The sequence below is a fragment of the Alnus glutinosa genome, chromosome 1 (genome assembly GCF_958979055.1).
Source record: "Alnus glutinosa chromosome 1, dhAlnGlut1.1, whole genome shotgun sequence".
Taxonomy (NCBI): Eukaryota; Viridiplantae; Streptophyta; class Magnoliopsida; order Fagales; family Betulaceae; genus Alnus; species Alnus glutinosa.
Window position 1 is genome coordinate 35,382,805 of NC_084886.1, and position 72,089 is coordinate 35,454,893.

The 72,089-nt window shown below is 35.7% G+C and overlaps 2 protein-coding genes and 2 non-coding genes across 6 annotated transcripts; all 4 read left to right on the forward strand.

Annotated features, from left to right (window-relative positions):
- Nucleotides 1-12,609: 12,609 nt before the first annotated feature.
- Nucleotides 12,610-12,716, forward strand: LOC133858978 (small nucleolar RNA R71). The gene has a single exon (XR_009898648.1). It is a non-coding gene; the product is annotated as a small nucleolar RNA R71 (small nucleolar RNA).
- A 15,942-nt stretch (nucleotides 12,717-28,658) lies between these two features.
- On the forward strand, nucleotides 28,659-36,006 carry LOC133858812 (DNA-directed RNA polymerases II and V subunit 8A-like). 3 transcript variants are annotated; one of them, XM_062294270.1, is made up of 5 exons: nucleotides 28,659-28,810; nucleotides 29,338-29,452; nucleotides 31,729-31,889; nucleotides 35,213-35,304; nucleotides 35,716-36,006. In XM_062294270.1, exons 2-5 carry the CDS (start codon nucleotides 29,380-29,382, stop codon nucleotides 35,825-35,827), a joined length of 438 nt encoding a protein of 145 aa, XP_062150254.1. In that variant the 5' UTR covers nucleotides 28,659-28,810; nucleotides 29,338-29,379; the 3' UTR covers nucleotides 35,828-36,006. The 3 variants fall into 3 exon arrangements, with proteins under 3 accessions (XP_062150254.1, XP_062150255.1, XP_062150256.1); XM_062294271.1 differs by having other exon boundaries at nucleotides 28,777-28,905; XM_062294272.1 differs by lacking the exon at nucleotides 28,659-28,810 and adding an exon at nucleotides 28,840-28,875.
- Nucleotides 28,992-29,105, forward strand: LOC133858989 (small nucleolar RNA Z103). Its single transcript, XR_009898658.1, has one exon. It is a non-coding gene; the product is annotated as a small nucleolar RNA Z103 (small nucleolar RNA).
- A 4,315-nt stretch (nucleotides 36,007-40,321) lies between the features above and the next one.
- LOC133879408 (membrane-associated 30 kDa protein, chloroplastic) lies at nucleotides 40,322-58,617 on the forward strand. Its single transcript, XM_062317975.1, has 11 exons — nucleotides 40,322-40,548; nucleotides 45,964-46,076; nucleotides 46,381-46,491; nucleotides 46,783-46,847; nucleotides 46,930-47,011; nucleotides 47,858-47,932; nucleotides 49,086-49,156; nucleotides 49,249-49,331; nucleotides 52,293-52,357; nucleotides 57,714-57,788; nucleotides 58,252-58,617. The coding sequence occupies exons 1-11, from the start codon at nucleotides 40,410-40,412 to the stop codon at nucleotides 58,369-58,371; spliced, it is 999 nt and encodes a 332-aa protein (XP_062173959.1). The 5' UTR covers nucleotides 40,322-40,409; the 3' UTR covers nucleotides 58,372-58,617.
- The last annotated feature ends 13,472 nt before the right edge of the window (nucleotides 58,618-72,089 follow it).

The window sequence follows — 72,089 nt, forward strand, 5'->3', positions numbered from 1 at the left end:
CAAGTGTGATTGAGCGGACATTAGAAAGGATATGGGATGGTCGAAGGATGAGTATGGTATAACACTTGTGAATTTCAAAAAATTGATACATACGGGAGATAAGATTTAAGATAATCCGTACATATTATCTTCACAAGTCTCACAAGTATACTACGTTCGTGACAACAGGAACCTAGACTGGTGTTGCGTAGTAAGGGCTAAACCAAGAAACATGTATGACGTTGGTCAGGGGGAAGGGAACAATGATGAAGGTCTCAACTCGAACGTTAATCAAGATCCAAATGATATTGACTATCTAGATGTTCATTGTGCCAGTAGTGACGTACCTGCATTCGAAGTAGAACAACCACAATAAAAGTAGCATGCATGTATGATTATTTATTTTTTCAATAAACTTAAACTGATATCAAATTACTTTAAACATGTTGAGTGGTTTCTATATTTTCATGTGATCTGACACTTTATTTATTTGTATATTTTGTAGATCAATATGGCCTCATCACCTCCGAAGAAAAGGCTTTTTGCACGGATCCCAACACGAAGCCTTACAGAGTCCACATGTGACGACCCATTTTTTTTTTTTTTTTTATTATACAAAACATTTCATAAACAGTAATCTCTTAAAATACAAATGGAACTTCACAGTGGCACGACGATATGTCGCAAAGCCAACATATGATACATACCCTATAATGTGTACCTGGTAAATCAGAGTATAACATTTATCTAACTATGCAGCGAAAAACATAAATTTAATAACGGAAATCACATCTTAAACATCTATCACAAATTAATTACAACAAGAGCCATTTAACATTTATCTGTTTAAGTCTTTTCTCAATATAATTACATAACAGAGATAGCTTTATACAATAACAAGTGACACAGGTGTCATAAGCCATAAACAAAACCTATAAAACTGAGGACGCCTATGGTCCCGCAATTACGACCGTCGCGGTGAGCTTCGGTCATAATATCCCAAATGCACATCTACAACCCCATCAACTACGATCGGAGTACCTGCAGCTAAAAGAACATCATCTATACAGTTGTTGGGGTTTGTCATATCCGTATAGGTGAAAGAGTGAGTTCATCGTCTCAATACATAATACCGAGACCTCAGTTATATTAAACTAACTGAGTTTTCGTAATGAACCAACTTTTCCTTTTTAGTCACGCGTACACTATAACAGCTACCAATTTATAAACATTTGTTTGAAAACCCCTATAGCTAATATAGCAAACACCGACTATCAGAAAACATTTAAAACATAGTTGGACCCATACGTAGAAGTTTCAATGGCTTGGAAGCAATTACGTACACACCCATCTACAGTAATACTTTTATGCTAGTAGCTCAACATAGGTTATCTTCCTTTTTAACCTAAACTTGTTTGGAATTTTTCCTTTTATTATTAAACAAGACAGATCTTTGTTCATTAGGGGTGGGGTGTCCTAACTTCTCACTAATGAACTTAACTTGATCACTTAACTTCTTGACAGGGGTGGGCATCGGTTCGGTAGGTGGTTAAGTCGGTTAATTCGGTCAGTTAACCGACTTTTGTCGGAATTCAGTTGGTGAATTTATTTCGGTTAAGCGGTTAATAAGCGGTCGGTTTAAGTCGGTTAAGCGGTTAATAGGCGGTCGGTTAAGTCGGTAAAGCGATTAATAGGCGGTCGGTTAAGTCGGTAAAACGGTTAATAGGTGGTCGGTTAAGTTGGTTAAATTGGTTAATATTCGGTTAACATGGGTAATGAAACGACGTCGTTTTGATTTTTTTAAAGGAAAAAAATAGGATCAAATATTTCATTTTTACTAAAACGACGTAGTTTCGTTTTATGTTTGTTCGATTAATCGGTTCGAAATCAAAGGTTGTTCGGTTCGGTTCGGTTACCGCTTAAACGACGGTTCGGTTACCGCTTAAAAGGCGGTTCGGCTCGGCTCGGTTACCAAATGAGCTTTCGGAATAAAATTTTATACTGACTACCGAACTGAAAATTAGTCGGTAGAGTCGGTAGGCGGTCGATGACGGTTCGGTAAGCGATCGGTAGGCGGATAATTTGTCCACCCCTACTTCTTGACTTGGTTCTCAAAACCTGGTTCATCTTTCCTAGGTACATGTGTTTTATTTCAAGGTTTTTGTGAACGAATGCGAAAGCAATTGGGGCGAATATGAGCACCAATGCCACAATGATGACATGTAGGTATAGAATGACTGGCCTCTTTATCCTCACAATTAAAACTGAATATGATTATGAGATATGCTAGGTTTAATGAACATAGTTCTATGAACAGACATAGCATGAGAAATAGAAGCAACTTTATCAATACTCAAATCAGACTTAACTTTTATAGACATGATATAGGCAATAGAAGTTAAACAGAATAACACTTAAGAACTTAATCTTCTCAGAGTGTACCAAGCTCTGATACTAATTGAAAATTAAAGAAGACTTCTAATTTAAACAAGTGTGTGCAATAGTGTGCAACAAAATATCATAATGCGGAATTAAATGAGACAGATATTTTGTTAACGAACTGGAAACTTAGTTAGGAGAAAAACCACTCCGGGGCAGCCAAACCCAGGATATCCACTATTCAGAAGACAAGACTAGTTACAAAGCAATAGCACTCACATAACCTTATGCAGTGGTCGTACCCTGAACTTTGACGTGTAACCCAACACGAACACCTCCCAACCAAGTCTCCTACTTGAAGGGGTCTTCAATAGAATCCTTTACCCTATGGCCAACCCCTAAGATAGACTTCAATTCAGCGCAGCAACAGTACACAACGACAACGACTTGAGAGAGATCAACTCAGCACAACAACTCTAAAATATAACTCCCTAAGCACTATAAAATTTAATATCGAATTCTTGCAGTTCTCAAGCCTATGGACTTCTATTTATAGGCTGCAGGTTCAAATGAGCGTCTGGCTTGAAATACCTAGGTGCCGTCCGGACGGTAGACATAAGGCGTCCGGACAGACAATTGTGTGATCGGCTTTCCAAATTTCGCAGAAATTCTTTCCTGAATTGAGCCGCATCCTGACGGTGTTGCCCTCTCATCCGGACGGTCACACTTTAGCTGTACGCAATTTCCATATCAAGGCTTAGCGCGTTCGGACCATGACATCTGGTGTCCGAACAGTGAATCTGATGCACGTAATTTCCATATAAGAAGCTTGCGCGTCCGGACCATGAAGACCGTCGTCCGAACGTCTAAATTTTGAATGCGCGACTTGCCTTATGCATGAGTGCGTCTAGACGGGAATACAAATATGTATTTACTATTTCCATTTGCTTATTTATTATTGTTGTATCACATAATTATTGTTAATCCTATTATAGCTTCTCATGTACTTGCTAAATAGACAATATATATTTAACTCGTATATATGCATATGTGTATATATACATATATACATATACACATATGACACTTAAACCTAATCCGATGGTACACATAAATACTATGTGTACATAGATAGGTGAACTAGATTCTAAGTCATCCAATTACTAATTGACTTTAGAGTCTATTTAGGTATTTCCATAATATCATTATTTTATATTTGTTGTCATAAGGTTATTTAGACTATTTACCATTTTACGGCATCGACATTTTAACCTTATATTTAATACCTAATCCTTTCTTAAACTCTTTACTTAGTTATTTGGTCAATTTTAATTGTACTTGCAAGTGCACGAATCATTTGCAGTTAATGGATTGCAAGTGCGAGGTCGATCTCACAGGGAATTGTGTTTTGAAGAACAATTTTGTTTCTAAACTAATTAAATCTTAACCTAGTTCCAAAAAAAGTTTGATTTTGATAAATAAAAGAAAAACATAAATAAAATAAAACCAAAAGAAAACAAAAGAAAAATACTAAGGTTTTGAAATCCACACTCACCGAATCATAACAACATATTCCATATTCATCAATATTAATCTGAAGTTCTCACAATTAAAATCTTAAGTATGTTATACTATGCTTCAAACAGTTAATCAAAGTATCTCATGTATCCATTCTTTACACAAATCACAAAAGATATCCGGTTTAAACCAAATCATCAAATGTATCCGTAGAATAAATCACAAGGGATATCCAATTGTTTTGTAAATAAAAATCAAGCAATTAATTATGTGAAATTATCTCAAATCATCAAATATATCCTTAAATCACAAAATATATCCAAGAATCATTCCACACATTGAAAAAAAGTAAAACAATTGAAATATTAAACCCAATAAAATCGGACAATAAAAACTTACATGGAAGTATTGTTGTTTTTCATTGATGATGCTTCATCCTCAACCTTAGTTGAAAAATTAGTTACTCATGACTATGAAAAATAAATCCTAAACTAAAGAAAAACTAAACTAAAAAGAAGAAAAATATATTTGGTCTCTAGCTTCCCCTCTCTTCTTTCTTGAGGCTTAGCAGTCTATTTATAGGGAGCAAATAAATCCTAGAAGCCATAGAAATTCTAGAAAAATTGTACTTCAATCTCCTAGTCAAATTTAAAAGCAATCCTAGTACAAATCGGAATAGGATTCGTCCAGATTTGCATTTTTATATTAAGGAACACTTTTGATATAGCAGACATCCGAATTAGGAAAATATTATTTCACAATGATTTGTAGTATTTTGAGTTAGCTTTCTAATGCCTCTGATTTAACCTTAATCCAATACTTGAGCAGAAAGTTATGACCAAAATACTATGATATGTGCAGAATCTAAAATTTAATCCAATCTGATTTTGACTCTAATTAGAGAAATTCCAATTTAATCCTTTCAATAATTTGGTTAAACATAACCATATCATCTAGGTCTTTTTAAAGTGTGCTTTCTTTCAAACTTTGCATTTTTCACCTTAAAGCTATTGTTTTCTCTCAATGTCTTGGAAAATACCAGAATACTAAAACTAACCAAAAACATTAGAAAATAACAAGGCTAAAAGTTTAGCATATGCAAATTAGGGGGTTCAAATATACAATATTTTGCTCTCATCACTCATCACTCAATTAGTACCAAGACTAAGACCTTATCATTTATCACCATAACCTCATACAATATCATAGACAAATGAACTCAATCCCTTTCATAAATGGAAATAGCATGTTCTCTACCAAAATCTCATTACATGCACCAATCAATAACTTAGTTAAGTCAAAGCATCTCCATGTGAGTTGTAAAGTCTCCAAACCCTTTCAAAAATCATAGACATAACCAAGTGATCCTACTAACACTCTAAACCACTTAGCCATGCTCACAAGTCAATACAAACCTATAAATAAGTTATTACTAAATTAAAGCCTCAAAACATACTTATGACATTCAAACAACTTCATTCAACCTAAACTTTTCCCAAACCAATAATTAACAATATATCTATAAATATCAGAATCCACTTCTCTATTAGTCATAAAATCACCATCAAACCAACAATTCATAACATTTCAATACAACTAAAATTATGCACTCATCAATATCAACAACAATGACCAATACAAGAAATCACCAAGTCAAAACTTCAAAACACAACCCATAGGCAAACCACACTCTAATCTCAAAATAAATACTCAAATCCCTAAATTTTAACAATTACAATATAGGATCGATCTTCCAACAAATAACCAAGGATTAACTGTTGTGCAAATATCTTCCTAAATAAATAAGCAAATACTTGTACGTTTTACTCGCAAGTGCACAAGATCAAAACAATAGTATAGCAGGCAAATACAAGATCATTCCCACGAGGATTGGTATAAATTGTATTTAAAGAGAAATTCCTAAAAGAGATATGTTGAATAAGACGAGATAAAAGATTGAATTAAAAATAATATGAAGAAAAGGTAGGGCTTCGATATCCACCACTAATCATACTCAAATAAGATTCGCAATATGCACAATACTACAATCATAACATGATGCTTAATGTTTACCAGCCACAAGGGAATGATATCTTCTTCTAAAGGTATTGATTTCCCTAAGCAATGAGTTAAGCATGGTATCTACTCTAACTCTTTTCTTCCTTGAAGGATTTAGTATGGTATCTACTAAGTTGTTCTTCAAGAAAACCTAAATCTATGAAAATCGGTAAACACACTCAGATTGGAACATGGTATCTATTCCAGTTGTCTTTATGTTGATTAATCCAAAAACCTGTGTCGGGGTTCTTTCGTTACTCTATTATACCCAGGACTCGGTCATCCAAATTGACATAATTAACAAATCCATACCACAAGTATATGCTACCTAAACATAAACATACGAGGAATTCAAGAAACTAGAATTAATCAAGTTAAGCATCAATATATAAATTGTGCAAGACAAATTGAAAAACTTAAAGAGACATGATGAGGGCTTCAATCGAGCCCTAACTAAAGTATTAGTTACACATAATTTGGATGGAAATCCTCCTCATAAGAAAATAATAAAGAAAAAATAAAAAAACTAGAAAAAACCTCATTCTTGAGTAACCTTTGATTCTTCTTCAAAGCTTGTGTGTGTTTCTCTTCAAAGCTTGTGTGTGTTTCTCTTCAAAGGCTAGACGCATATTTATAGGGATTAGAGAAGCTCTAGAAACTCTAAAAATCCTAGAATAATTATGAATAGGTCTTCTAGTCTAAATAGAATAATTACAAGTCTTTTTCTCTTTTGAAATTTCCATCCAAGTAGGAGAAGGATTCCAAATTCGTACAGATTTACGGTTCTTTATTGCGGGGAGATTTTGGCACTATAAACATCCGAATCAGGAAAAATATATTTCTGACATATTTGTTTTTTTTTTTTTTCATTAGCTTTCTAACTCCATCAATTTTGTTGTAATCCGATACATGAGACGAAAGTTATGATTAAATTACTGAAACGTGTTCATTCTGGATTCTTTCCAAAAATAACGAATTTTTGCCGACTTCTCTTTCCTTAAATTCAAAATTGATTTGGAGTTGAATCTATCCAAAAGTGAGTTTGCCGACTTTGTTATAAACTTGGAATTTGATGGATTTTCTTCCAAAACCTGTAATATATAAGAAAACACAAAAACAACACAATACATCAAACTATAACAAAACTAAGAGCTTAACATATGTAAATTAAGGGGCTTGAATGTGTAACATTCAGCACTTATCGCACCCCCAAACTTACATATTGCTAGTCCCTTAGCAATGCAGAATTGAAAATAAAAGGAAAACTAAAACAATAACTACTCTACCTCCTCTGTCGCGGGAAACACGATTGCATTTAGCGTGGGCAATAAGCCTTTTAAACCCCTAGGACTCCCTAGTGGACGAATGAAGTCTCGTGAGAGTTTGCCATGAATGATACCCACAAACATTATGCAAAAATTCATGTTTATTCCAAAGAGTTAAGTGTCACCAAAATTATGATTCTCATTCATTAGCAAGCTTAGAAAGATAAACTCCATCTTCACTATAAAATAGAATTCTAAAGTCTAACCACTTACAAACGACAAGCTGAGGCATCACAAGTTCAATTCAGTGTAAGGTGAACTAACACATAATCATGAGGCTTCAAATTTATTCCAATGTGTAATGACTCAATATCTCAAAATTCACTGGGATCCCCATCAAATTGAATAACCAAGGCATAATAGAAAGAGCTTTATTCTTTTTCTTTTTTTTTTTGGTCAGGCTGTGCAATGCTTAGTTCTCTTAAGCTTTCTAATTGACCCATGTAACGAGTGTTAGGCTAATGCTCCCAAACCAGATGGCTTTAAGGCACTAGGTGTGGAAACACCCATAAGCGCTTACTAACTCAAGTCAAAAAGGCTACTAAACTAGTCATGACTTTAACCAATCCGAATTTCTTACTTTTTGACGTGAACATTCAATGCTTAATGAGGCAAGAAGTCCAGTTACTTAGTGAAAGCTTCAAAAATGTTTTTTTTTTCTTTTTTTTATTATTATTATTATAAATATGCCAAGGTATCCATCCAACAAGTCACCCAGCTTCACTCAAAACATTGAAAAATACACAATCAGGTTCATATATCATACCTCACAAATTATATGCTAATGTGCTTGTGATAGTTTAGATTGAAACAAATAAATCCTTAGATGCCAAAAGTAAGTAGTATGACTTTAGAATCAATTTCAAATGATCATGTGTTCAACATTTTAAGCTCACCAATGAAATTCAAATAACAATTTTTAGATCAACCAAAGTCTTAAAAATAACATGAACATGCAATTCAATTATCACTTTTTTTTAAAAAAAACAAAAAAACAAAAAGTGTGTGTCTCATACCCCCAAACTTAAATTACACATTGTCCTCAATGTGTAGATAGAATGGAAAGATCATACCCGAGAGATGAGAAAATTGGTTGGACTAGGTATGGCTCATAGCATACCCCCAAACTTGAATGTAGACACACTTTTCCTGAAAAACAAAACTCTGAAGGGGAAAAAAAATTGTGACAAGATGGGTTGCCTCCCATGAGCGTTAAGTTTAACGTCTTCAGCCAGACAAAGGAAAACCAAAACAAAAATCAAAACAAACAAAAAGTGTAAAGGATATGGCAGTGTTAGTGCAGGATGTGGCCTCAGTATCATTGATCGGGGTAGATGCGCTCGAGCCTAGTCTGAATTTCGCTCGAGAGCAAGATAGGCAGTGTTCTGAACTGGATGTAATTCCAGATCTTCGTCTTGAGGCCGAAAGTCAATCTCAAAGTAAGGTTTTACTCTATGCCCATTCACCATGAAAGTGTGATTTGTTTTTCTTTGTTATGAACTTCTAGTGCTCTATGAGAGAAAAACCTTAGTAACAGTGTAAGGACCATACCACCGAGATTTAAGCTTACCTGGAAAAAGTCGTAATCTGGAATTGTATAGCAATACCTTTTGGCCTACATGAAACTCTTTTCTGACAAGTTGCTTGTCATAATATGCCTTAGTCCGTTCCTTGTAGATCTTTGCATTTTCATAGGCATCATGTCTCAGTTCTTCAAGCTCAACCAGCTGCAATTTCCGCTTTTCACCTGCTTGCTTCATATTGAAATTGAGTTGCTTTATGTCCTAGTATGCTCGATGCTCCAGCTCTACAGGTAAATGGCAAGCCTTCCCGAAGACTAACCAAGATGGTGACATACTAATTGGGGTCTTGTAGTCTAATAAGCCCATAATGCATCATTTAAGCACAAAGACCAATCCTTTCTGTTAGGGTTCACCGTCTTCTCCAGGATGCTCTTGATTTCTCTATTGCTAATCTCCACTGGTCTGGGGATGATATGGAGTACCTACCTTATGTGTGATCCCGTACTTCTTTAGCAAAGAAGCAAAAGGGTGATTGTTAAAATGGCTCCTCCATCACTGATGATCGCTCTTGGTGTCCCAAATCGAGTGAAAATATATTCCTGTAAGAACTTCACAACAACTCGATGATCATTAGTTTTAGAGGGGACAACCTTGACCCATCTGGACACATAATCAACCCCCACTAGAATATATAAAAATCCAAAGGAGTTAGGGAAAGGGCCCATGAAATCAATACCCAATACGTCAAAGAGTTCGACCTCTTGAATATTCTGTAATGGTATTTGATTTCAAGAAGAGATGTGCCCTGTTCTTTGGCATCTGTCACAAGCACTGCAAAACCCAAAAGCATCTTTGAATATAGTAGGCCAAAAGAAACCTGCTTGTAATACCTTAAGTGCTGTCTTCTTTGCTCTGAAGTGTCCTCCACAGGCAAGCTGGTGGCAATGCTGTAAAATGCTGGTATGCTCTTCCTCGGGTACACATCTCCGGATGATTTGATCAGGGCAGAATTTGAATAGATAAGGTTCATCCCAATGGTATTGTCTAGATATAGATATTAATCTCTTCCTTGCTTGACTGGACATACATGAGGGAAAAACCTTTGTAGTGATGTAGTTCACAATGTCTGCATACCAAGGAGGGTGGACATTGATGGCAAATAATTGCTCGTTTGGAAATTGTTCACCTAAGGGGAGCTCACTCCCTTCTTCTTCATGAAGCAACCTGGACAAATGATCTGCAACCACATTTTCACTACCTTTTTTATCCCTTATTTCTAGATCAAATTCTTATAGTAGTAAGACCCATCGAATCAACCTAGGTTTTGCATCCTTCTTTGCAAACAAGTATCTGAGAGCAGCATGATCAGTGAAGATGATGACTTTAGATCCAATCAGATATGATCTAAACTTTTTCAATGAAAAGATGACTGCTAACAGCTCTTTTTCAGTGGTGGAATAATTTAGTTGAGCATCATTTAAGGTTCTAGAAACATAATAAATAGCATGAGGTACCTTATCAACTCGCTAGCCTAAAACAGCTCCCAAGGCAAAATCGCTGGCATCACACATAAGTTCGAATGGGAGGTTCCAATCTGGTGCCATCATGATTGGTGCAGATGTAAGTAGTTTTTTTCAATAAATTGAAAGCATCCATGCACTCGTCAGTCCATACAAACTTTGCATCTTTGGCCAACGGTGAGCAGAGGGGTTTAGAAATCTTGGAGAAATCCTTGATGAATCTTCTATAAAATCCTGCATGCCCCAGAAAACTTCTTATACCCTTTACTGTCATAGGCGAAGTGAGTTTGGAGATGATGTCAATCTTTGCCTTATCGACCTCAATACTTTTGCTAGAAATACCATGACCCAGCACGATGCCTTGATTTACCATGATAGATAATGCCAGCATCTAGCAATTTGAGAACTTCATCTCTAACCACCTGCTTCATGTGTGGGTTAAGTCGTCTTTGTGCGTCCCTAGTTGGCCTTTCTTCATCCTCAAGGAGAATTTTGTGCATGCATTTGGAGGGGCTTATGCCTTTGATGTCAGAAATAGTCCATCCTATTGCAGTTTTATGATCTCCAAGAATCCTTAAAAGCTTCTCCTCTTCCCCGAAACTTAATTCTGCAACAATTATTATTGGTAGTGTTGCATTGTCTCCCATGTAGGCATATTTCAATGGATCAATACGATGGACCTGAAAAGCTTTCTCCACGGCAGTTTGAACTTCACAGACATTAAAACAATCAAGATGATCCTGGGGTAATTTTAATGCATCAAAAACTTTGAACTCTATTTTCTCCCCATTTACCTTCATACTTACAATACCCTTTTTTACACAAATTTGTGTATCTGCAGTTCTCATAAAGGGTCTTCCCAAAATAATAGGTAAAGGCAATGACATAGGAGATTCTTCCATATCAAGCACAATAAAATCAGCAGGTAAAATAAATTGATCTACCTTTACAAGGACATCTTCCAAAATACCTCTCGGCCTTTTAATGCTTCTGTCTGCCAATTGTAAGGTGATTGAGGTTGGTTGGAGCTCCTCCAGACCCAATTTCTCATATATAGTGTATGGCAATAGATTGATACTTGCTCCCAAATCCAGTAATGCACGATCAAAAAGTTGGTCACCAATCCTGCAAGGAATAGTGAAACTACCTGGATCTTTCAATTTTGCTGGCAACTTTCTCAATAGCACCACATTGACCTCTTCTGTTAAAGCAACTTTTTCATGAGCCTGAAACTTCCTTTTATGTGTGCAACACTCTTTTAAAAATTTAGTATAAGAGGGAATTTGCTTAATTGCATCTAGTAAAGGAATATTGATTTCAACTTTTCTCAAAGTCTCAAAAATATCTAGAAGTTGCTTTTCTTTCTTTGGTTTTACTAATCTCTGAGGGAAGGGTGGTGCACTCACCTTCTCTTTTTCACTTACCTTGGAGGTTGTGGCTGTAGTTGGAGATGCTGGTATTGGCTCCTCAATTCCCACCTTGTTATTAATGGTCTTCCCACTTCTGAGGGTTGTTACAACTTTGAGTTGCTCGTGACCTCCTGGATTAGGTAGTGTTTGGGATGGAAATTCGCCCCTCTTTCTCTCGCTCAGCTCTTTGGCCAACTGCCCCACTTGTGTTTCCAACCTTTGAATAGCTTGATTGGTCTGAGTATTGGTCTGTTGTTGTGAAGTTATAAATTGGCATAGAACACTGTCGAGGTCATTCTTATTTGGTTCTGGATTTAGTTGGACTACTTGTGGTGGAGCTTGATAGTTATTTCCTTGCTGGAAATTTCTTTGCTGCCCTTGTGGATTCTGCACATTCTGATTGTTACTCCATGAAAAATTGGGGTGGTTTCGCCACCCTACATTGTAAGTGTTGGAGTATGGATTGTTCTTTGAAGGATAGTTATTCTATCCCACATAGTTTGCTTGCTCTTGATCTGTAAATGAAGATATAGGGCAAGTCTCAATGGTGTGGTCAGAGTGAGAGCATATGGCACATACCTCAACTTGAGCAATCTGCTGAATGGGAGAGATGTGATGAGTAGTCATGGCTTTTACTAGCATATCCAGTTTCCTCTCCATGGTAGCCATCTGAGTTTGAACGCCATTATTGACATTCACTTCATAGACGCCCTTTCCTTTGAGTCCTTGTCTCTCTTGGGATGAGAATTGTTGGGAGTTTTCGCTTAGAGTCTCAAAGAGTTCAATGGCCTCTTCGCTATTTTTCTCCATCAGCACGCCTCCACAAGCTGAATCTACAAGACTTTTGTTAGAATCATTTAAACCTTCATAAAAAGCTTGTACCTGATCGTCTTGAGATAGATTATGATGTGGGCATTTTAGAAGTAGCTCATTGAAGTGCTCCCACGCCTCAAAGAATAGGTCTCCATCTTTTTGTTGGAAGGTTTGAATCTCCCTCCTCAATTGCCTAGTCCTTTGGGCTAGAAAGAACTTTTTCAAGAATTTTGTGGCCAACTCCTCCCAATTATGAATAGACCTTGCAGCCAAAGAATTTAACCATAACTTAGCATTATCTTTCAAGGAAAACGGAAAAAGAATTAACCTGATTCTTTCTGCGTTTAAACCATGGATGTTTTGTGTCTTGCAAAGATCAAAGAAGTCTTGAATGTGTAGATATGGATCCTCCGTAGGTGTGCCTCTATAGTGCGGAACCATACTGAGCAGGTGAGGAGATAAATTAAAATTGCTTTGCACATTTGGCTGGAAAGAAATGCATGATGGTTGATTTAGATTTTGTGGTATGAAAGAACTCTTCATTGGCTTCTGCTCGGGTGGATTCTCTACACGTACTTCTGCCATATCTTCCTCAACTTTGAATATATTTTCTGATTCTGAGTTGTCTCTTTGCTGTCAAATAGTGTGTTTGATCTCTAGATCGTATAGAATAACTTCTGAATTCTGAGATCGACGACCTTGCATAGACAAAAAATTCTGTAACAGTGGATAGCAGCTTCAGTACTGTTGTTTGGAAGAACTGCGCTCTAGCGTATATGGCTTGTGTGCTCATCCGCAATACCAAATTCGAAATTCTGCAGAAAAGAACTCAGAAACGGATGAGAATTTTTAATTATTCTTTTTTTTTTTTTTTTAGATTATCATAAACAGAAATAACTAAAATAAAAGGAAAAACTTTATAATCATAATTTAACACAATCCCCGGCAACGGCGCCAAAAACTTGTTGTGCAAATATCTACCTAAATAAATAGGCAAATACTTGTATATTTTACTCGCAAGTGCACAAGATTAAAACAATAGTATAGCAGGCAAATACGAGATCATTCCCACGAGGATTGGTATAAATTGTATTTAAAGAGAAATTCCTAAAAGAGATATGTTGAATAAGACGAGATAAAAGATTGAATTAAAAATAATATGAAGAAAAGGTAGGGCTTCGATATCCACCGCTAATTATACTCAAATAAGATTCACAATATGCACAATACTACAATCATAACATGATGCTTAATGTTTACCAGTCACAAGGGAATGGTATCTTCTCCTAAAGCTATTGATTTTCCTAAGCAACGAGTTAGGCATGGTATCTACTCTAAATCAGTAGGTATTAATAAATCCAATCACATAAAGCCAACCCAAATGCAACAAATTCACTTAGCACTTCAAACCCAAACCCAATCACGAGTTACTCAATTTCTAACAAGTAAACATAAACCTACATCATCACCAATTTACTACTCCCAAAACCATATTTGAACTCCACCAAAATCATCCATCAAAACCTCTCTCCATTTGGCTATCATAAGAATATCATTATAAAAATCAAACCCCCATGAAGAACCCATACGGTTACAGAAAATCAAAGGAATAAAATGAATTCAAAACAAGAAGGAAGAGGAAATTTCACCTTGAAATTTCTGCATTTTCGGACTCTAATCACGACAGAAAATCTCTCTCTCGTCTCCATCACTCTCACGGGCTCCAGGTGTAAACCGGAGAAGAAAGAAGATGGGGAGAAGAGAAGAGGAGGGTTTGGGTGTTGCAGTTCCAGGCATGGCCAACGGAAGAAGTAGGCAAAAGAGAAGAAAAGAGGGAGAGAAGGGAGGAAAAAGGTGCTAGAACAGGGGGGCAGTGTGCGTGCGTGATGGGTAGAAGAAAAGGAGAAAAGAGAAGGAAAAGGAAAAGAAAGAAAGGGGAATGGGTCGTGCGGTCCAGAGAGAGGGGAAAAGAGATAGAGAGAAAGAGAGAGAAAAGGAAAAGAATGGATATGGTGGCCTTGTGTCATCTTGTGATTGGTTAAGAGAGGATAATGTAATCTTCTCTTAACCAATCTAGAGGTGACATGTGACAAGCTAGGATTTCCTTTTTTTTTTTTTATAAGTAAGGATTTCCTTTTATTTAAAGCCCACATCTATTAATAATTATAGGAGGACCCCATATTTAATTTAACTACAATCTACCCATACAATTAATTATTTATTCAACTAAGACCCATTATTATTATTATCATTATTATTCTAATTCTATTATTTTATCTTAGATTTATTTCATTTCAATAATACAAGTATTATCACCTTGAACATAATTATTAGTCCCATCTATTTAATAAATACAATTTATTAATTGCTAAATGTCATATTTATTTTATTGGTCTTTACATCACACCTGAGGCACAACCATCTCGGCCTGTAATTGAGATGGCACAGGACCCTCGCCCACCTTCTCCGAGCGCATTCTTTGATGAGGAGCCCTTATTCGATAGCATATATACGCCGTCGGATACGGCTAGGGGGTTTGCTGAGTTGCTTGATGATCTTGATACTACAATATTGCCACATGGGGATGAGAGGGTACAAGCTGCCAATATTGGCATATTATTGAACAGTCAACAAGTCCATACGATAGGTATGTATGTTACACTTGATATATATGTAATCTAGACTCCAAAGTTTTTACGTGATCATGCTGCAAAGTTTTTATGTGATCATGCTGCAAGAATGTTTATATTCCATTCAACTTATATACACATGTAATATTGTCTCTAATATTCTGCATTTGTTTAATTTAAATACAGATACAGATGAGTATGGTATAACACTTGTGAATTTCAAAAACCTGATACACACGAGAGAGAAGATTTCGGATGATCTGTACGTATTGTCTTTACAAGTATCACAAGTATACTACATCCGTGACGATAGGACCCCGGACTGGTGTTGCGTAGTAAGGACTAAATCAAGATGTGTTAGACGTTGGTCAAGAGAAATTGAACAATGATGAATGTCTCAACTATCATGAGAGTGAGCCTTTGAACTTGAACGTTAATTAGGATCCAAATGATGTTGACAACAATGTTGTTCATTGTGCCCGTAACGATGTACCTGCATTCAAATTAGAACAACCACAATAAAAGTAATATCTATGACTATTTATTTTTTCAATAAACTTAAACTGATTTCAAATTACATTATACATGTTAAATAGTTTCTATATTTCCATGTGATCTAACACTTTATTTATTTGTGAATTATAGATGTTGAGTGGTTTCCTTTTGTTGAGTGTGGTGTAAATGCTCAAAAATAACAGCTAAATCTTGATTCAAGCTAAATTAAATCCTCAAAGTTATAATCCCAAAAAGAAACCAACAAAAATAAAAATAATAAAATAGAGAGTAGCAATGCAAGCAAATGTTACTCACTATCAATTAAAAAAACAATAAATTAGGGGGTAACTACCTTTTCCCCCCATGAACTACCGGCCTGTGTCATTTTGTCCCCACGAACTACCACTTCGACAAAAAAAGAGCATCAAACTACTTCTTTACATACTTTACCCCCTTCCGTCAGTCTAATTCATGCAAAGACTTAAATGCCCTAACTCAATTTCAAAAATGACCTAAATACCCTCATCATAAACAAACAAACCAAAAAAAAAAAAACTGAAGGAAAAGGGGGTGGCGGCAACCACCCCTTGAGGTGGCTGGGTGGCCTGCGAGCCACCTCTGGGGGTGGCTCGCAGGCCACCCGGCCTAAGGGGTGGCCGCACGGCACCTCTAGGGGTGGCTCGCCGGCCACCCCGGCCTAAGGGGTGGCCGCACAGCCACCCTAGGTCTTTTCTAGGGTGGCCGCGCGGCCACCCAAGTTTCTGGGGAGGCCGTGCGGCCATCGCTGAGGCCGGGGTGGGCCGCGTGCCGCCACCCTTTTCCTTCAGTTTTTTTTTTGTTTTAATATTTTTTATTAATTACTGTAGAGGGCATTTTGGTCTTTAAATCAAAATTAACGGTAAAAAATGGCATATTCCATCCAAGTTAACGGGATTCCCTGACGGAAGGGGGTAAAGTATGTAAAGATGGTAGTTTGATGCTCTTTTTTGGTCGAAGTGGTAGTTCATGGGGCAAAATGACACAGGCCGGTAGTTCATGGGGAAAAAATGTAATTACCCCATGAATTAGAGATTAGTAATGCTAGACAAATTTTACTCACCATGCAGCTACCCAAAATCTCTCATTCTTGGATTGAATGCCTTTTCATGATCACAAGAGCAAAAGACGAACACCAGATAATACCCCCCCCCCTCTCTCTCTCTCTCTCTCTCTTTGGTTAACTCGAACCTAAACGACCTTATAACAACCAATGTCATTTTTAACTAAAACAACTCCACTTGGAATCGTTTTAACAAAAACGACTATACTTGGAGTTTAGTTAACTAAAACGACTCAAATTGAAGTCGGTTTAGCCCTAAAAGGACTAAACTTGGAGTCTTAGGGGTCTTATGCCACACTACTCTTTCAGCCCTAGGGGTGTACAACCGGTTGCAGTTACAGTTATTTATATTTTTTTTTTATTTGTAATATATATATATATATATACTTATTTTTATTTTTAATCTGTTTCCTAAAACCTTACCGAATTGTAACGCCTTAAATTTGAACTAGCAAATTCATAAGTAGAAACCTCCGATTTTCACGTGACAATACTACATCAGAGATAGAACTCTCGCTGTGGAATATATATATATTTTTTGTCTAAAGTTTTAAGAATTGATAGCAAAAAAATCAGTGTTGACTGAATTACCTCCATACATTAATTAGAAGTTACTTAGGTTTTTTATTACATGTCACATGCACACTAGGTGCATCAAAATTAGTGCCACATACGGCACATAAGCATGCAACATAAAGCATAACAATTAAAAGAATCGTTCTAAATAATTTACATGCCACAAAGAAATAAGATATAAATAGATACAATTAGCTATTTAAAGGCTAGCACATAATAATCCGATAACGGTATTAAAAACCATCAAAATTGGCATAGGGATCCATGCATTCAACCTCTTGATCTGTGTCATTAACTATGCAAATATGACGTCATCATATTTACATAGACATGCATAAATAAGTGAGTCATCCATTTTCATAACATGAGTTACCATCAGATTAAAAACAATTCATAAAAATAACAAATTCGATGATTGTATGAATATGCATCGTCATGACCAATTAGTTCGTATTTTATGATCATCTTACTTCAGACCTCTCGTTCTTAGGTTGCCTTTTCAACCCGGTTAGCACCATTTAAACCTCCCACTTTGAAGTTTGCCTGTTTTTAGTGGAATCCTCCTGGTCCCAGTATTAGTTATATATTTATAACTTTGGACTCATTTTTGTCCACTGATTAGCCCTTCCTCGCTGCTACTAACCAAATTTTGTTGATAGCTATATCTTTTTAGCTAATTATTTATTTGGAAACAATATTAGTTCATGAACATTTATCCAAGCAACAAACATATATAATATTTAATAATTTTAACAATGAAACATAGAATCACCTCCCAGTAAGTACTTCCATACTTACTCTTCTCAGTGTAGTTTCTTAGCTCATTTTATGTAATAAATAAATATATATAAAGAATATAACATATTTATCAGTTCTCTTTTTCAAATATTAGATCTGTCATTTTTACATCCATTTATTCGAAATTTTTAGTCATGAATATTAAAAAGTAATTACTTATAAGTTTTTTGACATTAAGATTTATGTTTAAACACCAAAACATAGCATAGTGCTCTTGGCGACATAATGTTTAAACATAAACCTTTAAGTCAAAGTACTTTATCAGTATTTTTAGAGCAGTTATGATTATTCATAAGAATTACAAGTTAAATCAAGGGTTATGAAAGCCATAAGATCAATTATAAGGATTAGCTATTACATTGATTCATGTTTAAACACCAAAACACAACATATTGCTCTTAGTGACATAATGTTTAAACATGAATCCTATGTATAGATATATGAGGATATATATATATAAGTAATAACAATTACTTATAATGATCTAATCCCATCACAAGGTTAAAATACAGCATAAGTCATATAAGTAATAATAATTACCTATGATGATCTAAGACCATCACAAGGTTAAAATACAGCATAAGTAATAAATAGAGAAAAATATAATGTAGCCCCCCAAACTATTAGTCATTCTTCGGATAGCCCCTCGAATTACGAAGGTTTGGACTCTGGCCCTCCAAACTATCAAAGCCTTTGAAAAAGGCCCCCTTTGGCGAAATATCCCCATAATACCTCTGTCACGTGTCATTTTTCAATTAAAAAAATAAAAATTCAAATTCAAATTTCTTTTTTTAAAAAATAAATAAACTAAAATTTATTTTTATTTTTATTTTTACTTTTTTTTTTAAAAAAAGATGGGTTCAGTGTTTAGGGTGGCGTTATTTCCCAACTGCGACCCAATCTTCTCGACATGGTCAACGTCTGTTTGCAACGCCGTGATGACCGATTTTATAGCCCGGCTCAGCGAGTTCTGGTTCACAATCATCAACTCGCTGATCTCGGCCGAGCTCAAGCTCACCTTGCTCTAGAAAATATCCTCCACCTAAGAGAAAAGCTTGTGATAATTGAGCCCCAAGTAGCTATTGACCAGCGTTTTGAATGCCAAAAAATCAAATAGAGAAAAATGGATATGAACATCAACGAACAAGCTCACGTCCGTTGATTTCTCCGTCAGAAACCGATCAAGGTCTTCCACAACGATGATAGACTTGCTCGTCATTTGTAACAAAACAAAATTCAGATTGGAATCATTCATAACCTTCGAAAGATTAATATCATAGACATCGAATGATAGGAAATTAGCCATGTCTGCATTCGGAGAGGCGGGGATGAGTTCGCCAAGCTCCAGGCATGCCTTATGCCCAGCGACGATGCTAGAAATAAGCAGTACGTCCTTCAGTCGATCACAATATTTTTTTTAAAATAAAAATTTAGTTTTTTTTTTTTAATTTTTTTTCATTTTAATTGAAAAATGATACGTGGTAGGGGTATTATGGGCATATTTCCTCAAAAAGTGGCATTTTTCAAAGGTTTTGGTAGTTTGAGGGTCCAGAGTCCAAACCTTGATAGTTCGGAGGGCTATTCGGAGAATGGATAGTGGTTTGGGTGGCTAAATTGTATTTTTCCCTAATAAATATAGAAGTAATAAAAATTACCTATGATGATCGAAGACCATCTCAAGGTTAAAATACAGCAAGAACGGTTTATATTTAAATTCACAAGTTCATAAAATCCATAATAAACTTCATATAAAATCAAAGGAATACATAAGTGTTCTATAGGTTATTCTCTTCAAATCTTTTCCTTTTGAAACCATTGCTTTAGTATTCTAATTTCTATGTAGTATATTTACATAAAATATGTCTTTGAGAACACGTATGGAGCACTTAAACACATAGAAAACATACCAAAAGATTTTTGAAACAAAACTCCTCCTTTAAGTCGAAAGTAGCCAAATTGGAGCTGGGTTGAGCTGTTTTGGTTTCTGCTTCTATTCTACAAGGCTAGCCTATGAAATATCAAAGTATGAAGCTTTTCTACCTCTCCTAAGGTTCCTGTACAGGAGCTTAAAAGAGTATAACATAAGCTTTTCACTCAATCTCTCAATCTGGCCATGTAGTGCATAATAGGAAGTTTTGATTTCTTTTTGCATGCAAATGCACTTCTCATAGAAAAAGTGGTAGACCCAGCTTCTCTCATACTTATAGAGGTCACATAAAATCAGAAAAGTGGAGAAAGACTCCACAACTGGAGATAAGGAAACAAGGAAGCTTCCTTGTTTGACAAAAAGTTCGTTTCACACCTAAGAGTCTAACTAATTTTCAAACTTGACATATCTTTCAACCAAATGCTTCTAACTAAATAAATATCAGCATACTCTAAATTTGGAGATAGCTAGGACCGGCCAACATGGTATTTTAATTCAATTATGCAATAAATTCGACAATTGGATAATTAAGGCACCGGTTTTCGGCCAAAAAGTCATCTGTCACCAAATTGAATTCTGACTTCACATGATTCAAGTATATATATATATATATATATATATATATATATATATATATATATATATATTATATTGAGTCATTATAAGCTCTAAAAAATAATTTATCATGTCCAAATGTAGAAATTAAATGTCAACATAAAGTGTCACTTGGCACCTAAATAGTCAATTCTAAGGTCAAAAAGTCAACCGGTAGACTTTTTACAAAATTTTATTATATGATACATATTTGTTTTGTGAGTACAACGGTCTTTGATTCGACTAAAACTGAGTTCATTTGACATATTTTTGGTTCAGTCAAAGTTTTAAGCTCAAATGTCAACTTTAAGTTTTAAAGGTTTGAGATTTATCTTTTAGCTTAAAACAATTCTAGGTTAGTCATTGATACTGTTTTTTCAACAATATTAATGAATTCTATAATATATTTTAAGAGCTTTTAATTTCTTGGGCGTTACACGGTTATCCGATTGTGCCTATTTTTAGTTTCCCGGTTATCCGATTTGCGGTTATTAATTGGCGGCTATACATCCCTACCTGACCCCATCACTTTTAGCTATATATATATATATATATATATATATATATATCAACCCTAATAGCTTAAGATGAAGAAAAGACAAATCTAAATAGTGGCATGTGTATGCAGACAGTTGATGGCGATACCTATTACGGGAAGCTAACTCGAATAATCTAGGTAGAGTACTATATTATGACTAGCTATATGCTATTTAAGTGTGATTGTGCGAACATTAAAAAGGATAGGGGATGGTCAGAGGATGAGTATGGTATAACACTTGTGAATTTCAAAAACTTGATATACACGGGAGAAAAGATTTCGGATGATCCATATGTATTATCTTCACAAGTATCACAAGTATACTACGTCCGTGACGACAAGAACCCAGACTGGTGTTGTGTAGTAAGGACTAAACCAAGAAATGTATATGACACTGATTAGGGGAAATGGAACAATGATGAAGGTCTCAACTATCATGATAGTGAGCCTTTGAACTTAAATGTTAATCATGATCCAAACTGTTGGGTTTTTAATTATTGGCAAATTCGATGTCATGAATCACTATTGAATTTTTATCCAATAGTAATTTTAAAAGCCACATCAACTTTGAGAAGATAAAACATTTGTCCTTAGCATTACTCTACGTCTTAGTCGCTATAAAAGTATGTTTTATTTGTTTTGCGTGATCAAGTAAAATGGCCTAATCTTGGGGGATTTGGTTGGCCTGAGTTGGCCCACAACAACCCAATGGGAGTAATAATTTCTGTCACATATTTGTCTAGGTTGGGCCTCACTAGGGGTGTACAACCGGTTACGATAGTAGTTATTTGCTAACAACCATTACCGCAACCGGGGTCCCCGGTTATTCCTATTTTAACAACCGCAACCGCAATTGGTAGGCTGGTTGTGGTTTTTACTAACAGCCGATTATCCGGTTATTTTAAACCGGTTATTAATCGGATAACCGGTTTTCTTTTACCTTTGAATTTTTCAATTTTTTTTTTTAAAATCCAATATTTGGCTAACTTACTTGCATCAGAGTGCTAGTTGTTTTCCCTTTTTGTCAGTTTAAGGGTATTTTGGGGAGAAAAATGAAAAAGTGTTTAATTTCACAAGTGGTGGTAGTTAGGGTTTTGGAGGGAGGAATGTCACTTTTTAAAGTTTGGAGGCATATATAAAAATATGGTGGTAGTTTAGGGGCTAAAGTATATTTTTCAAAAAAAAAAAATCAAATAGTTGGTTGGGGCTACTAAATCAGCATTGTGGGATAGTTGTGGAATAAAAAATGTGGCATAAAGCAGTACTCTATTTATTATGTTACAATGTAATACTAGAATCCATATTTTCATCTCATAATTATTCCCACAATGTTGACGTGTCAATCCTACTAAACCCTTCATTTTTTTTTTTTTTTAACAATGACTGATCCAAATATTAATTGAGATTGTTATATCAGCATTGTACGATATTTGTAGGATAAAAATATGGTTTTTAGCATTACTTTATTAACATTGCTAAAAAAACATTCTTATAATTTGAGAAATGATTTGCATTAGAAATGTGGAGATTTATGCTCCGTTTGTTTTGGCATAAAATGATTCCTGGAAAATGATTTAGGCATTTTACAGTGTTTGGTAAGGGCGAAAATAATGGTCAACGAAAATTATTTTTAGTTTGACCGTAAAAGTTTCTTTAATTTTTGGAAAATGATTTATGATTTTGAAAACCGTAAATTATTTTTCGAAATTATACTCTTCGTTCTTGCAGGCATGTTTGATATCCAATTGCCGGAATCCAGCAATAGTTAGTCGTCGGAATCTAGCCAGTGCCGGAATCCGGCAACATCCGGCCACCGAAAATCTGCCAACGTCAGAATCCGGCAATATCTGGCCAACGTTGCCTGAGCCCGCGAACCAGATTCCTGCCAAAATCCGACCATGGTCAGAAGCCGGCCGAATCTGGCCAAATCTGGACGGATCCAGCCATTTATTCGGCCGGATCCGGCCAAAAGGTCCGGAACCCGACCGGTTCTGGCGAGATTCAGCCATTGATCCGGCCAAACCACCTCTCCGGAATCCGGCAACGGCGACCAGGCGTTGCCGGATTCCGGCGACAGTCGCCAGACTTTGATTTTCGCCTTTCGTAATTTTTTCGTGCGAGCCAAACGTAGAAAAATATTTTCAAGAAATTATTTTTTTTTTAAATGATTTCATTGAAAATATTTTACAATGGAAATCATTTTACGTCGAAACAAACGAAGCATTAGTGAATTTTTTTGAATTTTGAGTAAACATTACAAGGAAGAAGAAAAGTGGTTGGACAACTAAAAGCAAAATTTTGAGGCATACTTATGAATCATAACAGCGAGAAAGGGATTAGGAAGCATAAAACAAAGTATTTTGTCATAATTTTTCCATGAGTTTCCCTTGTGAATTATAGTTGTTTGTTTCGACATAAAATATTTTTTATGAAACATTTTCACCATTTTCTGGTGTTTATTGTGCTTGGAAAACTTAGTCAGCAGTAAAACATTTTCTATTTACTGTAAAACACCCTCTTTGTTTTCCGTAAAATGGTTTATATTTTTGAAGGCGTAAAATATTTTATGTTCACAACTTTCCTCTTAAAAAATCCACACCATGACACACCCTATACACCAACCCTCTCCTGCCAAAGCCACCCCCACCAACATAAAATGTTTTTAGGTTTCCTAAAAACATTTTTAGAGTGATAGCCAAACATCGGAAAATCAATTATTATGTTTGTTAAAGTTTCAAAAAAACATTTTTCTGTTTTCAAAAATAAAAACACACTTTTCTCAAAACATTTAGGAAAAATACACTTTATCCTTTTTAAGTATGATCACTTTTGTGTTTTAGCCTCTAAAGTTCAAAAAGTGACATTCGACCCGCACAAACTACCAAATTGTGATAAGTTAACCTATCCGTTAAGTTTTTTCATCTTTTGGACAGAATGTCTATCTCATCCTATCCGAGATGTCAGTTAAAACCCACAATCTACAATATGAACAACCAGAGCAAAGTTAAAACATCATAACATAGCTAAGTCTTCAAATGTCACGATCAAAGACTAGTCTCCAAAATAGCTTAAATATTACAAATCGAATCTAAGAGTCATAAATAAACATAAAGATTTAAGGCATAGTTTTAAGGAGATGCAACAAATGAACAATCTCAATCATATCATGACAGGTATTCTCATCTCCATCCTACATGAACTTCAGCCAAACAGGGTCTAGCTGTGACGACCCATTTTTGTTTTTTTATATACAAAATAGAATTGCAGAGTGGTATGAAAATTAGTCACCCAGCCAACTCAAAGTACACATCTCATAATATGTACCTGATATATCAGAGACAAATAACTATGCAGCGGAAACTAAATCTCAAAAACAAACAAGTATTAATTACAACATTAGAATCATACATTTATCTATCTGTTTACAGCTTAATTAAAACATTATGTACACCAAAAGAATGGCTATACCAAACACTTGTCACATGCGACACAAGCCATATACAAAATGTCTACACAAAATACGGACTATCCTCAAGTCCAACACCTACAATCGTTGCGATAGGCTTTAGTTGTAGTATTCCAATTATAGCGCCACAGGGTCCTCATCGACATCTACAGTATCTACAACAAAAGCATCAGCATCTACACGATCGTGGTTATAGCTATTTCGCATAGGTGAAAGTATGAGTTCACCAACTCAGCAGTATAATACACACTGGTTTTCACAATGAGCTAATCCTTTTATTTCTACTGTATATTTACAAGAACAACTATTATCAACATGATGCTTCTGTTTTAAAAATGTACTATAACTGATAAGAGTAAACACGTGTGCACATAAACAGGAGAAGTCTTACTACATTATACAATCATACATAAATATCCAGTGACTCAGTCATACTCGTCTACAAGCATTTTACATCTTCGGGGAAACACTAGCATACAAGTATCTTTAAGCATAAAAATCATTAACTTCATAACCTGGTCATACGAGTATACAGATATTTCACAACTCCGAAAAATATAAATATACAGGCATATCCAAACTAGACATCACTTAAATCATATGCAATCTAGTTTAACATCACTTAAATTATTTTTTATTGGTTTTGGAGCAACTAGTTTAACTATTTAAACATCAAAAAGTGAAGGAGATCGATTCCCCTTGCAAGGATTTGGCAGGAAACTGAAAAAAAAAATAATTAAAAAATAAATAGAGAAAAGATTTGGGGGGTTAAATATAGAAATAGTTTTTTCCATTCACCATTTTAGAAAAACTTTAAAGAATTTGATGCATGTGGTGTTTTTGACAACTTTTACTAAAATTTGGTGAAATTTTTGAAGTAGAGAGCTCATTAAGAATGCTCTAAGAGATCTATCTCCACGCAGACACGATGGTTATATTTGTAAAGTGGTCTGGATAGGGCTATCGTTGGGCCATCAAATCTTAGAACCCTACATATCACCCTTATCTTGTGTGACAACACTCTAGAGCGAGTGGCTCATCTAGGCTTCACGCACAAGCCAACCCCTGTCCCTCGTAGTACCACTGCCAAGGGGCGTTAGCTAGTGGGTTTCGGACGGATCAGAGGTAGACCTAGTAGTCAAAGCAACTGGAGAGCTCTGCGAAGCGTGGCTTCCCCAGCATCTTAAGTGATTAGGCAGGGACAAGAGTCGAACTTGCAGTCTTCAGGCTCTTCAATTTTTCATAAAGAATTGAGCGAGTCTTCCGCACAAGCACCTCATCTGCGAGGGCCTTCTTCCTCTTTCACCCTTTCCCCTTTCATTTCGAATTCATCCTTCCGTTGGATTAAGGTCTATTCACCCCTTCCCTTGGAAAAAACTAGGGTTTAAAAATTTAAGGCTAAATCTCAAATTAGTTGGTGGGGAAGGGGGGTGGGGGGGTTTAGCATTTCTTCGCATGGGTAATGCATTTGTAGGTGTAGAACTTGAATTATAATATCTTGCATTTACATTTGGGGAAGAATTTCGTGATATGCCCAACCCATTCCGATTTTAGGTTCATCCGAAATTTGCCCTAATTGGAGTGAATTCATGCATTGTTTAGTTGAATTTCTACTAGGAAAACAACACTACATTTATTTAGGTACGTAATTGGCTATACCCATATCTCCCACACGTTGATTACATCTTAAACACAAGGTGTCCGATGAATTGCCTCAACGGACACCTCGTATGAATTTGTGACCCTTTAGGCCAAAACCCACTTATGTAGATGTTCCTCAACCTGTAGGGAAATTACAACACATCACTCACTTAGAGTACTAGTAGCAGATATTCTATAGGTAGTTCCCTTCCTTAAATATAAGAAAATTTTGAAAAAAATCTCAAAAAATCACACACATTAGTTTTCCTATATTTCTCCTAAACCTTTGGGTAGCTACAGTGCTACCCAATGATATAATGATAAAAATGACAAAAAGTACGAAAGTAAGAAGAAAAAAAAAAGAATAAAGAAAGAGTATTTAATTGATATAGGAAAATATAAGAGAATCTATTGTGAAATTTTTTTTTTTATAGGGAAGCAAAAAGTAATTTTGTTATCTAAATTTAGAGAAAATAATTGGGTATCTGCTGCTAATGCTCTTACTTGATCGACCCTTAGAAACGAGATTTCTTGTTATATCCAAACTTTGGCCTTTTAGTGTTGTCACTCGACACGTGCTCCCCAATGCCCATGAACATTTCACAAGCACGTCACTCCCTTGAGTTTGTGACGTGTCATGTTACCTCACTAGAAACCCGTGGGCGTTGAAGAGCAATGACCCTCCGATAGCAAGCCAAACTGGGGTGGTGCATTAGTGCCGCCCGAACCCACACCTTAGCCTCAGGCCACCACAACCACCTACTTCTTGTAACACGTGCACGAAGTGCTTTGCTGCTAAGCAACCCTTCCCAGTAGTCTCATTGGGAGTTCATCTCCAAGAGGAGACCATTTTTTTTCTTTTGTGACCATCCTTTCAAATATTTTCTTAAGAGAATAACTTATATTAGGACGTGGCACAAACCAAATCCTTTGTACCCTCAATAGCATTAAGCCACATCATCCTAGAACACCAAAGCACTTCTACATGAAAACAACCAATCACAACTATTCTATTAAGAAACAAACCATATATGAAACCCATAGATCAAATCAACACCATCTGAAACATATTCAAACAGATATGAATGACTGGAAATTGTAGTTAGTTGTGAGGTCCAACTGGTGAGTACTAGAGCAGCAGTGAGGTTCTTTGAGCATTTTAAGCCCAAAGCTCTTTATGAAATCAACAACACCCCTTTGCAAAAAAGGTTTTGTTTTGGATTTCATTTTGATGAATTTTATGTGATTTTGTTTGGTAGCTGAGAAAAGACGAGAAAAGGAAAGAGAAGAAATTTTTTTTGGCGAAATGAGATTTTGAGTTGGGAAATGTCGCAAATATAGATTAGTCTTTTCTTTTGTTAAAATTTTTTCCTAAGTTGGTGTTCATAAACTGAATTTTCATTGCTTTTAGATTTTCTCAAATAACAGTGCTCTCTTTGAGAATATGTTTCAAATGTTGTTATTTTGATCCATGGGTTTCATATTTGGTTTGTTTATAAAGAGAATACTGTGATAAGTTGCTTTTCTAGAAGTACTTTGGTGTTCCAAGATGGTTGCTTAATGCCATTGGAGGGCACAAATAACCTAATTTATGTTGTATTCTTGTAAAAGTTATTCTATTTTATTTTTAAGAGAAATGATATTTTTATATCTTTTATACATTTTTTGTACATCTCGTTTTTAAATTCGCCTTTGAATTTCTGAGACTCACATTGGATCTCACAAATTCAATGGTAGATTTGAAACTTGATTATATGGAGATGTACAAAAAATGTATAGGAGATGTAAGTGTATCATTTCTCATTTTCATTAAAGCTAATGATATTTGTACACACATTGTATACACACTCACATTAAATATGAGACTCATGCATGTGAGACTCATCCATTCATGAGTCACATACCCAATATAGTGTTTGTACAAATAACACATTTCAATGATATTTGTAATGTATGTACACACACTTATATTTGGTGTGAAATCTTTGCATGTAAGATGAATCTCACATATATAAATCACACACCAAATATGGGTGTACAAATAAGATATCTCTTACAACATACCGCGTAGAAAAAATATTTTTGCACAACACAAGTCACAAGACACATGGATTGGAACCCATGTGAGTGAGACCTACAACATGGGTCCCACTCCATATATTTGGTGTTGTGCCCCAATCACAACTCTACCGCATTTAATAACAAATAGAAATGCACCGTGTGCCACGTCAGCCACGGCTCTAAAACAGTGTATGCCTCATTAACCTAAACGACACAGTGCACGTGGTAAAACGCAAGAATAGAAGAAAAACGGAGTGGCATTTCCGCGTCTCGTCTAGGACTCTAGATTCTCACCTCTGGGGCGTGGGGATGTGTTCCGTTACAGTCAAAGACAAAACTACACTCAAAGTTTTCCACTAAATCCAAACATATCCCTGGTCTATTAATCCCGCTTTTCCCAGTTCTGAGCCCTACTGTCCCCATTCTCTCCGGCTCTTAAGCATTCACCACGCTGACTCTGAGTACTCACTCTTTCTCTCTCTTCTGGGGATTGAATTTCCACTCTCTTCGTTTCAGAATCTTTGAAGTTTGTTAAACATTCTTAAGTTTGTGTTTGGTAATTTTACTGTTTTGGTATATGTGATGAGGTTGCCTTATAGCTATGATTCTTTCCTTTCAAACTTTAGATTATAAATGATGGACATGGAAGTGATGATTATTTCCCCAGATGATCGACGCTGATTAGAACTGAGCAATTTTATTTTATTTTATTTTTTTCTCTCTTTTGAGAAACCAAGCCAAGTGTTTCTGATCCATATCTCTCATAGCTGTGTTTTTTAAACTTTGAATTGGTAGGTCTTAGGCTTTTGTGGACCCTTCTAGGGTTTTGATTCAATTTTATCGTTCATAACTTTTTCTTTTTTACTAACTGGGTTTTACAGTTAGTTTGCTTTTTGAGTACTGTGTGGTTAACTAATGCCCACTTGTAAGCGTTTTAACAATTATTTGTGCAATTCTGATTCTCTTATTTCGTTCTGTCTATGTGTAGGTGTTCTTCTGGTTTTGAAGGGCGAAATAGTTGCAAGCGAGAATGGTTGAGTTTCTTTTTGAAGATATTTTTAGGATTGAGCGACTCGACCCAGATGGTAAAAAGTTTGATAAAGGTATATATGTTCCGAGATGCTTATTCTTTTTTACTAGAAACTTTCAGTTTAATATTCTCTCTCTCCGAGTGCTTGAATTTTGATTATAGTTTACAAATTTGTTATCTTGGGATATTGGGACTAGTTTTAGGAACAAGTCTCTAATTGCAAGACTGAAAAATCAAAATCCATTTGTTTCTTTCACATCATAATACTCTAGGGGTTGTTACGAGCATTGAAGCATACTTGGTGTACAAGTATTTACTATGAAAGTTGGCAGTGGGTATTTGAGATGGGAAAGCACTTGGCATTCACAAAGGATATTGGCGGCATGAATCAAAGCAAATTTTATGCGGAGAGAACGCCGGGGAAGGAACAAAAGGACCTTTAAGGCATAAGATTAGAAGGCATACTTTGATAAAAGAAAGCAAAAATTGTGGTATTGAAGGAGGTCATTATAAAAGGAGTTTATTGACATCCGCAGATATGCTCTTTCAAAATAAGCTTAAGATTTTTATATACAGTAGTGGAGCTGTCTGGGTTGATTTTGCTACTTTTAAAACCAATTACGAAGATTGTAGCTACTCTTGCCCCTGTCGGTAGCTGTACTCAATTATGTTTTGGCTATATCAGATAAAATGTCTAATTTGCACTTGCAGCTTCTTTTTATTATAAAAAAAATTGCCTCCTTTCGTTCTGAAAGATTGAAATACAGTAGTAGTATGAGCTTTTTATGATCATTCACTTGTATCTGTTTCCCTTACGAGCGTTTGTGCTTACAATAGAAGTTATGAACTTAAAGAATATGGGAGCTTGAATGGGTTTCGGAATTTTAGGAAAGTTTTGGCAACAATTTGACTGGAATTACAGGCCTATGGCTGCATTATTCACTGTAATATGCAGTAGTAGTTGCTAAATGAAATTCAAATTGATCATCAAACTAGAGCTACAAATCTGCATAGCAAACAACACTAGAATATGATTGAAAAATTTGACCTGCAAGCTACTATTTTGGTTTTTCATCACTTTTCATATTAATAAATTAGTTATATAGAATATCTTCAAGTGGACCTGTCTAAATTCCTCATTATTGGCTTAGCAATTGTCTTAAAAATGCTCATGCAGTATGAGCCATCACCTACCTCAAATCTAGCATGACTAGAAAACTCTCCCCAACACCTCCTAATATTTTTCCAAAGTCCTATCTCCGAATGATACAATTCCTTTCCCTTTGAAGATTACATGGCAGAATAAGGTTTCATTGAGAGTGGCGTTCTTTGTTTGGTCAGCCGCGTTAGGAAAGATTCTTACTAGTGATAATCTGAAAGAGCGGCATATCATAGTAGTTCATTGGTGTTGTATGTCTAAGAAAAGTGGAGAATCCGTTGATCACCTTTTACTCCATTGTGAGGTTGCCAAGGATTCCATCTTTAGTCTTTTTGGGTTAGTTTGGCTCATGCCTAGATGAGTGGTAGATCTATTTGCTTGTTGGAGATGTCAGTTTGGTAGTTCTCATAGTGCAATACTGTCGAAGATGATTTCATCATGCATAATGTTGTGTATTTGGAGAGAACAAAATGACCCTAGCTTTGAAAATACCGAGAGGACGGTGATGGACTTAAAAGACTTTTTTCCTTAATACCCTATTCCACTAGGCAGCGGCCTATGGTTACTTCGATATTTCTAGCTTTTTACGATTTTCTTGCTCCTTTTTCTTATTCTGGTTAGGTGTTAGATCTTGTCTACTTAGGTTGCGTCCTTGCGCTTTTTAATGAAATCCATCTACTAATCCAATATATATATAGTGTTTCTATTAATGGCTGTAGAACTAAGTTGGACCTGATTGTTACTACAATAGAGGCAGCAATTGTAAAGTAGTTTCCTTAGGACTCACTTTTTAATATGTGTCACTAGAGTCAGGATAGGCAGGGTGCCTTCAGTAGATACTTTTGGGTGGTGGCCCATTACCCTTTGAATAGAAGGTGTTGTACTGGGTTTATTTCTTTACAAAAAGTTTCTTTTGACACTTTCTTAATGGTTTTTCTGCTTGACTCTACATTAGCTAGGAACATTCTAGTTTTGGTTATAAGCTGAATGGTTGTTGCTTTTGACACTTTCTTAATGGTTTTTCTGCTTGACTCTACATTAGCTAGGAACATTCTAGTTTTGGTGAAGCTGAATTGGTGTATCGTGATTAGAAAACCGTTAGGCTTCTTTTTGTGTGTGTGTATGTGTTTCTAATGTGCAAAGTACTGTTCGCATTTTGTGTTCACAATTTCAACAATGTGTTTCTGTAGTTATCCGGCTTGAAGCAAAAAGTGAGAAGTTCGACATGTTCATGCACCTAGATGTGATGGTTACAAAGGATTTTTTAGTGAAAGAAGGTGATAAGTTCGCAATGGTACTAGCTCCGACATTAAATCTGGATGGAACACCTGACACTGGCTATTATACTCCGGTAATTATATTCCTCTTGTAGTCCCCAACTTTTGGGTTATGGATGATGTTAATGTTACAACATAAACTATAGCTCAGATTTTTTTTAGTGTTTATTCTCCCACATGAAATTTTAATTGTGAATTTAATTTGAGATCTTTCATTTTTAATTATCTTTAACATCAACAAACCCATGCCAATCAAGTCTAACTCTCCAGTTTGCTATGATGTTCTCTGTAATTTGTATAGAGATGATGTAGGTGAGACAAAGGACATTATAATTTATTTATTTTATTGCATGGAAAAACACAAGTAAAAGAATGGTCGCCAGCAGAGAGTGAGAGCAAGAACCTAATTAACTAGAAGGCAAAGTGAAAGGAGAGTGGGGCACGAGTGCAAGAGGGTCAATCTTAAAATGTTAATGCTTTGGTGCCTTTTGAGTTCTTTTACGTGTGCTTATGCACATATATACGAATTATATTGGTGGACGCTTCTTATACTTCAGGTTCAGTTAAGTAGAGTAAAACACACAATTATCAACTAGGCTGATGTCCAAGGCTCCTATCAACCCTTCTGCTTTGATTCAAGTCTCCATAATTAGTAATTTCTTTCTTGCATTTAATATAACTCACTTCTTGTTATAAGGAAAAGAAGAAAGCACAAGCAGAAGTGCCCTTATTTGGGTAAGAATAAAGAGTGGAGTTATCATACTGGCCTCAATTTAGTGGGTGACACGATCCTTGAGAATGCAGGAGATCATAGGACAATCTGTGCGCATAAGGAATTGATTTGTGCTACTGGAGAGAATCTGCTGATTGGTGACAGATTTGCTCTCAGTTAGTTGAATGATTGGCTGGGAGCTTGTTTTCCACCTTGTATTGGATGGATTATGAAATCTAAGGAACCTCTTGTTTAGCCTCTAGCTAGAATAACTTTGCAAGAAATTTTGGAGTCTAAGACAACTCTTCTGACTTAGTAACTGTTGTAATATTTACATGAGAATATTGGGTTTGTTTGGCAAAACTTTTAAGAGGGAGCTTTTTGTTTTTTGTTTGAAAAAGTGTTTTGATTTGATATAAATGTGAAATATTTGTGTGTGTTTAGTGTTCTGAGTTTGTTAATGCTTTTGCTTTTTTTTAGTATTAAACAAAAGGCTTGCTAAAAAAGTGTTACTAAACGAAGCCATCTTGTAATCGGTTAAGTAATTGAATCCTACATATGGTAATATAATTATCCTAAACCTATTGGCTTAAACTGGTGTTTTGAATTTTTTTTTTTTTTTTTAATCAAGCACTCACAGAGATTCTCTGAAGCTTTAGTTTTCAACTTTGACAAACTCAAACCTCAAGAAGTGGTATTAGAGCCGATGGTTCAATAGGGCAAGTGTTTAATGTGACTTTGCATGCTGCTTGTGGCTTTCTCCACAATAGATCGATGGTGACTCTCATGGTAGCTCCCACAGCGTTGTGTGTTCAAGATTAGAGAAACTTTGTTTTCAATAGAAACTTAGAAAGAGAAAGGCGCAATGTTAAACCTATTTTTGAGTAAAGGCTTTCATGGTGATGAGGCAATTGTGTGTGTGTTGCTGGCTCCTGTCATTGCACAAGGAAACTTGTGTGTTATTTCCACTCATGGTTAAGTAAAAGAAGCTCTAATGGTGAGTATTACAAATGGTGGTGGCATTTGACACTTGGATTCTTAAGAAAATGGCTTCCATTCAAGGGGAAGACTAATCAAAATGTAGTTTGATGTGGTATGGTAGAATGCTCATATGTGCAGGTAGAGATTTGTTTGGAATATTTACTTGTGAATGTATGGTTGGCCAAATGATCGAGTTTCATATTGGGACAAGAATGGATGGGTGATATAATATTATTTGTTCCAAAGCCATTGGCTCAAGCTTTGGTTTAAAAGGTGTTGTCGAAAAGTGTTGTATCAGGTCCTCGCAAACAATCCTCAAGGTGCTTATAGTTCAAGTCCCTCAAACTCAAAATCTAACATCGATTGCCCCATTAGGACTGCTACTATATGATGAAATAGCGATATTGTTGCCTAAAATCTATTTGCCTCATGACAGTTTTATGCACCTTGCAAAAGGCTATACATGCAGTAATAGTAATTTTGAGTTTTATCTGGACAGAAGCTTTAAATCTTAATTTGCATAGTTTTCATGATTTTCTCGACTTGTTCTTCCTTTCTAGCTAGATATTTCTCCTGTACACTCCCTGTGTACTTGAGTTGCCCCTTTTACACTTTTAAGGATATTTCATTTACTTATATATATATATATAAAGTAATTTGGAGTTTCATCTTGTGGGGTTTACACCAAATTTTTTGTGATTACAAGTCTTACATGCTTTTGGAAGTCATTATGCATGAGAGATGTAGGGTTTAATAGGATTGAAGCAGTTTTAGTTTGAGTCATTAGCATGAGAATTACAGGTGTTTTTATGTGTGGTAAAACTGTAATTTTCAGGAAGTCCTGCCCAGAATTTTATGTGGTCTATTTAGGGTTATCTTCTCGACTAGGCTTGGTCTAGGGTTTGCTAGTAGTTTTCATGAGTCAGCAGGTATGTCTTCTTGTTTCATGTCTGCCAATGGGGTGTTTCTTTAGTGGGTTTCAAAATTGGAGCTTAGTAGTCCCATTAGAATATAGAAAAGTTAATTATGTCTCATACGATGTCAAATTAGAGTGTTCAGTTGGAGAAATAGTTGCCTATTGTCTACCTCTTTCTCTCTCCCCCTCTCCCCATCTTGTTTTAAGACAATTTGACTCCGAACTGGCCCTTAGACGACAAATTGAGTCAATTTCTGTTTTGCTGTCTAAGAATTGCTTCTCATTAAACCTTCAAAACAGTCTCGACAACCCTATTCTACCAATTGTGCATCACCTTAAACAATCAAGTTCCATTACACGTACGCAAAACACCCCAATGACTTTGACTTTACTAGGCTCTCTCGCATCATTGGGGCTATTCTGTTTTCAGCCCTAGAACCAAATTTTTGGCAGCTATTTTTTAATGGTTAAATCTTCTTTTATCTGGTCTAATGACCCAATCGGCGGCATGTTCAACACGATGAATTATTACATTCTCTGATCTTTACCAACAAGTAAGCTGGCATCTGTAGTGCCTATGCATTTTTGAGTTTTTACGGTTTCTTGTAGGTTCAATGATAAAAGCTTCGGTGAGCCATGTTCAATTATAATAATAATACTATGTGAAGGATGATATACAAAAATAATCCTTTATTCCATGCTTTCTAGACATCAGTTCTTGGCTGTTGGCATTTTCAAATCATTAATGCTCTAATATTTCCTCATAATGAATTTTAATCTTTTCCCAGGGCAATCGGCAGTCACTTGCAGACAGATTTGATTACGTCATGTACGGGAAACTGTATAGAATTTCCGATGGTTCAGGACGTGGAACTAAAGCGTATGTATAACTACTTTTTAGGCATCAATTCTTTGTACGAGTCTTGGAGTCTCTTATACATGTTTACTGTTGATGACCAAGGAAAAATGCAAGTAATAATTAATCTTTATAGTTGCTGTTGACTTAACAGTATAGCTCACCTAAGCCTGCATAATCCAATTAAAAGGTGTAATATCCCCAAATGATTGTGGGAGTTGCGTCTGATTTGGACCATCCATGCAGTATGGATGGTTTGAAACTGTTCTGTTCTTGCAATTACTGTGGACAATGTTGTTCAAAGGGTGCTGAAGGTGCAGAAAAGTGTGTTCAGATATACAAAATTTTCCACTAAATAAATTGACCAGAGGTATGCTGGCATTGTAGTCATCTATTTTATTTAACCTTTACATCGGGTTCTGCTTTTGCCTTCAGGGACATAAATATTTCGTTTGGTGGGCTTCTGATGATGCTGAAGGGTGATCCATCTCATTGCAACAAGTTTGAACTCGATCAGAGGCTGTATATCCTCCTGAGGAAGGTGTAAAGCTCTTATTAGATCGAACTGTTGTTAACTTAATAACCCTTTCCGTTATGGAAGCTTTGTCTTTACTTGGCTAAACTCCTAAATGTGTACGTTGATAGGTGATGATATGAACAGCTTTCAGTGTGTTGTTGCAAATGTTACTGGCTTGAGAAATATGCAGTTCTATTGATAACTGGAAATTCCCTTTCTTTTCTCTAATTTTGGTTTAAGTATAAGGGGTTGGGGGGGATGGTGGCACCACCCAGGACCCTTGGTCTGCATATCTTCATTTTTTTTTTCTTCCTCTCCATCAAGTTTGTGCTTTCATCATGCTACATATCACACAAACATTTATAAAAATAGTGTGGCAAGGTCTAATAGTCTTTGGGAATTATGGTTTTTTTTTTTTTTTTTTTTTTTTTTTTTTTTAATAATTACTGATTCAAAAGCTATTAGACCATGTTAGGTCAGGTTTATAAAATATTTGTTGAATATTTGTGTGTTATGTAATAGCATTACTCTTGATCCAAATTTGGATTACCGAAATAACCCTGCCCATCGAAGAGGATATTCCTAAATGGATTTAGATTTAACTTTTGCTGTTTAAAGTTTTTAGCATGTTATTGAAACAATTCCTTTTACAATTGAATTTGAACAACATTCGGCATCAATTGCAATAGGATACCTATAATCACGTATGCTTTTCTTTTTTGTGTGAATAATGCTATACGTAAGACTTTTATTCATCTAAAGATGATGTGATTTTTAAAATCATTATTAAATTTGATTTAAATTATTTATTATATTTTGATCCAATAATAATTTTAAAAGCTTTATTAATTTTGGAGAAATAAAAGAGGTTAGAAGTTCTACTTATAATATTACTCTTTTACACATTCCTTAGAATTACTAACCAATTTACAACCGTCTTTTGCCTGATGCAACACATAATAATTATTGGCACTGTTGGTTGAGACTTTAAACGCTCTCGCGAAACCCTTCCCCTTTCTCTGAAAAACCAGAGAAACCACAAACCATGGAAGGGAGGCTCAAGCTTCACCCCTCCCCCCCCCCCCCCCCCCCCCCCCCCCCCCCAATCCTCCTTTCATTTCCCTTTCCTTTCTTTATGCTATCGCCTCCCAGCGGTTTCTATCGCCTTTCATGAGGCCCCTATCTAGCTGGGTTTTTTCCTAGCTTTATCCGCCTCTTCGGAGGCTATTTATTTGCTTTCTTGTACATCCACAAAGAAATCACCGGCTATCTCCTTCATCCTCTGTGGTTTTTGTGGAAATTGGAGAGGTTATTGGATCGAAAATTTCCAATCTAGATCTACACATCTCTGCCAGTTTCTGTATACCACTCACCTCTCCACTGTGACCACCGTCGTCCTCTGCTTCCAATGACACCAGCCGCCTCTCATTCCGATACCCATTGCCCGGAGAGTGGGTTGCACGCGCCAGCAAGTAGATCTCTTTCATCGGCTCGTGCAAGCCCAGCTTTCCCCTTCGCTCTTCACTGCCTCTGTTGTTGGTTTCTGGTGGCGTGCGATTCTTATGTGTGGGGAGAGGTCTCCAGAAGCTGGCGCGTGGTACACACGCACCGGCCATGGAGACTCCCATCTCCTGCCTCGGTTTTTTCTTTGTTAGTTTCTATTTCCTATGTTGTATTTTGGGCATTTATGTTTTTTTTGGTTTCTTGTGTTGTGTATCCTCATTGTATTTTCTGTTTGGTTACTCATGGTGTTGGGGTCCTTTGGATTCCTTATCCACCGTTTACCACTTTCATTGGTGGCCCCGTTCTTGTCATCCGTGTTAAGAACAAATAGGCCCGCATCTTCGAAAGCATTGCCTCCATGTATTTTCGTTCTTAGTTTTTCTTTTTTGTTATTTTGGGTTGCCCAACCCTAGTTCAATGTAATTTTCTTTATTGGTATCTATAAAATAATAATAATAATTATTATTATTATTATTATTATTTGCACTGTTCACTATCTTTGAACAAGAGATGTGAGGAAAAGAAAATCATTTTCACTGAGACCCATTTCTTGGGGCGTAAAATATTTTTAAAAAAAGATTTTTTCTATTTTTGAGTGTTTGGTACGATGTAAAATATTGATCGACTTAAAAATTTTGCAGTTAACCAAATTAAATAATCTTCATAAAGCGTAAAATGATTTACGCTACTCATTTGTGTAAATTATTTTATGGTGCTGTCTCACACCTCCAGACAAGCTATTGTGAGAAGGCCATTTATGAGACCTATTTGTCTGAGCAAGTTTTGGGTTGCCCGAACACCTGCCTGTGGATATCTTGGGTTAATTACAATTTACTAATTTCTAAGTAATGCTTGATACTATAGTTTTTATCTTACAATTGTCCAACAATGTTGTCATAGCACTCTTAACTAAGTTAGCTAACCATTGAATTAATTCTTATTAATTAAAAAAAAAAAAAAAAAAACAAAGATTCAATAGTTGATTGATAGTGTCACATCAACATTGTTAGACAATTGGAAGATAAAAACCATAGTATTTATGTTACTCTAATTGAATATTAATATGGGCAAAAATTTGCTAATAAAGACAATTTTCATGTCAAATTTGCTTACAAAAATACTCCTTATTGAGAAATGAATGCAATATAATGAGGACATTCCATGACCCCATATTTTCAGCAAGCACCAACTTTTACAATATTTCTAAGTAAAATGAATTTGTTTACTAACATTAATTGAGTTAAGTTGAGTTTTATATGAGTATGTTGTATCAATTAGCTAGGGACCACGCCTCATGAAGCGAAAGTCACTAATTCGAATTCTCCCTCCCCACTCTTGTGTGGACATGTCAAAAAAGAAAAGAAAAAAGTATCATTTAAAATGAAAAAATTTCACTTACCACCTCTAATATTTCATCACTTTTGCATTCAAACCCATAAACTTTAAAAAAATATCAATTTAGTGAATCCATCTTTTAATTTTTTTCAATTTCAACTTTTAGTTAGGATTTTTTGTTAAATCTTGTCAATTTCAACCTTTGAAAAAAAAAAAAAAAAACCAAATAGGGTAAAGTTTGCATACCCTCCTCAAACTACAATCAAATTAAACAATGTTCCCTCCAAACTACAAAAAATTGTCAATGTTCCTCCCAATGACGAAAATACATTAATAAAATAAAATCAATACAAATTAAAAAAGAAATACATAAAAACCAAGGGTGGTTAAATTTAAAAATTAAAAGAAAAACTAAAAAAAGTTTTGGTGTTTTTTTTTTCTTGTTTGTCTAAAAAAATAAAAATTATTTTCTTAAATTATTTTTTAGGCGTATTTTTGTTTTATTGAAAAAAATTGTAAGGTCATTGTTGTCTTTTTGCTAGCCTTGAGGGACATTGACAATGTTTTGGTAGTTTGAAGTGGGACATTGTCCCAATTAAATGTTTGGAGGGATATTGTCATTTGGATGGTAGTTTGAGGGAGATATTTGGATTTTTCTCAAAAAAATATTATTATTATTATTTTTTTTTCAAAGATTCAGGTGTGAGTATTTTTGCGAATTTCATTAAACCTTAACCAATGCTTAAGTTTTAGCAGTTTTTTTCTTTTTTCTTTTTTAAAAAAAATGGGTATTTTGAAAATTTTGACACCACTCCATTAGGATTTAACGAAAAATCATAATGGAGGGTTGAAATTGAAAAAAAAATTGAAAGATGGATATACTAAAGTAACACTTCTTAAAGTTTAAGGGTATGATTGCAAAAGTGATAAAAGATCAGGAGTGGTAAGTGAAGTTTTTTCTTTAATAATTGCACATAGTTTTGTGTTTACAATGACCTGTTTAATAATCGAATCGAGTTTAATCGAGCCGAGCTTGAACATATTCACGAGTTACTTTGTTTATTTACCGCCCTAATCTTAGTGACACCCTCATCCCAAATAAAAATAAAAAAAACAAAACGAAAGGCGGATGGGTCTCAATTAGGATAGAAAAACACAAGGAAAAAAAGAAGAAAAAAAGAAGAAGAAGATTTCTCTATTTTGAAGATTATTTTTGTCCACAACTTAAGAAATGGTAATGATATATATTTTACTTCCATCTCACTCTCACCTCAATGGCTGATATGAGAGTTCTCATAAGTCCTTGATATTTTTTTTTTTAATAAATGTTGATTCAAAGGGTGATGGACATTGCCCCATTACCCCAGTAGAATGGGAGTTGAGTATTTTTTTTTTGACATGTCTACATAAAAGGGAGAGGGGAGATTCGAACTAGTGACCTTCGCTTCATGAGAGTTGGGTATTTAAAATTGAATAATGACGTGACTTTTTAAAAAATGACGTGACTTTTAAAATCAACATTGAATAGATATTACTATTCAACGGTGACTCGAAGATAAGAGGGACACACAAGTTCTGAAATTCCAAATTTCACAAAAATTAGGCGGATTTTTTTATGACCCGGATCCGGCCCGATCCATCCGGGTTTGGAAAGTCCGAAAACACAAAATTCTGAAAACCATTCACTGGAGAGAGGCGACCCCAATATCTTCTTTCTGGTATTTTTGGAACCATTCTGTGTTTCCCCAACAATTGTAGTGATTTCGGCAGCAAAATGGCCACGCAACCGCAGATATTTACAGGGTTAACCCTGGCCTCAACGCCTGCCTCTTTGTTCCAGCCCTCATCTTCAAGCTCTCACAGTCTGTGTATGGTCAGGAAGCCCCTCACGACGTCGTTTTTCGGTCGCGGAGGTATGTGCCTTTTGATAATACTACTCCGTGGATTAGCGGGCAGGCCGTAGTTTTTTTTTTTTTTAGTTCATTTTTTTTTTCCTTCTTTTTGGTTCTTATATGTGTTTCACTTTACACTCTGTTTGGTTGCTTAGTAGAGAAAAGAAAAGAAAAGAAATATTGAACTGACTTAATCCAAATGGTTGCACTAGACTTAGTAAAGTAGAGTTCTTTTTTTCTTTGTTGGGTCTCAAATTATGGAAAATGTGCTATTAAATGTTTTGAATTTTAATTGTTCTCTCTCCCTCTCTCCCTATGCATTTGCTCAGCAATGTGATAGAGCTGTAGTGAGTTTTGGAAAGTAGTCTCTGGAATGAATCCACTATCTTTATTTTTTTTTGAAAAATTCATTCAATTTGTGATCTTCTTGTTATGTATTTTGGCGGCTAAGTTCTGGTTTAATTGCTTAATTATAGAATTTTGGTGAAGTTATTGATACTCATGTATTTATGAAGGAAATTTGGTATTTCAGATTTTCAAACTTCGTTTATTCATGTTTTTGGAGCTATTTTTCTGATATGTTATGACGGTTTGCCCATCTGGCTGTGCCTATGTTAATATAAGTTCACTGTTGATATGTAGTTCTACAATTAGTAGCTAATGCCAGAATTACGATAAAGAAGGAACTATCTTAAATAGTGTCAAATAAGTATATATGTGGGAACAATATGCTTATTGATGTGGATTTTATATTGATGAGACAGTACAGAACAAAAGGAGAATAACAGCAAAAATGTTTAGGTGTCACTGTTTGAGACAATAATGCGAAACAATAACTATAGTCAAGTGATGATTTTTTTCCCTCTGACTCCATTATCTTTTTATCTTTTTTGATAACTGAATCAATCTCACTAAAGGCATAGAGGGGTGCAACCCTAATACACATGAAGTATATAAGAGAAACCTCCTATTAAGGAGATAAGGAAGAAAAAAAATAATCCAAAAATTCAGAAAAACTAGAAAAATGCAGAATAATATACACTGCAATCCATGTTTAAAGAGATTTAAACGTGACATTCTTTAGCTCTTCCATCGAAATCTCGCGATCTTCAAAGCACATTGAATTCTTCTCTCTCTATATGTACCACCTTAAACACAAATATGCCTTCCTCCAAGCTTCTAAAATGTTATGATTTCCCAATTGACCTCTTCAACATGCCAACAACTCTATTACATTTCTAGACATGGAGTAATTTTAGAAGTCCATCTTGTGTCCCTAAAAAAACGATGTGGCTTTTAAATGGTGATTTTAAAAATCAAATTCTTTTTGGAGGGACACAAGGGGAACTTCTAGCATTACTTTTAGGCATGACCCATTCTACACCAAAGGCGAAAAATTGAAGTTCATGTTTCTCTTGCCACTTCACAGTGAAGAAGAAAATTATCTATGGACTCCTCACTCCCCTAGCACTTACAACACTAATCCACCACTATGATTTTCCTCATGCTCAGGTTATCCAAAGTCAATATCTTCCCTACTGCCGTCGTTCACAGAACTCCACTATCAAAAGAGCCTTAACTCTCTAGATACTTTTCCAAGGAAATGGGAACCAACAAGAATAAACAACGCATGATAATTGAACTTACTTCAGACTTTCTCTTGGTTGGGATTCAACAAATTTTATCCTCACCATCTTGTCTCAATTTGAGAGAGTACAATAAATCAAAGAATGCATTCACCAAGTCCACCTTCCAATCTTGTACAGGTCCAATAGAAGATAAATTCAATTAAAGATTTCCATTAGAAATCTGCATGTGATCCGCCACCCACACCTCCTAATACTGCACAATACTAAACAATTCTGGAATAGTTACCTTCTGGGCTGGTACCCACACCATAATCATGCCAAAACCTGATCTTGGTTGCATCTCCCATTTCATATGTAACAAATCTTGAATAAACTCCCCACCCTCTTCTTATATATTTCCACACTTCCACTCTGAAGAGTCCCACGACCTCCTTAGAACACTAGCCTTCACTCGTGCTATCATATTTGATTTCCACCACCAATCTCCACAAAGCCTCCATAGCATAACGCCATAATTATTTCCCCAGGAGAGCTTGGTTAAAATGAATCAAATTTCTTACCCCCAAAGCACCAGTTAGCATTGGAAAACAAATATTTGAGCAATTGATTAAATGAAACTTAAACACCAATTCCACCCCACAAAAAAGTTCATATGAAGTTTTTCAATCCTTTTAGCCACACAATCAGAATGGGGAACATGGACAAATAATAAGTTGGTAAATTGAATAGAGTACTTTTAATCAAGGTCAACCTGCCTTTGTTTGACAAATAAAGCCTATTCTAACTAGCTAAACAATGTTCCATTTTTTTTTTTTAAATGTCATTCCATATGGATGTATTCTTATATGATGTTCCCAAAGGAAGACCCAAACACATCATCGACAAAAAAGCCACCTTACTCCCAAGAATACTAGTCAAACTTTCTACATTGTCCACATCTCCTACTAGAACTATCTCTGAGTTAGATAAGTGAATCTTCAACTCTGAAAATACTTCGAAACATAAAAAGAGACAACACAAATGACGGAGTTGTTCACGATTAGCCACATAAAAAATCAAAGTGTCATCCCCAAACAACAGATGAGACACTAGAAGCTCGTCATTATTCCTCGACCCCGCCGAAGAACTTGATAAAAGCACCCTATCCACTGTAGCATACATCATCCTACTCAGAGTCTCCATAACAACCACAAACAATAGAGGAGATAAATGATGGTCTGTCTCAATCCACGAGAACTACTAAATAATCTAGAGGGAGCATCATTCATAAGAAGGGGGAACCGCACTGTAGAAGTACAATGACCTATCCAAGCTCTCCATTTCCCCCCAAAGCCATTTTCCTTCAACAAGTACGACAAAAACTCTCAATTAACTTGATCCTAGGTCTTCTCTAAGTCCGATTTACATAACATGTTAGGTTCCCTTGATCTAATTCGACTATGAAGATATTCGCTAGTTACCAAAATGATTCTAGAATCTGTCTCCCCCTAATAAATGCATTATGAGAACTAGAAATAATCTACTCCAACACTGTTTTCAACCTGTTCGCTAGTACCTTAGATATGATTTTATAAACACCACCCACTAGATTAATAGGACGTAAGTTCTTAATATCCATAGTACCGGCTTTCTTGGGGATAAGAGAAATAAATGTTGCATTGATGCTCTTCTCAAACTTCTCTCGGCTTTAAAAATCCTGAAATACAGGCATGATATCCTCTTTAAGGGCCTTCCAACAAGTCTGAAAAAAGGCCATGGAGAAACCATCAGAGCCCGGGGCCTTATCATCATTCAGAGGTCTCACCACTTCATACACCTCACTCTCCTCAAAATATCTTTCCAAGAACCCAACACCAATGGAATTGAATGAAAGGCCATCTAGCTTTGGCCTCCAATTGAACTATTATGAATTTAAAGTTGATTACAAAATTGCACAATGTGCTCCCTTATTTTTGTAGAATCTAAAGATAGGGACCATTAACAACTAAAGAATCCATGGTGTTATTTCTTCTATTCGAACTTGCCACCCAATGAAAAAAATTAGTGTTCTTATCTCCCTCTCTCAACCAAAGAACCCTTAACTTCTGCCTCCGGTTCCTTTCTTCAAAAAGAATAAACCTCTCCAAGTCCTTAGAAATTTCTTCCTTTCTCAACCTATCATCCTCAGTTAAGGGTCTACCTTCTGCAATGATATCAAGCTATCGGATACCATGTAATGGTTCAAGAAAAAGCGTTGGCCACATCTACGCTATCATCCTTGCGCTATCACCCTAAAAAGATTAGTTAATTTAGAGCTTCCCTAGAATTCCCTATTAAATTGAGTTTCACCTAGTAACTAAACAGTGTGAGATTTAGCACTCATGAGTATCTTTATAAAAAACTTATTTTATGTGGGCTACTCATCTCTTTCTAATATGGAACTAGGGTATTACAAACTCCCCCTCCCTTAAACCCTTGATGTCCTTGTCAGGGCCAGGTCATGCGGTGCTCTAGTACCAGATGGCCAGGGTTATTAGGTTGCTCTGATACCATTTTTAATTCTATGTGGGCTACTCATGTCTTCCCAATTGGGATTGGGGTGTTACAGACCATCCACTAAATCCTTTTTCTTCTTCCCAACATTACCAAAAATCTTTCATTCCATTTTTTTCAAATCCTTTTTCAAGGCTTTGAACTTGCATTTCAACACAAAACTAGAGGAACCCTGAAAACTGTATGATCTCCACCATGTTTTCACCTGGTCTACAAAGCCTTATGACTTCAGCCACATATTCTCAAACTTAAAATACAGACTTCTCCTATTCAAAACCCCACAATCAAGCATCAATGTAAGTGACCCGACAAAATTCTAGGGAGTCTCCTTTGAATGACATCAGGAAACTATTGTTCCCAATTAGGACAGAGCAGAAACCTATCAATTCTAGACCAACACTGAGGATGAAAGGTTGATGTGCATCTGTTAGCACCATTTGATTCAAACAAAAAAATTGTACTTGGCAAACTATTTTTGGGAAATATGTGAAGCTGGGTTGTTGACTACCTTCTCCCAAGTAAATTTGTCTTTCAATTAGTCCACAAACATAAGAAGTTCTTCATGCAAAGAAGGAATTATGGATCATGACATGGAGATGACCACTTTTGAAGAGTTGCAACTTGCACGTGCTGAATAATTGGTAAGGAGCTCTGCAAAGTAAAGTTCTCTAAGACTAGTGCACAAACATATGAAGTTCCTCAAGCAAAGAGTGACTTATGGTCATGCCATATACAAGGATATGGCCACATTTGACCTGTTGCACGTGCTGAATACTTGGAAAGAATTTTGCTTTTAATTAATCTTTCAATGAATAAATTGGATTTTCTTTTATTGACTGGATCTTATTAAGTATTTTTCTTTGATAAATAAAATACATTTGAAGTATCTGTTTGATTAATTAGTATATGCATGTCTACATACAACTTACTGATACAGCCAAAAAAAAAAAAAAAAAAAAAGAGAGAAAAAAAAGACTGCCACCTCTTGCTCTTTTTATGAGTTTGAAGCTTCTAATTGGAATGGGATTTCTCATAGGAGTTAGTTTTCTGGAGTTCTATTGTTCAATTTTATTTTTTTATTTTATTTTTTATTTTTTTATTTTATTTGCATATCGTGAGTTTTAGGTATCAACTATCACCTTGACACAATTCTAAAAGTAAAACTACTTAATTTCAATACTTTGATTGAACTTCCTTGCAAGAATTGTAATCTCTCTCTCTCTCTCTCTCTCTCTCTCTCTCTCTCTCTATGTGCAATTTCACTTGTATTTCCTGTATAAACCCCTCACCTAGGAAATATTTATTTTTCTGACAGTAAAAGTTACGGGGATAAGAATTGCAGCTTCGAACCAATCCCGTAGTCGACAAAGGGGAGGTGCTCTTGGTGCTGGTATGAACCTTTTTGACCGGTTTGCTAGAGTTGTCAAGGTGAGATTTCAGGAATTCGTCACATGCATTCGCGTAAAATTAGTATTGTATGCTTATCATGAGGCTACTAACTGGTATTTGTTATATAATACATATTTTCTTTGTTCTCTTGGACTGCTGCGTTCCTAGCTCCATTAGTGATTAGCTTTAATGATTTCCTTGTTTTTTTCTTCTTCTCCTTCTTAGCCGCTTTTCTTGTATACTCCCTGTGTACTTGACTGCACTTTGCGTTTTTCTAATGATATTACTCTTGTAAAAAAAATAATAATACATATAATATGATTTAGTTCTCTCCTATTGGCAGTCATATGCAAATGCAGTTATAAGTTCCTTTGAAGATCCGGAGAAAATTTTAGAACAAACAGTTCTTGAAATGAATGATGACTTGACAAAGATGCGTCAGGCCACTGCACAAGTAAGCATCAATTGTTCTATCCCCATTCTATTAAATTGTTTTACTCAGACCTTTCTTTATCTTTCATTAACCCTTTTTTGTTCTTCTATTTCCCAAAATAGAAAAAACTACAAACTGTATTCTACTGCTCACCAAACATGTGGGTGACATATTAAACGCATTATGGACTTAGATATCTGATTAATTTTCCCCACTATTCATTGCCAGTGTGTAACATCTGCTATTTTCTCCCCTCCAGTTTCATGTTTAAAATTGGTGCTTCTTTTTTATTTTTATCTTTTTTGTGAGAAGGTTTTGGCATCTCAAAAGCAGTTGGGAAATAAGTATAAGGCTGCACAAGAAGCTTCTGAAGATTGGTAATATATGAGTGTGTGTATCATCTTGATTTTCTAGGCATACTGATAACGCATGATAACTGTGTGCCTTTGTTCAATATAGGTACCGTAAGGCACAATTTGCTCTTCAGAAAGGAGAAGAGGATCTTGCACGTGAAGCTCTAAAGAGGCGTAAATCTTATGCTGTAAGTTTTCATCTTTCTAAAAGAGTTTATGCTAGGAGTTCATATTTGTTATTTTGGACTTATAATGAACATTCTCAATGAATTTGAAAGGTAAAATGCTAGAAACTGATGAATATTGAATAATCATTTGTATTGTTTCTTGCTCATTTTTCTTACATTTCTGCTTCTGTAAAATATTCCTTTTTTTTTTTACCCACAGTGCTTACATAGATTGCATAGATCCAGCCTATGCATTATAAGATCACATTGGTGAGTGAAGTTCCTCATCTCTGCAAAAGAATTTGTAAAAGAAAAAAATCTGAAGCAATTAGTTTTATAAAAATGTTAAGATGCTGTAATGAGGGTTTACAATGGAAGATGATAATTGGAATCACTTTTCAGGGATGTGTGTTACCAAATTAACTTGAATTTGAGGGGTTAGGCAAATTATAGACCCTGACTTACATATTATGGTTCAACAAAATATCTTGATGAATATGAAAACTCTTTCATTTTTCATGATTCTTATGTCTACCTCCAATGCAGGCAGCCAAGATATCTTAAAAAGGGTTAGCAAATAGAAGAATTTTGGACTCATGTTGCCACTTGCCACTAGGCTGAGGAGCTGAATCTATACAGTTTAGCCCATTAGATATTGCTATTGTGTATATCAGAAAAAAACATTTACAACAAAAAGAATTACAATATGTAGAATTGACTCTTATTTGTTGTTTGTTTGCTGATGCAAGCGGGTGCAACTGAAAAAGTGGTACTATGTGGGGATACCTTGGAATCTGGACCATAGTAATGCAACATTCAAAAGGATTTGGTGCACCCGATAATGATTATGCTTAAATTTTTTTGCAGGATAATGCTAATGCTTTGAAAGCTCAACTCGATCAACAAAAAGCTGTTGTTGAGAATCTTGTCTCTAATACACGGGTATGTTAATATCTATTTTCTTATGCATTATTTATATCATCATATGGTTATTTTGATAGACAATAATGTTTGAAATACTATTGCCAACCAAGAGTGCATCGCCGTTGTTTTGGTATTGTTGAGCCCTGGCTTTGTTGGATGCCATTGAGGAAGATTTTCATCGGGGTAGTATGGGGAAGCGGTATAAGTTCAAAGGAAGGAGAGAACTGCAGAATCTGAAGAGCTCCATAAACTACGACGTTGCGAGTGTGCAATCTAGGAGTAGGAGAGGAAAGGCTCAGGTTCTGTAGTTTGTGGGTTGCTTGTGGACTGCGGGTGTTGTGTTTTAGGGTGTAGGTTCCTGTGGGTTTTTGGGTGGGTTTCTTGTGTGTTCCTTGTGGGTTGGATTGGGGTTCTTTGTGCTTGTAGGCTTAGGTTCTTGTGGGTTTGTTTGGTGGGTTTCTTTCTTTCTTTCCTTTTTTTTTTTTTTTTTTTTTTTTTTTTTTTTTTTTTTTTTTTTTTTTTTTCGTTTTCCAGCATTGCGTTTTCTCTTGTATACTGTTGGTGTACTAAAGGGCGCCTGACGCTTTTAATAAAACCAGGTTATTACTTATCAAAAAAATATTATAAGTCATGCAATAGCATGTGTAAAAGCCATGTTTTTCCTTGAGGTGTAAAACTTTAAAGTAAACAGAAAGCAGAGAGAAAACATTTTTACTTGGATCTTCTTTTTGTTGGTTAGAATGCATTTAACTGGTTCTTGTCTGGCAAAAATTGGTATTATTGGTTATAGCTATCCTGAGATTTTACTTATAGGAGGGGAAAAAACAGTTATCATGAGAACCATGAAGAACTGAGGAGAGAAGCTGTGATTGTTTTAATAATAGATTGTAAGTTACGCAGCTTTAACTTGTACTTCAAATGAAAAACAAGAAGTTGGGAAGAACCAAGGCAATTAGTTCTACCTGTTTCCTATTCTATCAAAACCAGCCAAAAGGCTAAAGTTGATGAGATCGATTTTATTTGGTGTCCAGAGACTGACAGATGAACTTTGCCATGTAACTGGTTGAATTTGCAATCTTTAGTTATTCTGACTTTTACCATGCTATTGAGCATAATTAGTATACATCAAGGAATTTAATGAAATTGCTTTCTATAAATTTCGTTTGTGTAGCTTTTGGAGAGTAAGATACAGGAAGCAAGATCCAAGAAAGATACCCTGAAAGCACGTGCTCAGTCTGCAAAGTTTGTCTTCCACCACCTTAACCTATTGCTATGTGCTTTTACCTATTCTTTGCCTCCCTAATGTTGCCAATAATTGCCACTTTCGAGTTCAGGACTGCAAGCAAAGTGAGCGAGATGTTGGGGAATGTCAATACAAGTAATGCTCTTTCAGCTTTTGAAAAGATGGAAGAAAAAGGTGAGTCATTTAGATGGTCGGAATCACTCTAAATCCACATTTACCTATTTGGGATAAAAGCTATACACCCCCCCCCCCCCCCCTTCTTTTTTGGGGTTGCATATCAGTCCCCTCCCTCTTCCCCAGGGTGCTGCAGAAAGAATTGATTTATTAAGTTGGCCTTTATCCTTTAGAAAGAAAAAAAAATAAGTTAAATGAAAAAAATCTTTATTCCATGTAGAAAATGCCACTGGTTCTTGAATCCACTCATTCCTATTCTCAAAATAGTTTACCATTGTCATGTGGCATAATGTACTCTGATTTCAGACTATATCTTCTTATATATATAGGGTTTTAGTCGAGACATTTTAGTTTTCTTATGATGCTTCCAAGTTCCACCGCCTTGAGTGCGAATGCAGTTGATTTAAATGAACTTTCATGGGACACATGGAAAAGAGCATGATACAAGACATTGAATATCGTGAAACATCAGGAGACCATAAAAAGAGGGGAGAGAGTGATTTTCATTTAATCTGTGAAAGGGGAGAAAAAGAGCCTTCTTTTTTTTGGGGGTCATTTCTTCATTTCTTTTGACTAGTCAACTGAAAAATGCTCTAAAATAACTCACTACATTTTATGTTTGTCGCTGGTGAGCATCCCAGGAGTACATGCCATGGTTGGCTAAAATTTGAAATTCCAAAGGTTTAATATATGAACTTGTCATGTCTTAATAAGAATGTACCACCGGAAGCATGTTCAAATAGCACCAATTTATGCACATCTTTTGTTTCTTTCTTTATTTTTTGTTTTTTATTTATTTATTTTTTTTATAAGTAATCGCAAGTACATTTAGAAAGTGCAAAGGCACAACCCATGTACACAGGATGTATACAAGAGAGACACCTAGCTAGAAAAAGAGAAAAAAATCTAGAAAAACTTGAAAGCTAGAAATATTAAAATCCAAGGCAGCAGCCCAAAAGTTAAGTGTCTTAAAGAAAAAAGTCTTTAATGTCACCGATGCTTGCACATGATCCTAAAAATTCCAATAATTTCTTTCCCTCTAAAGACATCACATAAGGCTGGATGGTATCATCTTCCATATTGCATCAAACCGAAGCCTACCAGCTTGCCCTCTCCAGTATGCGAAAAGGCCTACCACTCGACTAGGCATAACCTAAGCCATCCCTAAACTGCTGAAGATAGTGTTTGAAAGAGCACTGAAAATCTCACAATAGAGTAGAAGGTAATCTATTGGCTCCCCACTCTTCTTACATATGCAGCACCAATCAACTACAATGATATTCCTCTTCCTAAGGTTGTCCATGGTGAGGATCTTCCCTAATGTAGCGAACCAAGCAAATAACGCCACTCTCTAAGGAACCTTATTCTGCGGAATACTCCTCCAAGGGAAATAAGTGCTATCAAGGGGAACAAGAACATTGTAGTATGATCTAACATCGAACAACCTTCTCTTGGAAGGTACTCAACAAAGCTTGTCTTCATCATCATATCTCAATATGAAGGAATAAATTGAAGAATGAGTCTAAGAGATCCCCCTCCCTATTGTGAGTTGCTCTAAGAAAGTTAACATTTTAATGGTAAGAGGCACTAGAAAGATCCAAATGGTTTGCCAAGGTAACTTCCTTGAATTGGGCAATACTAAACAAATCCAGGAAAGTGATCCTTGAGAGCTTGATCCCCACACTATATGTCATGCCCTAATCTAATTTTGGAGCCGTCACCTACTTCAAATCTAGTATGACTAGAAAGCTCTCTCTCGCCTCACCTGATTTTTTTCCAAAGCCTTATCTCATACGATCTATGGATCTCATTTGAACACCACCCACCGCATAAGTTGCCATATTTGGAATCCACAACCACCCTCCATAATGCCTCTTTCATGAGCAGAGCGCCAAAGCCACTTCCCCAAAAGAGTTTGCTTGAACAAAAGTAAATTTTGGACCCCCAACCCACCTTAAGAAATTGGAGTACATATCTTAGGCCAGCGAACCAAGTGGAATTTGTACTCTTCACCAATTCCACCCCACAAAAAATCCCATTGCAACTTTTCTATGTGATTGGCAAAACCAATCGGGAGGGGAAAAAGAGACATGAAGTAAGTAGACAGATTAGATAAGGTGCTTTTAATCAAGGTAACTCTCCCACCCTTTGACAAGTACATCCTCTTCCATCTAGTAAAACAACGATCTATCTTCTCAATAATGTCGTCACTAATGGATTTGGATGAAGCTCTTAAGGAAAGGCCCAACTATTTCATAGGCAAAGAAGATACACTACAACCTAAAATGCTAGCCATACCTTCAACATTAATGACATTGCCAACAGGGACAAACTCAGATTTAGCCAGATTAATCCTCAAGCCTGAAACCCCTTCAAAGCATAAAAATGAACAACGCAAGTTATGAAGATGATCTAGATTTGCTCCACAAAAAATCAAGGTATTGTCTGCAAACAAGAACTACTAAAGAGATCCGACGGAGTGTCGTTTACCAATATAGAAAAGCGCGTCGAAGAGATACAATATGCTATCAAATTGCACCATTTCGACCCAAATCCGCATCTCCTCAGCAAATACAATAAAAATTCCCAATTGACATGGCTTAAGCATTTTCAATATCCAACTTGCACAACAAACCTGATTCCCCATATCTAATCCTACTATCAAGTCACTCATTGGCTATGAGAAGAGAGTCTAGAATATGCCTAATAGAACTTTGGCAACACTTTTGTATAGTCCACCCACTATGCACATCTTAAAACTTAAAATACAGGTTACAGTAGTCTTCATTGCCTAATATGGTTTTTTTATTTTTTATCACCAGAGTATGTAACCAGGTCATTCTTTGCATAATATCTTAATTCTGCTGCAGTGTTGGTCCGTGAAGATTCAATCTTGATATATCATACCAATTCTATTTATTATTCCTATTTAAATTTTATCGATTGTTTTTATCTTGATAGTGATGGCAATGGAATCCCAAGCAGAAGCTCTTGGTCAATTGACTACTGATGATCTTGAAGGAAAGGTACTCATGATGTTCATTTCTTTTTGTCTCATTTTTATTTTATGCATCTAGATCAGTGATTACCTTAGTGAAGAAAGATGAGAGTAAGTCCCTGTAACTATTGTGACTAGTTATTTTTAGGTTCTTTAGGAAGTCTAATCTGGAAGAAAGTCGATAAGTAAAGCTCAGTGCCCTATGTGGAAATTCATTTGGACATGTATATGTCAAATTGGACTGAATAATAATTGGAATAATAACGGAAGCAAGACAGAGAAAAGAGATAGGGGATTTACGTGGTTCGGTCTATGACCTACGTCCACAGGGTAAAGCCCAATGGGCTACGTTGTGATCTTATTAACTTGTCCTGTCTACAATACAAAAGTCCCTATTTATAGGGTTCAGAGTAAATACTAATATGGTAATCAAATCCCCATGATTTGATTACAATTCACCGTAAATAGAGAATATTACAATGTCAACCAAATAAGGAATATACAGAAAATATAATATATTTTCCATATATTCTAACATCCCCCCTCAAACTCAAGATAGAAGATTCTGAAATCTTGAGTTTGATTCTTCTTCTTTCTCTGAACGGGAACTACTCCCCCTGAACGACCAAAGGCAACAGAAACCTTGAACATGAACTACTTCCCCTGAAAACCTTGAACGGGAATACTCCCCCTGAAAAACTTGGAATCACTGATCAAAATCAGATCATACCCAGAATCGCCGATTGGAATCGACTACTACCGAGAACCGTCGGGCAACGGCTGAACAATAGATAAACGCCCGAAATCACCGATCAGAATCGGCTACTACCAAAATCGCCGATTGGAATCGACTACTACCGAGAACCGTCGGGCAACGGTTGAACAATAGATAAACACCCGAAATCACCGATCAGAATCGGCTACTACCAAAATCACCCATAGGAATCGGCTACTACCAAAATCGAAGGGGACTTCCTCATTCGGAACCTGTCCACACCAAAGAATTCCACGACTGTGGAATGATACCACACCAAGGATTCCACGCTCATCGTGGAATGACACCACACCAAGGGACCGCATGAACCGGCCGCTGATTCACCCAAACTACTGCTTCAGAACTTCTTTTTCTTTTCTTCTTCTTCTTTTTTTTTTTTTTAAGCAACTCCTGGAGAAAGCACCGCACCACACGTAGCCCATGTTCACCTAATAATCAACCATGTACACTGCACCGCACCAGACTGTACCAAATCCACGTTCACCGTCACCACAGAAAAATTACCTAGAAAAAAAAATTTCAATGCACAGAATCCTGAATCGCACCCTTCAAAAAAATTGCGTCACACCACACGTTGTACGCCAAACAGAAATTCACGACAAACTCCTTCAAAGAAACACAAAACCTGACCTTTTTTTTTTTTTTTTTTTTTTTTTTTTTTTTTTTTTTTTTTTTTTGAGCCTTCATACCACCGAAAATTTTGGGAAAATACTTCAAAGGTAGACCAACCAACAAATCACCAAACGCCGATAGCACCAAATTACCGGAAAGAGTAACAGAACCAGCATCAAAGCATCGAAAAGAATAACAGAACCAGAACACCGATAGCTACCAGCCCAGATCACCGGAAACTACCAGACCGTTGACCCCAGCAGGCCAGATCACTGGAAACGCTCCTGTCCACCACAGATCGCCGGAGACCACCTCAACAGAGATGGCCGACACCTAGAAACCCAGCACCCACCGAAACTGCCTGAACAACAAATCTTCACACCACGCACAAAATCGTACCCACGATCGTCCGCCCTCACACACAGCAGGTCACGAAGAAGACACACCTACAGGAGCAGCACGGCAAGACAGACACGGCCAGACCACAGAGCAACACCGAACCACCGGAAAAAGGGGACCGAACAACCTAGGACCACTGAATCAGAAGACTTCGCACCACGCCACAGACCAGAACGCACAAGACTTCGTGCAAAACAGAAACGCTGACAACCACCGAACGCCGATAGCCGAATCACCGGACGCACAAGACTTCGTGCAAAACAGAAACACCGACAATCAAATCTTCGAACGCCGATAGCAACCAAAACAGAAAAGGTTGAGAATGCCAAACCACTGTGAAATACCAACCAATCGGCTGAGAAACCAAGAGAATCACAAGAGACTGCTCGACCAAAAAAAATTCCAAGAACACGTCGGCCAACACCCAGGAAAAAAATCACCCAAGAGAATTGGGGCTCTGATACCATGTCAAATTGGACTGAATAATAATTGGAATAATAACGGAAGCAAGACAGAGAAAAGAGATAGGGGATTTACGTGGTTTGGTCTATGACCTACGTCCACAGGGTAAAGCCCAAAGGGCTACATTGTGATCTTATTAACTTGTCCTGTCTACAATACAAAAGTCCCTATTTATAGGGTTCAGAGTAAATACTAATATGGTAATCAAATCCCCATGATTTGATTACAATTCACCGTAAATAGAGAATATTACAATGTCAACCAAATAAGGAATATACGGAAAATATAATATATTTTCCATATATTCTAACAGTATATACAGATAGTATATCTATATTGATGTAGGTTATAATCTGAATCTGAAGTTTAATGTGGCTCTCCGAGTCAAAAGTTCAGATGCTGGTATTTTTGGAGTTCAAATGGTGTTCAGTGCGCCCCTTTGCGCTTTTTAATGAAATTATTACTTATAAAAAAAAAAAAAAAAAATGGTGTTCAGTGCAGCTGTTCTTGTAGTGCTATTTTCCAAGCTCTCTTACCTGATAAAAAAAATTCACCAAGTCATTGAGTAGTGGTCCAACATCTTTGACATATTATTTTGATTGAACTCTGCTTCATTTTATTGAAATTCCTCATCATAGGACATGTAACCTAACAGGCCATGTTATGGTGTGATGAGACATGGATGCAGTATTTGCAATGCCTTTATAAGGAGTATTGGGAAATGAGTATCCGATAATTATGATGAATGATCATTCCTTAACCCAAAGAGTGGAGGTTCACTGGGCTTGAGGAGGCCTGAGTTTATCATGTATCTCCACAACCAGGTAGTGCAGAGAAGAGGACTCACCAGAGGTTTTGGTTTTACAGTATAGTACTGATATTACGGTGAGGGGAATATGGATATCTTCTATCTTGGACTAATTGAGAGGTATGTGGGATGTCACAGCTTGTCAATACAGGCATGTACCAGTGATGTGAATGCCTTGGTGGAGACTGGCATATCTTTGCAGTCCATACAAGTACTAGGATTGATATTGGTTTAATGGGAAGACTGCCATTGTCTTGTTCTGCTCTGTGTGCTTAGACGTACCTGAGTCGAACTTTCTATTGTGTTCTAAATTATTTGTGTCACCCTTGTTTTGCAATTATTGATCTTTGGACTCATTAGTGGAATAGTGAGTTGGTTTTGACAAATATCATCTCACTAGTATGCACAGACACACAGCTGCTGTGCTGACATACACAGGTGTGCACAAGCATGGGTATGCCTATGCGCACATACCAAAGTGACACCAAATATTGTTAACATATTGGTCATGACCACAAGCCTCACAAAGTAGACAGGAAGCTCGAACTGGGAAGGTGACCTTGAAGATGGGCATGAATAAATGTGTACTGGCCATCCACCATGCTTTGATGGCCCTTCTATCCTTTCTATTGTTTATGAATAAGATGATTGAGAAACTTTGATTAACCTAAAAAGGAGAGGGGAAAGAGAGTAGAAAAATTGAGAGAAAGGAGATAATCAGCTGTGATGAAAATCATATCTGAAGTTGATATTAGTTTAATGGGAATACTGCCATGGTCTTGTCTTCCTCTGTGTGCTTAGACCTACCTGAGTCAAACCTTCTATTGTGTTCTAAATTATTGGAGTCACCCTTGTTTTGCAATTATTGATCTTTGGACTCTCTTCAGTGGAAACATTGAGGATTTGGAGAGGTCCTTGGAAGATATTCTATCCTCTTTCTTTCATACTTTGTACCTTTGGACTATAGCCTTTGTGTCACTTCTGTTATTAATTATGATGATTTTTTTGTTCATTTTTTTCTTTCTAGTTAGGTGTTTCCTTTCGTATGCTCCCAGTGTACTTATGGGCGCTTTACACTTTTAATAAGATCGGTTTGTTACTCAACAAAAAAAACCTATCTCACTTATACGCACAGAGACAACTGTTTGAATGTGCTGACATACACAGGTGTGCACAAGCATGAGTATGCCCATGCACACATACCAAAATAACACCAAACATTCTTAACATATTGGTCATGACCGCAAGCCTCACAAAGTAGACAGGAAGCTTGAACTAGGAAGGTGGCCTTGTGTTCTAAATGATTGGACTCACCCTTGTTTTGCAATTATTGATCTTTGGAAACTCTTCAGTGGAACAGTGAGTTGGTTTTGACAAATATAATCTCACTTATATGCACAGACACACAGCTGCCTGAATGTGCTGACATACACAAGTGTGCACAAGCATGCGTATGCCCATGCACAAATACCAAAGTGACACCAAACATTTTGGTCACGACCACAAGCCTCACAAAGGAGACAGGAAGCTCGAACTGGGAAGGTGGCCTTGAAAATGGTCATGAATAAAATGTGTACTGGCCAGCACGATGCATTGATGGCCCTTCTATCATTTTTATTGTTTATGAATAAGATGGTTGAGAAACATTGATTAATCTAAAAAGGAGAGAATGGACAAAAATTGGAAGAAAAAGGGGAAAGAGAGTAGAAAAATTGAGAGAAAGGAGATAAAGACAGGCATGATGAAAATCATGGCTGAAGTTACTCTTACACGCTAAATTACTTTTGAAATTGGAAGTAGGAGACGGTTCATTTGGTATTTGGTATGGAAGAGACCAATTGAAAAGTCAACTCAAGTTTTTTTACACATTTGTATAGTTAAGTTGTAAATTTGGCAATTCTTGTCTTATTTATGGATTTTATTGTAGGAAAGAAATGATTATTGAAAAGGTGAGTAGGGGCATGGCCTGTACAGGGCCTGGTGGCATAAATGGATCTATGTAGGTGACTATAATTTGTCGGGATTAGAGCGTAGTTTGTCTCAACTTATACCATGAGTAACTTTGCGTTTCACTTATGTAAAACATCATAATGATTTTAATAATGAAACAGCTTTTTGTCGCACATTTACCTGTTTAATTTCTGTATGGCTCTCAGAGCATCTCAAATCAATCATCGAACATTCGGTTAATTGTAATGCATGATGTACGCACTGCTAAATATTCATGTTCTCTATTTCATGCATATGAAAATATGGGTTTTACCTGCAATTGACGGTTCCTTTTGAAAATCAAACCTACCATCTTTACACTCAATATTTACGTTGCAGTTTGCTTTGCTAGAGGGCTCATCTGTTGATGATGATCTAGCAAACCTGAAAAAGGAACTATCTGGTAGCACAAAGGTATGCCTTATCCTTCCTTTTATATACTAGATTTTCTATGATTCAGCCAAGTCCTAGTTTTCCTTAACTTAAAAATTAATTTAAAACTTGATTGCTGCTCATTTGGGTTTAAAATTATGTGGGTTGCCCTTAGCGGCCAATTACATTTTTTTTTTTTAAAAAGAAAAAAGAAAAAGAAAAAGAAAAAAAGAATTATGTGGGTTGCGATTTTTTCTTTTTCCTTCGTTTTTCGAGGCAACCAAACAGAGGCAGGATGTAGAAATAAGGGAAAGAAAGTCTTTGACTGGGTTGAAAGCTCCCAACTTTCTACTTATTGTCCTTTTATTTTCTCGTCTGTTGCCAAGAAACTGGTGGGAGACAGAAGATTCAGTCTCGTTTGTTGTAAAATGCTAACATTTGTTTTTATTTTCTGCCTTCTCAACAACCCTGGACTTTGCCTTGTTTTTCTTCTTTTCCCCGACAGAAAGGAGAGCTTCCACCTGGAAGAACTGTCAGTACAAGTACGAACAAGGCATATCCTTTCCGAGATGCTGACATAGAAATGGAGCTTAATGAACTAAGGCAAAAAGCAAAGGATTTCTAGACTTTCTGTTTTGCCTGTCTTTTAGATTTCTTCTTTCAAACTCAGCATTGGTTTCATTTTGCCATAAGATTTAAAATTGTACAGCTAAAGGCCAAAGAGATTGACATTGTATAGCTGAAAGGCCAAGCTTAAATCAGTTATAGTGGTGTTTCATGTTTGGACGGGCATGTAATGAAGAGAGCTGCATGCTTTATGTATGATAAATCACATTTTCTTGTTCTAATTCTACGCATATGGTTAAGATTATCTCCACCTTGTTTTTGAATTGCATGTACCACAGCCTTTTAAGTAGATTTAGAATGATTCTGACAGTTCCTTTAATGTTGTCCAAACAAGCGTACAAACTGCAACACAGTCGGTGTCTGCTGTGGGCGCTATTGGACGCACTTGGTGACAGTGGGACCTGCAGCCCACCGAGTCAATAGGTGTTGTGGGTGGGCAGCAGTGCTGCACGTGGCTGGGACGTATAAGTATAGTTCGATAATTTTTGACACAATTTGTAAATTTGACACAACTCAAGTAAAAAATTAGTAAGTTAGAGTCAAAAGGTTTGACCGTTTAATTAAAGGGGTTGAGTTAGGGTTGATATATTTATACATGTTACATGCACATCTCTTGTACATCACTTTTATAAATCAACCATTAGATCTGTAGGACCCATAAGAATCCTATTGGGTCCTACAAATTCAAAGGATGATTTAGAAAAGTGATGTACAAAAGATATACAAGAGATGTGCAAAAATCATTTCTCATATATATATATATATATATATATATATATATATATATATATATATATATATATATATATATATATATATATATATATATATATATATATATATATATATATATATATAGTCTTATACTTGTGTTTCAACACGACCTAAACCTGACACGTGACATTAGGGCTAGTAATTTTTTACATGACCTACGAACTCGATATAAACCCAACACGAATTGAATCGAGTTATAGTCTAATATTTATACTTTGATTTGACACAACCGAAATCTGATATGCAAATAAGAATTATCACCCCTACCTATAAGCAACCCTTCCATATATATATATATATTGTCCTACTAAATGAGCTCATTTCATAAAATATGGCAATTCTGTATTGGGGATCTTACTAACAGCAAAGACCAAGATGTTTGACTGTCCGAAATCCAAATTAAAGGACATTATGATCTTGAACAATAGTCAGGAGTCATCTTGATCTGGGTTTCCTTGAACATCTTTCGGCTGCACACAGTCCATTCAAAAGCAAGAACAATAAGAGCCAGTCAATTCAAAATTTCCAACCTTTGGACTTGGTTAATAGGTCGACCGAAATCATTTTTTATATTTTTGGTTCTTTTTATGTTATTTATTTATTATTATTATTTGTTTTTGCATTACTAAATTTGTCCTCTATAATTGGTTTAGATAGTCTCTCAAGACTAGTTACCAAATACTGATCATCTTTCGTTCAGAAAAAAGAAAAAAAAAGAAAAAAAAAATCATATTTCAAATCGGTTTGGAAAATTTGAAGAAATTGATTTGATTTGATTATTATGGTATCATCAGTTAGCTTGAAGGTAAAGTCTCCTGATATTTTATATATTTGTTCGAAGACAAATTCATATGAAATATAAATATATACATACCCAGACAGACTGAGAGTCATTTGACTGTTTTCTCCCTGCTAACACGCGTACAGCCCAAGGGCATTATGATATTTTCAAAAAACAAAGAAGATCAGCGACCGAGTCCGTTGACATATATAATCCAGTATTCCACATTTCCACTGTTACCCTCGTAGCGCAAAATGACCAATATGGCCCTGCACTTATATTTGACTTTTCAAGCCACGAACAAGGGCCATTTCAGTGAATCACAATTACTTGAACTTCACCGCCGTTGACACATTCCTACGCGGGAGAGCGTGTACCAGAGTTACCCACCAAAACCAAGTCCCTCGTATATATTTTAAAGTTGCATGGCGATGGGGAAGGAAGACTGTTTCAATTTTCAGAGATCCTTGGTCAACAAGGAAGCCATAAATGCCCACCAGAAACCCCACTCCCAGAAAGACTTTCACAACACTCTTGCACTATAAATACCCTTTCACTTCTGCATACTTTTTCTCACACACATATATTGATATATATCCACAAGCACCACCAAAAAGCTCCCTCTTCTTTTGAGCAGAAATTAATTAAGTTGATCATCCTATATACATTCATCGATCCCGCCAGCAACTTAGCGCGCTTCCGACGATGAATTTCAGAAAGACGAGCACCCTTTTAATCGTCTTTTTCATCTCTGTGGCCATCTTCTGCCATGCCAGGGTTGAAGCAACCAGAGTCTTATGCGAAGATTTTGGCAGCGCTGATCACGTCGACACATATTCCTCTATCTACGAGAGGGCGAAGCACAGCATGGCGTATTGGCTCGAAAGGTTGCCGTCCGGACCTAGCCCCGGAGACGGTCACTAGTTTATTCAAGGAGAAATGCTACGTAAACTCGATCCCTAAAGTGATAGCGAGTATTGAGCATTTGAAAATGAACTTAGAAATATCCGTATATTTATTTATTTTTTTGTTGCTCGTGGCCGGTATACTGCATGTAGCTTTTGCCGTATTGAAATATTATACCAAACTAATGTAAATAGAAAATAAAATTCGTTTATTAGTGAAGTTGACATATATATATAAGCCATTAGTTGTTTCTAATTCTCAACTTTTGTTTTATTGTTTTATTTTGTATTCATGCATGGACACGTACGTGCCAGACAAATTTGGATTATGGTTATCATGCATGCTATATATATGGCCCTTAATACTAAATAAACATGATAAAGAAGGAAAATATGATTCCCCAAATAAAAATGGAAAACAATACACACACATGTATATATATATATATATATATATATATATATATATATATATATATATATATATATATCTTAACACTACAAGAAATTTGGTCTTTAGCAACGACAATTTGTCGTTGCTAATAGTATACAAGTCGTTGCTAATTACTTTTAGCGACGACATATCGTTGCCGATAAGTCATTGCAAAAAGATGGTCCTTGTTGCTCATTAGCAACGACTTTCATTGTCGCTAATAACTCCTTATCAACAACGACTTTTTGTCGTTGTTGATAAGCTTGGTGTCGTCGCAATCAGTGTCGTTGCTGATATTGTCTGATATTGTACACTTATCAGCAACGACATTTGAGTCGTTGCTGATAGTGTGAATTATCAGCGACGACACATTGATGTCGTTGCTGATAGTGGGTTATCAACAACGACACTAATGTGGTTGCTGACAATCCACATTTATTACAACTTATTAACAACAGTCTCAGGTCGTTGCTAATAATATTTATTTATTTATTTTTTTTAAATTTTTATTTTATTTATATGATTATCAATGTTAAATTTGCCATTAAATTCCTACACCATACAAAATATTTCACTCTCTTTGAATAAAATATGATTTACATTTAATTAAAAATATGAATTACAAGAAGTATATATATGTTCAAGCCTAGCAACTAAAGTTTACATTGAACATAAATTACACTCAATGATTACACTTTATTCTACATTGTTTGATACACAGTTGCTTCTTCTTCTTCTTCTTCTTGGATCCATGTACTTGCTTTTTTGTCGTTAAAAGTTTTCTGTAAAGTTGAAAAAAACACACTATATATAAGTAGAGTATAGATTGTCAAACATATAACAAATTATTATGATACCAAAAAAAAAAAAGGCATTTGATATAAATCACGAAATGGTGACCTATTCTAAATATGTCAAAAAAACATTAATTAGTATGTGCAAAACTAAATAAAAACTAAAAGAGGTGTGCATTAAGTAGATAGCCTTACATACCTTTCTAGAGAGAACCGTAAGAATATCCAACCACTCATGCGGGGATGGAAAATCAAAGAAATCACAAAAAAAAAAAAAAAAAAAAAAAAAAAAAAAAAAAAAAACACTATCCTCAACTCAGCTATTACATAACCATTATGTAACCATGATTTCAAGAATATGCCATGCTTTGTACTGTAGAGAAGGATTTCAAAAAAATACCGTTTCAGTTAGTTCATCAGAATATTTCTTCACTGTCTCCTCAAACTCCAAGCTATCATTCTCTAGAAAGAACTGCAAAACATTATCCACCTGCCAAAAAAAGGCATAAAAACTTAATAAAACATGAAACCAATTCATCAAGTTGCTGAACCTAAGACTACCACATCAACTTTCAAAAATAGAAAAGGTAATGGAACATAATGCCCTCAATATATGCATGGCAGGAAGACACAAATAAAGATAATATATATATATATATATATATATATATAACTGAGAAAACAAATTCAATATGAAAGACAAAAAAAAAAATTAATTCTTGTGCCTCCTTTTTTTTTTTTTTTTTGGTCTAGAGTACAGGTAACCCTCAATTCAACTAAGCCAACTAGCAGTATTGGATTTTTCCTCCTCCTTTCTTCTTAATTTTTTTTAAAAATAATTCAAAGACAAAGATTCACAACTTTGATTGCTTTAAATTTCTTGTGTTTTCTCAGTAATCAAACAGAGCGTAAACTAGCCAGAAGTTGCATTAAATGTGAAGGAAAATAAGGCCTCTGTCACTTAATATCTGAAGCTACATAAGTAGACAACATCATCAAAACTGCGACCATTCTCTTAACTGTTGAGAAAACAACAGCAATGTACTTCCAATCCTCTCAGGTCCCAAAATAGTGATGATGATAATGAATCATAATTTCAAAACATGGAATTCTTTCTTCCTATTTTCCTGCATTTAAAGCAACTCGCTACTCTACACCACACGCAAGCAAGAAAGTGAGAGATCTTTTACAGTCGACAAATCCAACAAAAAGAATCGCCATTTCTTCTTTCGAAAATTGGCATTCTTCACATTCAGTTATCAATGTGATTATCTTGTAGCTGAGTAGCTCAAAGAGAGCTTTACCAAAAAAGAAAAGCACAGAAAAGAAAAAGCTTACACGGATCGCTGCAGGCTTTGAAGCTAGACATCAAGATCTGAGCCAGAGGTTCTGGAATGCTCTTAAATGTTTTGCTTTGAGCTTATACAAGAGAGAGAGAGAGAGAGAGAGAGAGAGAGTTGCTCTGAGCTTATAGTAAGACTTTTGGAGAGAGAGAGAGAGATAAGAAAGTTACGATTTTTTCAAAAAAATCCCTAATTTTTGCCTCCTTGATAAGAAAGTTGAAGAGAGAAAGAGTGAAATTTTTTTTCAAAAAAACAGGGGGTGCGCGCGGGACACGAAATTTTTCGTGTCCCGCGCGCCAACACCCCCCCCCCCCCCCCCCCAAAAAAAAGAGCTCCAATTAATATAAACATTAAATTAAAAAATAAAAGATTTAAAATTTTAAAATTATTTTTTCTTTTGATATATGACGAAAATTCTGTTAATAATTTTTTAAAAAAAAAACAAAAAAACAAAAAAAGAAAAGAGAGATTTTCTAAAATAATTACTTTTTTAAAATGAGTTCATATTTTTATTTCAAAAAGTAAAATAAAATTTTAATCAAATGAGATTATTCTCAATTTAAAAAATAAAATTTAAGGTTTTTTTTTTAAAAAAATAAAAATAAAAATAAGTTTTTTAGTTTTTTTATTTTTAAATTTAAATTTAAATTTTTTATTTTATTTTTAGTTTATAAATAACGATTGATCGGACTAATTAATGCACTATGATTGATTAGAAAGTCAATCAATCATACTAATCTATCATGATCGATCAGTCTACTACATTGGGATTGATCGGACGTTTAATTGAACCTTCACTGTGTCAAGTCCGGTCGATCAAACTCTATCACGATCAATAGATCATCCAATCAATCATGATAGATCAATATGATCGATAGATCATCCGATCAATCATGGTAGATCATCTGATCGATCACAATAGATCATCTGATCAATCCTAATAGATCAATAGGATCGATAGATCATCCGATCAATCATGATAGATCATCTGATTGGTCGTGATAGATCATCCGATCAATCATGATAGATCCATAGGATCGATAGATCATTCAATCAATCATAGTAGATCATCCGATTAATCATGATAGATCTATAGGATCGATAGATCATCCGATCAATTATGATAGATCAATATGATCGTTAGATCATCCGATCAATCATGGTAGATTATCTGATCGATCACAATAGATCATCTGATTAATCCCGATAGATCAATAGGATCGATAAATCATCCGATCAATCATGGTAGATCATCTAATCGGTCATGATATATCATCCGATCGATCATGGTAGATCAATAGGATTGATAGATCATCCGGTGAATCATGATAGATCATCTGGTCGATCATGATAAATCATACGGTCGATCATGATAGATCATCCGGTCGATCATGATAGATCATCCGATCAATCATGAAATAGCAATAGAATCAATAGATTATCCGATCAATCATGGTAGATCATCCGATCAATCATGATAGATCCATAGGATCAATAGATCATCCGATCAATTGTGATAGATCAATAGGATCGATAAATCATCAGATCAATCATGAAAGATCAATAGGATCAATAGACCATCCGATCAATCATGGTAGATCATCCGATCGATCACAATAGATCATTTCATCAATCCCGATAGATCAATAGGATCGATAGATCATCCGATCAATCATGGTAGATCATCTGATCGGTCATGATAGATCATCTGATCGATCATGATAGATCAATATGATCGTTAGATCATCTGATCAATCATGGTAGATCATCTGATCGATCACAATAGATCATCTGATCAATCCCGATAGATCAATAGGATCGATAAATCATCCGATCAATCATAGTAGATCATCTGATCGGTCATGATATATTATCTGATCGATCATGGTAGATCAATAGGATTGATAGATCATTCGGTCGATCATGATAGATCATCCGGTCGATCATGATAGATCATCGGATCGATCATGATAGATCATCCGATCAATCATGGTATATCATCCGATCGATCATGATAGATCAATAGGATCGATAAATCATTCGCTCAATCATAAAAGATCAATAGGATCGATAGATCATCCGATCGATCATGATAGGTCAATAAGATTGATAGATCATCCGATCAATCATGGTAGATCATCTGATCGATCATGATAGATCATATCATTATTATTTAGTGAGGTGTTAAATTTGATACGTCATTAATAATTTAAATTTTTAAATTATTTTTGTTGAAAAAAAAAATCATACCAACTTAGTAACGTGCAAGAATTTTGCATGCTACTATTCTAGTAACATGCAAGATTTTGCACGTTACTAATTTAGTAATGTGCAAACAATTTGTGTGTTACTAGTTTTAGCAACGTGCAAAATTAGTCAGATTACCAATTATTTAAAATTTTATTATTTTAAAAAAAAATTATATTGACATAATATTTAGTAACATGCAAATTTTTGCACGTTACTAAATTGTAACGTGCTAAATTTTGTGCAAAATTTAAGGGTTTCTACTTTAGTAACGTACCAAATTTAGTAACATGCAAATTTTCGCACGTTATATCATGGTTGATTACAAACAAGAAATTGGACCTTGCTAATTATTTCCTTCAAATTGTACTTTGACCTGCCATCAATTAATCAGTGACTTCGGTAATTTAAGTATTGAACACACATGCAAGATAAAGTTTAAGTCACTGGAGAAGGAAAAATCCTAAGCATTTCGTAACTTATGGCTGTACTTGGACTTTGTGAGAAAGAACGAGAATAACCTTTCATGGATAGAGAAGAAAATGACAAAACCCTTTGATTGTACAACAAATGATCGTCTAAAATTAATTGTTCAACAACCAATTAATTTAGATTTAAAATATTGATTTTTTTGCATTATAAAAAAAAAAAAGGAAAAAAAAATATTTGCTAAAAATTGAATAGAATGGTGCATATATAATAATAATAATAATAATAATAATAAATAAATAAAAAATAAAAAAACTTACAAAAAATACATTACAAGAAACTCTCTCTCTCTCTCTCTCTTTTTTTTTTTTTTTTTTTTTTTTCTATATATAAATGTGGGTTTTAATTTTAATTTCAATTTTAAGATGTAACAGGTTATCAGCAACGAACCTTAAAATCGTTGCTTATAACGGTTATCAGCAACGACTTTTATGGTCGTTACTAATGACTGGGTATCAGCGACAACAATCAGTCGTTGCTTATGTGCTTTTATTTTTATTAATTTTAATAATCTGAAGACCAATAGCAACAACTATATAGTTGTTGCTAATAATTAATTATTAGCAACGACTTTAACAGTCGTTGGTAATGACATGGTATCAGCGACGACAATATGTCGTTGCTGATATGTTTTTATTTTTTTTTTAGTTTTAATAATATGCAGAGTAATAGCAACGACCTTATAGTCGTTGCTAATAATAAATTAATAGCAACATTGGTAATGACTTGGTATCAGCGACGACAATAAGTCGTTGCTGATATGTTTTTATTTTTTTTAGTTTTAATAATATGCAGAGAAATAGCAACGACCTTATAGTCGTTGCTGATAATCAATTGTTAGCAACGACTTTGGTAGTCGTTGCTAATAATAGGGTATCAGCCACGATAATTAGTTGTCGCTGATGTACTTTTATTTTTATTAATTTTAATAATCTGCAAAGCAATAGCAACGACATTGTAGTCGTTGCTGATTAGTCACTCATTAGCAACTACTCTAAAATGTCGTTGCTAATGAGTGACTAATCAGCAACGACATTTATATCGTCGCTGGTGATCTACATATCAACGACGATAATTGTCGTTGCTGATTTTAATTACTATTAGCAACAATTACTGTCGTTGCAAATGGTATATTATCGTTGTTGATACTTTCCCGCCACGCAACGCGCGCGAGGAGAAAATTACCACAAAGGTATTTGTGACGACTTATTAGCGACGACATGTTTATCGTTGCTGATATAATATTTTTTTTACATTAGCAACGATTTTCAGCAACAACATAGAAGTCGTTGCTACAAATCGCTTATCAGCAACAACTTTGAAAAGTCGTTGCTGATAAGTGATATTTAGCAACGATGTTTAGGTCGTTGCTAAAAATGTCGTTGCTATAGGCCAAATTTCTTGTAGTGTAATTTTCATTAACGAATTAATTCTTGGTTTTCGTTTTTACTTTTTTGGCAAACACTATACCAAATTTTCGAAGGTTTTTAACGTACGTATATAACATTTTATTTATTAGGTTATCAAAATCTTATGTGCACTTGTAGGGGAAAAAAAAAGGAAAAAAAAGAACTACTGATATTATATGTATTAGTTATGTCATAATTATAAGGACAATCTCTTTTAAAATTTAACAAACCACCAACGCGCGTCTTTCGGTGGATAGGTTTGTCAATCCTTTTCTAACTAATCTCTTAAAATAATTAAAATCTCTAGGTGTCCTATATAGCATCAATATGTTATGTGGCCTTTGATGTAACAAAAGAGAAAGCATATATAACGTACCGGCATCATCGATCAGTAAATCTCTTCTAATCCCCTGGCAACCCACATTAATTAACTACGTAACGTACCCAATTAAGCGAAGGCATAAGGTCGACGTTATCTTAAGATATGTATTTAGTGTCATTCTCTCATACACACATCTATTTTGCAATTTCTTCATTGAATCTGTAGAAATTACATATAGTTTTATAAATTCAATAGTGAATTTGCACATCAATCTCTTGTATGTAGATAAACAAGAGAGGTACGTACAAAAGAATGAAACAAAATATTTATTGTACCTTAATCTTTTATCGATCTCCTTTTATATATATATATGCGCGCGTGCATGCATGTATGCATATGTTTCATATTGGTCATAGAAATATTATCAATATTCTATTCATGAGAGGGAGAGAGGATTGAAGCTTGGTGTTGTTGAAAACAAGAATATAGTTGTAGAAAATATTGGGGAAAAAAAAAACTCTATATATTTTGTTTCATGACGTAAAATTGTGTTAAATATGTGAGGTTTGTTGGGATTCCAACTTAATTCAGATCGATATCTAATTTTATTGACATGCAGCAACTAAAAATCCCTTAAGATTAGCAATTTAATTCTTCCATGCATTTATTTATGGGTTTCTGTTGTTGTCACGGGTTTCCTTCTCTCTCTAGACTTTCATCCTAATGGAAAATTTTGACCAAGTTCTCACCAACACCAAGAAAGTGACTGAGCTGGTGCGATTATTTATAAAAAATTAGGGTCATCTAGGTCACTGGGTGATTTTCTCTAAACAATTTTTTTTTTCCTTGACACCGTCCACTAAAAAGCAAGAACAAGACTGACCATCCAAGTCAATTCATGTTTTCGATCCTAACTCTGGAAAGAATCAACAAATGTCGACCCAGATCAAATATCATGAGTTCTACATTGTTAATTACTGCATCTTCACGTAAAAATGGCCAATATATAGGGCTTTGCACTTATAGTGATTTCGATCATATCATGAACAAGGTCATTTTATCTTATCTATAAAACCAAAAAAAAAAAAAAAAAAAAGAAAAAAAAAAAAGAAAGAGGAAAAATAAAAAAGGCCATTTTAATAAATTAAAACATTCAAACTTTATGGCCTTTGTACGGATTAATTAGGATGCCGCAATTGGTTTGACTTTGCAGGGCTTAATTAACAACAAACAATTTATGCCATTCGTTAATTATATGGAATGGCTGGAAGATGCCACCTACTAAAAGGTAAGTACTGACATGTTAACGAAGAAAAAGCTTTCACTCCAAAAACTTTTCTTCCTCAGCTTTTTTTCTTTTCTTTTCTTCTCCTTTCTTTTTAGGGAAAAAAAAAATATTACATTTTCTTCGTTCTCTAATTAAAAAACACATTTCGTTTAAACTTTAAAGGGGGATTGGAGGAGTCGAAGAGAGATAGAATATTACTTGCGCTGTTCAATGAAGAAAGTGAGAAAAATCTCTCATATTTTCATTATATTTCTTTACAAAGAATAAGCATGTATAAATAAAATTTGAATCCTCCTATTCTTAGCTATGCTGATTACAAGGCTAAAAATATGTTTGTTCCTCATATAACGGGATTGCCAATTACTCATATGGAGGGATTGTCAATCTCGGATTCTGCTTCCTATAATCTCTCTAGACAACTCACGCCAACACTCCCCTTCAAGTTGGTGCATACAAATCCCTGATGCCCAACTTGTCAAGTGAGTTGTAGAAGTCGTTGTTGCATAGAACTTTTGTAAGTACATCTGCTAATTAATCCTCGGACTTGAAAATCAGAAACGGAATTATCTTGGCCTCAAGATTCTATTTAATAAAATGTTGGTCTATCTCCACGTGCTTGGTTCGATTGTGTTTAACAGGGTTGTGGGAAATATCAATTGCGGCCTTATTGTCGCAGAATAGGTCCATCTCATAGTTTGGGGCAAAACCAATTTCTGTTAGCAGTCTTTTAAGCCAGAGAAGCTCACAAAGACCCTTTGCCATTCCTCGGAACTCCGCTTCAGCACTTGATAGAGCCACCACGTTTTGATTCTTACTCCTCCATGTAACCAGATTCCTGCCAATAAACATGAGTACCCTGAGGTGGATTTTCGGTCTGATATATTCCCTGCCCAATTTGCATCTGTATATCCCACAACTTTAAGATGACCATTCTTAGAGAACATGAGTCCTTTTCCAGGGGATGACTTTAGGTATCTAAGAATTCTGTTCACTGCATCCATGTGATCTTTGCTTGGGCAATTTATGAATTGACCTACTATACTCACAGCGTATGCAATATCTGGGCGAGTATGCGAGAGATAAATAAGTTTCCCTACTAACCTTTGGTATCTCTCCTTGTTTGTTGGCACTTGGTCTGAATAATCTCCAAGTTTGTGGTTCTGGACAATTGGTGTATCTGTAGGCTTACACTCTACTAGTCCCACCTCTGATAGCAAGTCTAGGATATATTTTCGTTGGGAAAGAAATATACTTTGTTTTGATCTAGCAACTTCAGTTCCCAGAAAATATTTAAGTCCTCCCAGATTCTTCATTTCGGATTTAGTCACCAACTGCTCTTGGAGTCTTGATATTTCTTCCGAGTCATCACCTTTAATGATCATGTCATCTACGTAGATTATTAAGGTAGTGACATTGCCCTGTTGATGCTTTAAAAATAGTGTATGGTTAAAGTTGCTTTGGTTGTAACCATATTTCTTCATTGTCAAGCTGAATCACCAAAACCATGCTCTAGGTGATTAATTTAGTCCATACAGTGCTCGTTGTAATTTACATACCACCTCAGAGTCAGAGTTTGCTGTGTAGCTCGGTGGAACATCCATGTAGACTTCTTCCTCGAGATCACCATGGAGGAAGGCGATTTTTTACATCAAACTGGTGTAGTGGCCAATTGTAATTTGCTGCGAGAGAGAACAAAACTCTAACCGTGTTTAATTTTGCAACTGGTGAGAAGGTCTCTTGATAATCTACGCTATATGTTTGCGTGTATCCCTTTGCCACTAGCCTTGCTTTGTATTGGTCTATTGAACCATCTGTTTGTGTTTGATGGAGAACACCCATTTACACCCCACCATCTTCTTTTCTTTGGGTAAAGGAACAAGTGTCCATATTTCATTTTTCAACAAGGCCTCCATTTCTTCATTCACAGCCTGAGTCCACTTAGAGTCTATTAGGGCTTCATGGATATCTGTAGGAACTTGGCATAGGGACAGGTCATGTACGAATGTCAGGAGTGGTTTGGATAGCCTTTTTGTGGACACATAATTGGCAATTGGATACTTTGAGCTCCGTTCTCCAACATCTAGGGATTATCTATTCGGTGGTTTGCCGCGATTATGCTTGAAAGGTAAAGTATAGCCAACAGGAATATCCATATCATTAGAGTTTGGAGGTATAGTAGGAGAGATTAACTTAGGGATATTCTCAGGAGATGGGCCTTCAGGTACTGGGAAGTGGGGGGTGTCTCTTTTAGCTTCAGGTGGTGTAGATACCTCTCTGGAATCTATCTCAGTCTCTAAGGACACATCCACATTCGATGATCCTTCTTCGTTCACTTCCTCATTGACTTGGATCTCAGCCTCGTTAAGTCTTGCCCAGTCAAACCTTAACCAATTCTACTCTTCATTAGTGATCTCCCCCTGATGAGTAGAATTGGATGCTGGAGATGGGAAGAATATTTCGGTCTCTAGAAAGGTGACATCCATGGTAACATAGGTGCAATTGTGGGCCGGATCATAACTGCAGTATCCCTTTTGATGTAAGGTATACCCCAAGAAAAGGCAGCGGATGGCACAAGGATCCAGTTTCGTCCGCTGATTCTTTGGGAGATGGACAAACACAACACACCCAAAAACTCGGGGATGAATCATTAACATTGTAGGTAAGGGAACATACGTCGACAGAGTATGGGTCTTGAAATTCAACACTTTGGAGGGCATCCGATTTAGGAGGTGCACAGCTGTAGACACAGTATCAGCTCAATATCGACTAGGCATTTGAGCTCATAGTAGTAAGGCTTAAGCAGTTTCAAGAATATGATAGTTTTTCCTCTCAACCACACCATTCTATTAAGGAGTCTGAGGGCAGAAGGTTTCATGAATAAGGCCTTGACTTTGGAAACAGGTACGAAACTAGTGATTCACATATTCACAG

Bases quoted from the DNA above. Each gene is read 5' to 3' on its own strand.
- LOC133858812 (XM_062294270.1), top strand. From the start codon at position 29,380: ATGGTTGAGTTTCTTTTTGAAGATATTTTTAGGATTGAGCGACTCGAC. The intron at 29,453-31,728 runs GTATATATGTTC...GTGTTTCTGTAG, and splicing joins TGGTAAAAAGTTTGATAAAG to TTATCCGGCTTGAAGCAAAA. The intron at 35,305-35,715 runs GTATGTATAACT...TTTTGCCTTCAG, and splicing joins TCAGGACGTGGAACTAAAGC to GGACATAAATATTTCGTTTG.
- LOC133879408 (XM_062317975.1), top strand. From the start codon at position 40,410: ATGGCCACGCAACCGCAGATATTTACAGGGTTAACCCTGGCCTCAACG. The intron at 47,933-49,085 runs GTATGTTAATAT...TCGTTTGTGTAG, and splicing joins ATCTTGTCTCTAATACACGG to CTTTTGGAGAGTAAGATACA. The intron at 49,332-52,292 runs GTGAGTCATTTA...TTATCTTGATAG, and splicing joins TGAAAAGATGGAAGAAAAAG to TGATGGCAATGGAATCCCAA.